The sequence below is a fragment of the Netta rufina genome, assembly GCF_964035555.1.
Source record: "Netta rufina genome assembly, chromosome: 1".
NCBI classification, from domain to species: domain Eukaryota; kingdom Metazoa; phylum Chordata; class Aves; order Anseriformes; family Anatidae; genus Netta; species Netta rufina.
Window position 1 is genome coordinate 118,888,530 of NC_140123.1, and position 72,089 is coordinate 118,960,618.

Genomic DNA, 72,089 nt, shown 5'->3' on the forward strand with positions numbered 1-72,089 from the left:
CCTGGAACTGGGCAAGCCATGTTAGCTGAAGGATTAATTAGTCTGGACACAGTGACTGTATTGCTTTGAAAATGTGTGATAGCATCTCTGGATGGGGCCTTTTAGGAGCACCGACCTGCACAAAGCTCACAGCATGATCTCTCGCCTTGTTCTGCGCTGTGGCATGGGAACATACTTAAGCAGCCTGCTTGGCTCACATGAAAAGTGGCTGACAAAGCAGGGCAACCAGACTGGAGCCTCTCAAGTCCCTGGCCAGCACTTCAGCTGCTGGGCGCTCTTTCCATGGAGACTGTTCACAAGGGGACTGTTCACAGTGGTCTGTGAGAGGGTTTTTCAAGGGACTAAACACATCTCGGTACTGCTCTGAATGCTTATTCCCCAGGACTCCCTGTCTGTATGGAGGTTTCTTTCCTACATTCATTCCTTCCCTCTTTCTTTTTTCTGTGAAACAGTTGCTGGCATAACTGAAATCTTTTGGTCTTGCACAAGCTTTCAAGACACAAACTGAAAGTCGAATGACTTGGTGGAGCACAGTCCTTTAAACAGAATAATGGATTTGTTCCCAAAATTGAAGGTCTTGGCATGGATCAGTGAAAGGCCTTTGCCCAAGCAAAGACTGGAAGATAATGTAGGTGTTTCTGGGCTGGACTTTCAACCTGAAACCCCCCTAAGAAACTGGTAGTTCTGACTATTTTTTTTTCTGGAATTACCCTCAATTTTATCATCATACAAGCACTCTTTGGTTTTTAAGATTGCAGACAGTTGACTGCTGTACTAGCAAAGCCTCATAACGAGTATTGCTTCTTAACTTGTTTTTAATTGAAATGTTCACACTTCGTCATGTAATGTGTAATATTTAAATGTGTAATATGTAAATAAAACACTAGCACAACGTTAGTTGTGCACTGAGCAGAGTACCACCTAGCAACACCAAAGCAAATGCGAAGCGTAATAGCTGGGATACAGAAATGTGTCTAATTATGACAGGATGGGTCACAGTGCACCAGTTTACCTTCCTCCTCTGGAAGAGCATCACCTACTCTTTGTATCAGGAAAAAGTAGATCTCAGCAGAAAGGAAGCCCCAGTAGCAGAAATATTTTTTCTGTTTTCTGACAGATACCTCTGAAGCACCAGCCATTTTGGATAGTTTTTAATTAACTCAGCAGGAGAAGCACACTAAGATACTTAATGCCAAGCTCTGGAAAACTGGAATGATACTGCTCTGACAGGAAGGCTGATTTCAAAATGCTCTGGTGTGTCAGCACCACACGACGATCTGCTCTTTGTTGTGGCTGAGACCCTTGGGGACAAAGGGAGGCAAAGGAGACAAAGGAAAGTCAGAACCAGGATGGGAACTGAGGTGTGTCTTCCCTGGCACATCCTTCTTGCTCAGGGTGTTTGGCTCTAAAAGCAGTTAAATCATGATTTTCTTTAGTTCTGCTCATCCCACACCACATCATTACGCTCTCTGTTTATTTGGCATGGTCCTCAAGCAACAGACTGACTCAATTTTTTAATAGAGCAGGCAGGAGAATAATATATATTACTCACTTGCTCTTTTTGCCTGATCAAAAGAGTTAATTCATTGCTGCTGTAAACTTCAGCTCACAAAGATGTAACAACAGCTCATTATCTTTGCAGGTATTCATAGAGCACATTATGGAAATACGTTATTAGCTTTATTGAATATGTACATGGAATTTGGGTGTTGTGGTACAAGTGAGTGTATCTGGCTTTGCAGAACAGGGCTGGTTAAATCTAACCCAGGTAATGAGATCAACAGGCACAACAAATGGAGAACAAGTGCACTCACATACTGCATCCCTGAACTGATTGAGCTAAGTCTGTCTTAGGAATCTTTGCCAACTGCTGGGTGTACAGCTAATACAAGGAATGAGAGATAGAGCAGTCAGCCCAAATGTTGATGCAAAGGAGAAATCTTATTATCAGAGAAAGGTTTGTTCAAAAGCACCAGAATAATGGTTCCTTATGTGTAAAGGTTCTGTTTTGTGGAAATGGGCCCATGGAGGTCCCACTGGATTGTGTTGAAATACAGAATCACAGAATTGTCTAGGTTGGAAGAAACCGCAAGATCATCGAGTCCAACCTCTGACCTAACACTAACAAGTCCTACCTGAAATTCCCTCTGGTGTCAATGATTTGTTGATGTTAATGATTTTTTGTTGCTTACTCATTACAATTGCTAGTATGGTGCAAGAGGAAAAAGGGTGAAATGGGCATCTCAGGGGGCTTGGAAGGAGCCAGGTAAAGGCAGGTACCTCGTGGAGCAGCCCGTGGCATGCAGCACAACCCAGGCAGAGCACAGAGACTGGACGGGGACCTTGGGTGTGAGATTCCTTGGCCCGAAGCAACCAGTGAGGCTGCGTGCTCAGCTCACACTGAGCCGGAGGCATCCCACTACTACAGCCCATCTGTATGAGGCAAGGGACCAGGAGACAAACTCAGCTTAACGGAGGAAAGGATTGACTAAAGCCATGATGTACCTTTCTTGCTGGTAATCCTGCAAATGTGCTGAGTCTGTATGAAGTGGCTGCAGAGTGGTTGCTCTCTAAAGTCACCATTTCAAATTAATGCCATGGTGATCTGTGTATTTACTGTAGCTGCTGAACAGCACTCCATTACTCAAAGTCCTTTTTCTTTTGCCTGTTTCGGTAAATAATGCAGAGAGTAGCAGCAAACAATAGCTCAGGTTATTGCCCTGATGTTTTGGTGCCCGTGATGCAACGTTTGCTGTGCTGCAGCGTTACATGCAGAGTTTGTGAGGTGTGCCATAGTTCCCACCTGCAGTGACGGCAGATATCAGATGGAAGTGTCAGGAAGGTGAGCAATGTTGAACCAGCAGAAGAGCAAAATGTAGGTTGTGCTGCTAGGAAGGTTGAGATTTGGCATTTCTGAGTGGATGTTTGCATCAGTCTTGTCTCATCTAGCTCTCTCCCTGGACTGCAGCTAGAGAAGTTGCGATAGGTGACATTTTCCAACCTAGTGCAGTACCCTCAGCAAATAAAACCATTGGAAAAATCTCTTCTTGACGCTGCAGTCCAGTCAGTGAGCTGCAACAATTGCAAGCCTGTTGCAATGTAATAACCATCTGATTGCTGATCTTGAATTAAGTTTGTGGTCAGGAGTCAGCTCCTGGCAGAGGAGCCCCAGTGACTAGCATTAGTTAAGCTTGCCTCAGCAACAGAGCTGTTGGTGAGTGAGCCACAGACACTCGGCTGGTCTCCTAGACACCGAAGAGATCTGTCCAGGGGAGGTCAGAAAGACGTGGCACAGAAGTGCTGTGCCTGTTATATTGCTAAGAGTTTCTCCATGGACACCTTTGTTTTCCACCAGTGCCAAATTCACTCTGATTAGGTAAAATCAGGATAAACAAAGTAAGGAAGGAACTTTCCCTGTAAGATCATGATCAGAGTTAGTTTACGTAGCACAGCAGTACTGTGCTGTTGCCTTTTATCATTTATATGGTGCTGTATTATGCCGTTAATTTGCATGTGACTTGACAGGTCATGCACAAAGAGAAGCCTGCTGCCCCAGAATCTTCCAGCAGCTGTAAGAATAATATGGATGCAGGGAAAAGAGAGTGAAAGCACAAGAACAGGCAGCAAAAATCACACGAAACGAAGTAAAGGAGAAGCTTGGCCACAAAGTTGGCAGAGGAGATGTTATTTTCTTGCCTTGCAGGTTATAGGGCTAAGGGCGACCAAGGTGAGACCCATAGAAGGCCATCTTAGCTGTTTTACAAGGCTGTCTGCCAGATGAAAACAGGAGAAGGGAATGAGGAGGAAAAATATTGTGAGCTTGCCTGGATGGAAGTCAGTGGATGGGAATCACATTTGCGCCAGGACATAGCCATGGCATCTGTTAGATTTCAGTGGAAGACAGAAGCACTTAATTTTGGATTACTTTTGTTGTTATGGCAGTGATTCTGCTGATGAATATATCAATTTCTGAGTCAAAGCTTGTTCACTCTAAGATGGGTCTGAAGCCAAACCAGAGTCTTAAGCAGCTTCAAACTTTGAAGGAGGTTGGGCAATATGTTTATATTAGCTGAAGCAAAACCTTTTATGCAGCCTCATACAACCACAGAAAGCTAAAAGTTCAGTTCTGGGGCCACATGTTCTGCCAAAGGCCTGGTGTATTTTTTTTTTAGTTTGTCGAGGATTTATTTGGTTCTGCTTTTTTTTTTTTTTTTTTTTTTTTTCCTCTTTATTCATCTGTGATTTCATCTCCTCCTTCTGCTCACACTTCACTGTTAGCTTATTGCTTCTGGTCTCATCTCTCTGTTTTCTTTGGTCAAGAGCTGAAAGCTCCCAACATAGATTAAAAGAATTATATCAACATTATCAGTTGGTTGTGATTCACTTGGCAAATCCTCTACTTTTCAAGGATAGTATTTGATATACTGTGATGGCTCTTTACTTTGCAAAGTTATTTTGGGAGCTTTCTCCAAATTCCTGAATTTTTGCTGGTATTAATTATACAACTCATTGCATCTCCCAAGATACAGGAGCATTCATTTCTTTTAAGGAATTGCATAATTCTTCACGTGGCGTCATGTCTCTCTTCCATTGTTATCTCTTCATTTCTTGTCTCCTCCATTTTCTCTCCGAAAGCACCATTCCTGCTCTGCACCTGTCTTCTGCATTCTTCACCATTTGGGTTGATGATTTTAGGACCAGGTTCTGTAGTGTGGTGACTTGTCTGGTTCAAACAAGGCCTGGAAAATTCGTCTGGCTTAAATAAGGCCTGCATGTCAATGAAAGCTCACATTACACAGAAATGTTGTGTCTGTCTCTTTAACGAAATGGGATTTACCCTGTTGACATGGACTTTATGCAAAGCTCAGACTTAGAAACTTGGTGTGTAGCAGAGCACTTGGACAAAGCCGTCATTGGAGTCAGTGGAATAATGGCTATTGTGAAGCTGATACACAGGTAGGAAATCTAGGATTTATTCCTATGGCAAAGCTCCTCTTTATTCTTTTTAAATAATGTAAAGTTAACGTAAGGCAGAATGTGTCCTGGTCTCCACAAGATGAAATCAGTTACAATTTTATGTCTGAAGTAAGAACAGATTATACAATACCTTGCCCATCCTCTTGTTTCCCAGAAGACTCTTTGATTGATTCCCTCTAACTCCGGGTGCCTTTTTTCCAGTCTCACTTGTAAATATGCACCAGCTAAGGTAAGATCCTGAAAAGTATTCAGATGCCTGACTCTTGCTTAAGACTGAACTCCATTGATTCTGGCCGAAGTTCAGAAGTGGGCCAGCCCATTGATTTCAGGGGATAAGACCGAAATCAATGCTGTTCAGGTATGCAGCTCAGAGAGGCTGAGCCAAGCCTGCTGGCTCTGACCCACAGGCACTTGTGCATGTCTTTAACTTCAAGCATGTGGGCAGCCGTTCTGCCTTTTCTAAACCTCTCAGTGCTTAGATCATGCTCATTGTGCATCAGCTGCACACGTACCCGTACACTGAAATAGTGAGGAATAAAGCAGCCGTCCCCAGTGTGACTGCTGTGTCTTGAAAAGTAAGCCTCGGCACAAGCAGTGTTTTATTGTTGGTAATGTGTTATCAACAGAAGTCCTCCTGCCTACGGTTCACGCCAACAACTCTGGCACCGAGTGCCACTGCCAGTGCTGTTCATACTCTGCCTGCAACAGTACTGCAGCCTTGAAGATGCAGGCCAGTACAGTAACGTGCTGCTGCTGCGATAAACATGGACTTGAAATAAAGTTTAAAAACAGCAAATGATTCAGTGGCTCTCAGTCAAGGGTCAAGGCTAAGTAAGTTCTCCTGAGAGCCAGCTGATCTTCTGCCAGGTCTTCTCCTTCATCCGCAGACTGGTTTCCCTTCAGCTGTGTTGGCATCTCTCTGCTTAGGTGCTGCCATGACTTTATGCCAGGTTTATCTTGTATTACAAAACCCTGAACACTGGACTGGAAGCGGTTGAAAGCTCTCTCTTGATTTTACAGGAAATGTGCTGCATTTCTACAACGTATTTCAATGGCGAGGGTTTGACATTTCTTTTTTTAACTGGTGCTGTGTTGCTAAGTCTGATATATTTATCATTAGTCTCATAGTATTTGATGTCCTGCAAAACTAGGGATTAAATAAGAACCTCAGCCATCACTTAAAAAACACGTTTCTAGGCTCAGACTTGTTGAGAAGTAGTTGAAAAATAGTCTGTTTGAAGCATTTGACAAATGCTGAAAGTAAAAAATGTTGAAAATTGTTGGAAGTGCTTATGTACCCTGAAAACTGGGAAATTGGAATATATGAAAAAAATTGAGCTCTTTTTTTCCCTACAAAAGTCCCATGGCTTTCAAGTTAATCTTGTGATTTGGGAGGAAAAGCAGTCAGGGCCTCCTCTATGATGGTCTGGGGCTGGTAGAGCTGCCTGTTTGCCCCAGCGACTTCTGCTGTTCTCTTGCTTGAGCCTCTCTGTGGGAGGAGTGGATCAGATGGCAGATGCAGGTTTGGCTTACATCAACCTTCGCTGAGTTCCAGGTGTAAGGAGACCCAACAAGGCAGTAAATAAAAATAAAATAAAATAAAATAAAATAAAATAAAATAAAATAAAATAAAATAAAATAAAATAAAATAAAATAAAATAAAATAAAATAAAATAAAATAAAATAAAATAAAATAAAATAAATAAATAAAAAAAGAAGAGCACAGTAGCTGTGCTCTTCTCAGAGTGGTGTGACTGTTAGCTCCTGTGCTAGGAGTGGGGTGGGTGCCCCCGTGCTGTGCAATATGTGAGGGTACGGGTGGGCCGTGGGCTCCCCATGCTGTGCACCTGCACAGCCTCCTGGCTGGGTTTGGTCTGAGCGCTCACAGCGCTGCTCATTTCCCTGCAGCAGCCTCTGGTTTGTGTCAGCAGGAGTGGAAGATGGTTCGGGTTGAGGAAGGGTGGCCTATAAGGAGGTTGAAAGGCTCTCTTTCCCAGAATGGTGTTAGGAAAGCCAAAGGAGGCTTGATCAGATTTGGAGTCATGTCTTCCCCCCCACAACAAAGGTTACCAAAGCATTAGAGGTGGATGGTGGCACTTCGATAATAACTACGTTCAGTTCCTAGCTTTGCTAACCAGCTGTCCTAAGACTTTATGGGACGGGAACTGCTCTTTCTCTGTTCTGCCTTTTTTTTTTTTTTTTTGTCCACATCCCGTTTCTGCCTTCACCCAGGATACATTCTGTTTCCCACCCACACCTTTCCGCATCTGAGAATTACTTTAACTTTCTGAAGAGGAGTCCTGTGAAGCGCATCCCACGCAGATGCGCTGCTGGGGTGGAGCTGGGAATAGAGCATGGGTGGAAGGAAGTGACTGGGACAGGGCCGAGGGGGCCGGTGGCATGTGGGACATTAGGACACTGCAGCTCCAGTGGACAGGAGACCAGAGCTGCTTTTTTCCATAGTACTGGGAAACTAAATCAGCTGAAGTTGATCCTTGCGCTGTCCTCTCAGAGGCCTCCACGAGCCCACGGTGTGCACGCAGCAGCCTGAGTGATCGCAGTAAAGATTGTGGCAGGGGAAGGATGTGCTGCATAATATTTTGGTGTCCATCTCTAGGGCAGGTGTTCCCGCAGATGATCCTTCTGTGCCTAATTATAGTGCCTGTCCTTTTCCTTCAACTCCCTGGCACGAGTGCCTCCTCCTCTGGTGCTCACCTGTTTGGAGCTCTCATGGCTTCCTTTGCCTGTCCACCGGGGTCAGCTAACAAGCTTCTCCAGCTTCCCTAGGCCTCTTAATTTCTCTTGCCCACTGTTACTTGCTTGTCTCAGCAGCTGGCTCTCACAGAAACTCCCTAATTGCCATCACGGTCGCCGGGAATGACAGAGGGTTTCTTTGTGTGCAAATTAATAAGTCGGTGTATCATCGAAAAAAAGGACAAGGCTACAGCAATGCCAAACCTATTATTCATTTATTGGGCAAGTGTAGTCTTAATGCTCACACTTGAGGGTATGCTAGTAAATATGTTAAAAATGCTTGGAGCCTGAAAACTGACTGTCTGACAACACTCTTTCCTGTGAAGCTTGGTCTTAAGTTGGTAGCTGGCCCTTGAGCCAGCACCACTGAAGCCACTGCTAAGTTTGTCGTTGACCTCATGAACCAAGAAAAAGAGCTCTAAATTCTGGTTTGTTCAAGAGCAAAAATCCCACCTCAGATCTTCCTGGAGGAGATCAGCACTCTTTCTTGTTGGATTACAGCTGCTCAGGTGCTGTGCAACCTTCTGAAAACAAGGTCACCCCATTTACAGGGAATGAGATGCACAAGTTGGAGGAACTGAGATCATCTAAGCCATTAGCTTCATTTGTCTATTCCAAGCCAAGAATATATTACCAAGGGCAGATGGGTGCTGTGTAGGCACCCACAGTGGAAACCCAGTCCACATGAAAAGCAGACTCCTGACAAGTGCAGGATGTCTATGTACTGAGAGGGAGAGTGGCCTGAGCTGCTCCTGGGTTTGCCCAGAGTAGAGCTCCCAGCTAGCCATGTCACTGAAAACTTTTAGGGCAATGTAAAAGAGGCTCTCAGTAAAACTGTGTTAGGCTTCTGTTTTTACTGGTGGGTCTTCTGCTCTCATTTTAATCAGGTACAGACATCTTCCAGTATTGCAAATAGCTGGAATTCCCCTGAGTACGCAGACAGCTGCAGCAACAGAGTTCTGCTGAGAGCTTTAACAGGTAACCCCAAATGCAGCATGCCAGAGACCTACCGGTCCTGTTTCCAGCACACTCCTAGCTAAACACTGAGAAGCTGGTGGACATCGCTGGGCTGGTTCCAAGTTGGAAGTAGAAGACAGGAAAGACTACTGCATGCTGGAAAGCTTATAGTGTGTTTCCACCTCATTTGGAGTGCCTGTGCTGGGAAGCAATTTATATAAAGTTGCTATGTGAAAGTTGTATGTGTTCAGAATGACTATATATATATATATATGTAGAAAAGAAAAAAATATGGTAATTGTGCATATGTCATAGACGTTTGTATCATTAACAAGTGTGTGTCCTAAGCAATTTTACTTGGGGGATACAACTGCCAGTGCAGCTCAAAGGAATCCTCCAAAACTGCTGTTGCAAGCATGTGGGCTGGCAATTTATTTAATAGCTCCAGAGGGAAGAATTGTATCTTCAGCAGACAGCTGATGAGTCTTGGTACGTTTTTTGTGAGTCTAATTGCCCTTCACCCATATAATCACTGACCCTCATCACACCTTGTCCATTCCCAAGCTTTCCAATTTGGGTATACTCAATCTTTTTAAACATTTTGGAATGGGCAGTCATACTCTGTCATCCTGCAGACAATGAACTTCCACTGACGATCCCTGCACGGGAAGAGAAACAAGAGAAAGGTGTTAGTGAGATGGAGAGGGCAACTGCAGTGGGTAAGACTGTACAAGTAGGAAAATCTTACACAGGGTACTGTGGCAACAAAAACATCTGTCTGGCATTAGCCAACTTTTCTCTGAGTGCCTCATGTTTTTGTGGGATGGAAGGAGATGAAATATGCCTGGTAGTTACAATTCCTTCCCACTCCCCTACAGGATAAGAAAATCAGCAATCTGAATAAGCAGGTCTCGGAACATCCTTCAGAAGACAATGACTATTGATGTTGATCAATCCTAAATAGACATCAAATCAGTGGTCAAGAGGAAAAGGATGGTTCTGTCTGCAGTTACTGTTGTATGATACAATATTCCAAAATATGTATGAAGTAAAATATGTGGGTGAGTTTCAAGCCATTTCTAAGAGACAAGTTATCCACATAGCAAAATTCACTTTTTTTCCTGTTGGTAGGTCTGCTAGTTAGTAACCTTTATGAAAGATATGAAGGAATCAATATTGAGAGAAATTAAATTCGCTTCTCATCCTTTATCTCCACAAGTCACGTGTGAGGCAAAAAAAATATTTATGGGTATAGGGAGAGTTCATGCTCTTCCTGGTCTGTGGGTAATTGGATGTCTGTACTCTTCTCAGGAGAGTGATACAACACGTATTAGCAGTTGTTTGTAGGAAGCATGGCTGGAGCAGCAGGATTCAACAGTGGAAGCCAGTGATTTAGCGTTCAATAGCTAACAAGCTGCAAATTTCCACCTTAGCTTATTGTGCACTACATTTCCCTTGACAAAATGGCATGAGTTCAGAGGATCAAATGCTGTCCTGCTGCGGAGCATACACAGTGAAAATGTTCCGCTTAGGCTGTTTGCTACAGGCTGAGGAGTTTTAATCCAAAGTGCAGTCCTTGAAGATGGCAGCAGTCGTTTGAACTGGCAATGGGTAGTGCTCCCAAATGCTTCTGAGTGGTTGGATTCTGCTGATAGTGGTCTCCTCAACCTGAGACGTGGGATGGGCAGTGCTGCCATTGAACAGGGGCTCAGCAGCAGCTTTCCTTACAAGACCCTGCATGGTCCTGGTTTTCTGGTGGCCAGCTCCAAGGGATGTGCTGAGACATGAGGCCACATCTTACTAATGGCTGCTCCTCCGTGGCTCCATTGCCTGGCTGACTGTCCTGCAGGAAGATTGATTTGACTCTTAAGCTCTGTGTAAAGCCTCTCGTTCCAGCTTTCATTTGCTGAAGTTCTTTAATTGAAAACTTATGCTAATTCACAGGTTAATGCTGAATCTCATTCGGAATAGGGTCTGTCTCATACTTGTCAGTAAGTCTGTCCTTAATTACATAGTGCTTTATATTTTTATTTCTTCAGACCTTTCCTAGATAGGTTTTTACTGTAATTTCTAAATAAAACTGTTACCAAAGGTTAATGAAATGCAAAAACAGGAATTAGGAATTTTTAGAATTATTTTAGGAAGTCCTCATTTGGACTGTGTGTATCCTTTTCAAAAACACTGTTCCTTTGGTCACTGAGATACTCAGAGAGACAGAAAAAAAAAGGCTATTCATGGATTAACAGGATTTTATGGGTCAAAATTATGGCCTGCTAAACTAGCAAGTATTGTTAGAGAGACTTTTAGCTTTCAAAAGCAGAGGTATAGTCATTTTTCTTAGAAAAAAAAAAGTCTAAAAATAACAAACTGTTTGAAGTGATTAGGAAAGCTTAAACCAAAATATCTTCAAAGGCTTTTTTGTGCCTCTTGTTAGCTTGAGAACATTGCCTGTCATGAGTTAAATAGCCTGAACACAAGTTTTACATGCTTGAAGATGAAAAGCAGTCTCAAAATCTACAGTGTGTTTGCACAGACAAGCTGCATGTGTGTGTCATCCCGACAGGCTGGGTCTGGGAGTCGCTTCTTTTGCTCCTATTCTGCCTCAGCCAGCTGCAAAAAAAAAACACTGTTTAGGATGACAAACATTGCCTGCTTCTGTGAGAGTCATTTGAGAGAGCTGCTGCGTGAATCTGAATTGCAAACTGCTATAGCAAGACAGTTTTTCACTTCATGTGCTAACCAGAACAAGTTGGTTTCAGGCATTCTGGGAGCTGGAGGCCAGAAAATTCATCAGCTCAGAAAAACTTCCTAGATCGCCTCTGCAAAATGTGTTCTTTGTAGTTTTCACCCACTCCTATTGCAGGTTTGTCTCTGCCATCACAGCAGTGGTAGGACAGAGGTGGTGGTGGTTTTTCCCTTTTTCAGGTACTGTGGGACCACAACCTCCCGACATCCCCGTGATGCTGCTGGCCCTCACAGGAGGCTGTGGTAAGCTTCAGCACTCACAGGCAGAAATCTGCTCAGAGGCATCGGTTACCTCAGCTGCTCTGTTTTCCAGATATGTCATTGTGACTCCTGACATTACCCTGGTCCACATCCGATGATGGCTGGAATCCAGCTAGAGGGGAGTGCACTGCCTGTATTATCTCTCCAGCTCTCTGCAGGGGCCATGGGGAACCAGGATTTAGAATAGCATTGGGGAATATTTAAGAGAGAGAAGGAAAAAAAACAAAACAACAAACGAACAAACAAACAGAATAGGGGTGTTCCTTGCAGTCCTAAAATTTACTTATCTAACTGGCTAAAAGGATACTTTCATGTTAACTATGAAAGTTACTCTTCCACTTGTAGGAATAAATTGCAGACACAGCTCCAACCTTCTAATAAATAGGCTAATGAATAGGCCAGAAAATTATGGTTATGAATCTGCAGCAACTTGACAGTGTGCTATCGGTTCTGGAAAGGTCTTATTTTAGGAAATCTTTGTGCTCAGGGGATCCCTAGTGAACTCCAGCGAGCTGAAAGCATCCCAGAGACAAAAGCATCTCGTCTCTTTTGGGTGTTATTAGAGACAGCTTGAAATGTCTGTGTATTTGAACTCCCATTTCTCTCTCCTTTCTCTCCCCTTCTCCTTTAGCCAGATTTGGCAGTGGTAGGCCAGTGCGGGGCACCTTGCCTTGTTGTCTGTGCTGTGTTGGGTAACAAATGCTTTAATATACTACTGGACTGAGGTGTCTGATAAAAAACGTCAGCAAAGAAGTAGCTCACAGAGTTGATGAATTAGAGGTCAGATCAAGATGAAAGACCTCTCTTCCACTGTCAGGTTTCAGTGGCTGCTCACACTCTCCTTAAACCTTTTCTATTAGGGTCTCTACGGTTCCATGCAGACAGCACTGCTGAGTTTATATTTGTTCTAAATTTTAACACTTTATGTGCATAGTAGGGAGGAGGAAAGGCGTCTTTTTAACTGAGCAGGGTGATTACATATCCATTTGCATGACTGCAGCATCACGAGCCTCACTCAAGAAGAACAATTACAAGTAATGACCAGGACCAATCAAGAAAAATTCATTTGAAATTCATTTCAAATTCAGTGAATTCATTTTCTGGAAAGGGATCCATGCACTTCCCATTGACAGTAGTTCCTGATGTGGGCTCATATCAGTTAGAATTGTGTTGCAATGGATCAGGCAGGTTGCAGCATTCAGATTGCATTTTATGTCTTGTGGTCTTCTCTTTGCATACTGGCAAACTCCTCATTTCACTTCAGAGAAAGTTAGGCCAAAATGAGTCCCTCATCCCCTTAAAGGATAGGTTGTTCCAGGATGAATTTTTACCAGCATAGATAAAAGATGCCCTAGCTAGACAAAGGTGAGAAACAATCCTGAAGATGTTTCACTTTACAGAGCTCAGATTTTAGCCAAGCCTATTGTTACTATATATTTCTCTACTGAAATGGACAAGGCAGATGATTCCCTTGTGCATTAAAGTCCCCTTTTTGTAGAATCACAAAATCACAGATGGGTTTGGGTTGGAAAGGACCTTAAAGTCCACCCAATTCCAAGCCCCTGCCATGGGCAGAGACACCTCCCACCAGACTGGGTTGCCCAAAGCCCCATCCAGCCTGGCCTTGAACACTTCCAGGGATGGGGCATCCACAGCTTCTCTGGGCAGCCCGTGCCAGTGCCTCACCACCCTCACGACAAGAATTTCTTCCTAACGTCTAATCTAAAACTCTTCTCTTTTAGTTTAAAACCATTGCGTATTGTCTCATCACTACACTCCCTGACAAAAGAGTCCCTCCCCAGCTTTTCTGTAGGTCCCCTTCAAGCACTGGAAGGCCACTATAAGGTTTCCCCAGAGCCTTCTCTTTTCCAGGCTGAATATCCCCAACTGCCTCAGCCTGTCTTCACAGGAGAGATGCTCCAGCTCTCTGATCATCTTCTTGGGACCTACTCCAACAGGAGCATGTCTGTCTTTCATTGGGGGTCCCGGAGAGTCCTGATACGCAGCCCTGGACAATTCACCACATGCACTGTGAACTTTGGTCCTCAGAAGTACAAGCCCAACACTGAGTAGTGCTACAAGTGATGCAGCACTGTGTACTGCTTGGGGGAAATAGGAAAGGAAGATCTCTCTCTCTCTTAATTTCTAGTAAAATAAATGAAAAGCAAACCTGTCCACAGCAGAGAAAGTTGTTGTTGCCCCACGGATGTAGTAGTCGTAAGTATACATCATCATGTCCATATCTTCTCCATAGTGCCCTGGGTGTTCTGTTGTTAACCTTTAGATGAAGGAAAAAGAAGATAAAATAATGTACCATCTTACCTAAAAGTCCAGTAAATTAGATGCTGATCAGGTTATTTTCCTGTTTCTTTGTAAGTTCATGTTTCTTTATTGCACCATAAGATGAGATTTTACCTCTAAGGCTGCATTTCTCTTCTACGTTATTAATTAATGTAGCTATTCAAATAAATTTCGGTAAGTTTAGAATTGTTCAGAGCAGGTTGGAATATTGCATGCATATACATCTGCAGCTGTAGGATAAAAGCAGCCTGAACAACAATTTAAAGCTTGTCTCCTTACATCTTTATTGCAGGGACTTGCTTGGGCCTTGTTTCAGTCTGTTTGGTTCACTGCTATAAAGTGCTGTAAATGTTGCCAAGTCAAATAACTACAAGCATTTATCCATTTATGAATTATATTAAATGAATGTAGCAATTAATCCGTTCCTCTTTGTTCTTTCCACTTTCTGCCTAGCTTGTGATGTAAAAATATTGGTCTGGACAATATTTGTTCAGTGGATTTTATCTAAGAAGCTCAAAGTGCTTCTGCACTTATTTAAACAAACTATGGTTGCCGCTTCCCTGGGAAATACAAAATAATTCTGCACTTGGTTTTAAGGACATTTCACAGATTAATGAACAGATGCAGGGAGGGGCTGGGACCTTGACCAGTACTTGATGTCAACATTATGTTAGAGGTCGGGAATGGGGACCTGGCGCTCAGTCTTTCCCTGCATTACACCATTTGATGTGGGAGTTGCTAGTGGGGTTGAATCAGCTTCGCTCCAGGAGAGCACAGGAAGAATCGGGTCCCCTGCAAGGAAAACGCTGTCCCTGTTGAAATGCTTGGCTGAACTTCTGTGCAGACTAAAAGGGCTAAAATGCCTGGACAGAAATCCTGGCACCCAGGTTTCTGACTTCATTCAGCCCAGCAGCAGTACTTGAATGATACATGAAGGTGGGCCTAGCACATCCCAGCCAAACACTCGTGTGTTCACAGAGTGTTAAATCAGTGGGATTTGAGGATATACTTAAATATTTTACTCGCTTGGAATATAATTATTGGGATGGTTTTAAGTTTGTAAAATTAGGTGCTTTAGTGGTATTTGTGGCCCAACCACTCACTGTTGGAATACTCAGAAACTGAAAGTTTACCTGAAACCTGAGGCACACTGGATTATATTAGACTGCTTTGCCCTAGATGTACTTGCTATAACAGAAAAATCCTCTGAAATTGCCACCGCTGTCTGTATATTTTAAATGTATTTTTGATCACTTTGTTTACCCCTTTCTTATGCTGTTTAAATCTTTGCAAAGCAGATCTGACTAAATTCTGGGTCATTTTCAGCTTTTCAAAGTAAAAGAAAATCATCACGCAGAACCTCATTCCAAACCAGTCATTATTCCTTACCAAATGAAAAATGGGACGAAATCTGAAACTCAGGCATGGCTTTACAAGATCCCCAAGTCTCAACAGTTAACTTCTTTGAACCTCTCTCGTTCTCCTGCCTCCTGCCCTTTGGCCATGACACTCATCAACCAACTTATGAGCCATGGTACAAGAACACCCATGCCCAAGTGTGTTTGGGAAGCCAAAGATCAGGGCTGGTCACAGTGTTCCTTGTCAGGGCTCTGGCCAGGGGCTGGGGGATTTGCTGAGCCTTCACAGCGCTGTGTTGTTGATAAGAAATGAGCAGCAATATTTCACAGGTCATGCAGGCAGCTGCTGCGGACTAGGAGAAATGGAAGAACCTGCATATGCCAGCAGTTTTGAGGATGGATGAGTAGGTAGAGTCATCAGTAGGCTCTGCAAGTGGAAAAATTGGAGCTGCAGTATTCAGCTCCCATGAAAGTCTGAAACGAGACCACTGTGGATTTTAAGGGAACTGGGTCAGACCCCCAGAAAGAATAATTACAAATATTACAAAACTGTTTCTCATGGCTTCTCACCATTTAGCTGGTAATTTTTCCTAGACTAAAGACTGTCACCTTAATGTGTTTCTGTCAAGCCGTGGCAAACCTAATTTAGGCACTATTTCAATTGAAGGCTGATGGTATCATTTTTGCTTTCAGGACATCACCTCTTGTGTTCTCAAATATATATTTGTCAGTGTCAGACAGCTTACAGTACAGGTTTGAATACTTTATTTTATTTATTTACTTTTTAACCTAGGCAGCCTGTGACTTGGATATCTAATATGCCTTTATGATCCCATAAAAGGACCTTAACCTGAGGATAAGCTGGTCCCTCCGTATAGCCAACTTGCTGAAAGCCCCCCAGTTAGCAAAGAGCTGCTCTGGGGACTCTGCACTCCATGTCTAGAGCTCTGATGGGAGCTAGGGTATATATACTTCACAAAGCCTGACCTTTGTTACCCATTCTGTGTTTTACCCAGTTCATTTCAGTGGAATTCAGTGCCTTGAGGAGGATTTCTTTGCATGCATGAGTGAAGCCAACGATCTGAATTTGGAAACTTGAGAGTGTTTCTGGATCCCTAGCCAGAGATCCTGAGAAAATGGGGCTATGTCTGTGCTAGTAAATTAAACAACGCTGGAGATTGTTTCTGAGTACCATAATTTGATTGCTTAGGCTTGCAAACTGTAGGAACAAACCCTAGGTGTCCTGGTTTCGGCTGGGATAGAGTTGATTTTCTCCCTAGCAGCTGGTATGATGCTGTGTTTTGGATTTGGGATGAGAGTAATGCTGATAACACGCTGATGTTTTAGTTGTCGCAGAGCAGTGCTTACACTAAGCCAAGGCCTTTCCAGCTCCTCACACCCTGCCCGCGAGGAGGCTGGGAGTGCACGAAAAGCTGGGAGGGGACAGAACCAGGACAGCTGACCCGAACTGACCAAAGGGATGTCCCATACCTCGTGAAATTGGGCTGAACAGTGAAACTGAGGGAATTGGCTGGGGGCTGCCATTGCTCAGGGACCAGCCGGACATCTGTTGGCTGGTGGTGAGCAATGGCACTGTGCGCCACTTGTTTTGTTTATTCTTTTTGTGGTTGCTATTTTATTTTTATTTTTTATTTTTAATAATTTTCTTTCTTTTCTTTTGTTCTTTCTCATAAATCCGTCTTTATCTCAGACCGTGAGTTATTACACTTTTCAGTTTTCTCCCCCATCCCACTGGGATGGGGCAGGGAGTGAGCGAACAGCTGTGTGGTGTTTCGCTGTCTGCCGGGTTAAACCACAACCCTGGGACACTTTTGGCCCAGACCAACTGGCACAGTCCCCGCAGAAAACTCAGAGATGCAGTTTGGGAGTTAGCACGTGTGGTACCATTCCCAACAGGCAGGATGTGGACACCCTGCTTTGAAGAGTAAGAGTTTAATAGCGTGGCTGCTTCCCTATTCTAGAGATTCACCTTATATAATTTTAATATGTAGCCTGAGCATCTGATAGTCCATCCTTGAAGATTCCTGGGTCACAGTAGGTTTTTAAATCGTGGCATAAGGACCAGATATGGATCAGGATTTCATTTCACTTTCCCCCATCGGCTCCAGGTTTTGGGGCTTTGTTTGTGCTATTATTTTGAGAAGACACTAAGACGTGTGTTTATATATGTTCCACCAAATGTGTTTCATAACATCTGTTTGGCATTCAGCGAGGAAAATGTTCTGTAATCTTGACCAGCACTATGTTCTGGGCAGGCCAGACTCTGCAAAACACAAGGTTAAAAAGCTGCTTTCAGCCCTACTCAGAGGCAGAAATGAATAACTGAGAGTCAGTTCTCTGAACTTGTTTCATGAGCCTTTTGCTTGAAGAGTAAATCTGATGAATTTTGAAGTAAAGCTCATGAATTACTGTGAAGGGTCCTGCAGACCTTTTGCAGAAGCAGGCGGTGTTATTCTGAAGTGAAGGGATGCAATAGGGAGAGCCTTCGTTTAGCTTCCCACTCTTTTCTTTCTGCCTGCTATCGTTTCCCCCTCCCTCTCAACTAACATCTCCACATTGCTTTTCTATCTCTCATGGCAACTCTGCTAAGATATGTTCAAAAAGCAAGCATATACAATTATGAAAAAAAAAAAGAAAAACAAAAACAAACAGGGTCGTGATCTGCTCTGAAGGTTTTCTTGTTGTATGGACAGACGCCTATTTACTCCATTCGTTCTGGAGAGAAAAATTATAAATAGTGCTCTGAAAGCAGTGTTCAAGTTCACTTGGGTCCGTGTGATCTGTCTGTCTACTTCTGTTCGCTTTGATGTTTGCTGCACTCATTTATGGAACCGTTCCCTTAAGCCCGTGCATCTCAAGGTCATCTGGATAGAGCGGTATCCTTTGGAAGGAAATGCAATTCGTTATCCGCAGAGCAGGGCTCTGCGGTGTTAGCCAGCCCTTCTCTGTTATCCCTGTTTTTGGGAAACCTGGGGATAAGTCTCACAAAATGTATCTCCCAGAGAGATAACACTGTAGAGTTTAGAGCATAGGGATATTCAGTACTTGGTTTTCTTGTCACGGAAGGGAGAATGGTCATTTAACTCAGCATTGAAGGTCTTCTCATAGTCTGCCCAGCGCAGGACGGTGCTTCCCTCAGCATTTGTTGTAGCTCAGTGTGTAACTTTATTATCAGTCTTTTGACTAAAAATACTGTGTTTTACTCTGTGATGTGATTCTCCATATCATCTTTAACTACCTACTAGGGTCACACAGACAGATAATTTCTTTACAGACATGGTAACATTTGTGAGCCACATGTTTATACCCAAGAAGACTCATGGAACAAGTATGAGACACCTTTTACCCATTGGTGAGGCTTTGCCTACCCAAAGGAGTTTGGAAGAACAAGGACAAGGCTCATTTGTGAAGACCCACAGCAACATGCATGGATGCACTTCTGGCATTGACCTCTTAGTCAAAAAAAAAAGGGATTAGGGGAGCATGGAGAAACCTGGGAACTGCTGGGTGCTGAGACAAAGCTGCTGCTGCCATTTGGAGTGACCTAAGGCCTCCAGGGTGGTGCTTTTGGTGCCCAAGAGGGTACACGAAGGAAAACGCTAGAGTAGAGGCTTGCAGAGCAGCAGTGAGGAGAGCTGCGTTGTATTGATCTTGGCATCTAGGCACTGAGTAGTTTGATGTCAAACAAACCCCGAGGAGCAAGAGGATCAGTCAGAAGCTTGCAAGCTGAATTCAGTGAAATTGTTTCCTAAAACCACGTATGCACAAAGATGTTAAGTTTGAGGAAGGAATTGTAGGGGAGGAAATAATAATGTGAGACTTTTAGCAAGTGACTCTCTTTTCAGTCCGTGTCATCCATTTGCAAGAATTAGTACAGAAGACAAAGGAATTTTGCTCCTGCTTTGCTAATCTATTTCAGGTTAGTATGAATTGTATGATGTTTGAACACAAGAAGCTTGGAGCAGTAGGGGCGTTGCTGAGAACAAAAAGCAGGAAATTCTACATGAAAGGCTGGGGAAGAAAAGCCTGTGAGAAAGAATGTGAGTGGTTCAACGTGTATGAGGGAAAGCAGGAAAACCTGGCAGAAAAGGTATTTTCCATAACAGGGTATTTAGCTGGTGTAGAGTTGGTGTGGGATGGCATCTCTTCTGACTGGTTTCTACTCCCCCCTATCCCCACGTTTTTCTGATATACTTTACTATAATCCTATAAATCTTGCTCAGAGCAGGAAAGGGAATGAAAAAGTCGGGATCTGTAACAGGATTACTGTTGTTATTATTGTAGTCTGAAAGTAGTAATGTTGTTTATTTTCCATGGAGAAGAATGACTACGTTAGGGATTAATAGAAAACACAGGGTTATTCATTTAGCACCAAGAAGAATGCTTTGTACTAATCTACAGCGATCCTTTTAATGATCGACTTCAAAGGTAGGTATCATGAATCTATTTTTCACTGATAAGAAGATCTGGTCACACCGAGGCCTTATTACCCCTTACTGAAGTAAATGGCAATTGTGGTATACCTCGCCTTCAGATAGGAGGCAGACAAAAGAAATGAGTCTTTTGAAATATCAAAGACAGCCGGTGGCAGAGCTCATGGTTTCCTGCTCCAACTGTTCAATAGATTTATTCCCTGCTAGTAAGTGTGTTGTTTTGGAGTGTGTTACCCTTTTCTCTTCTTGTGCAACTAGCAAGACGGATGGCTGGTCTCTGACCTTCATTCTCCTCCTCCTTGCCGAACTCTTCCTCCAACAAAGCCACAGCCAAAAGAAGGAGCTGTTTCATTTCAGGAGGGAAATACAAGCTTTAACGTTAACTTCCTGACCTTTGAGGACAAGGAGTGTCCTACGAATGGCCTTACTCTCTCAGATGCTATTTTATAAGTGCTTCAAGAATATGGATTTCCTCAAAGAATTTTGTTTCAAGAACTGGGAGCCCGCATGCCACATTCAATGAAAATGGGAATCATGTGCCTCTTTAATCAATTTCAATTCATCCTCCAGCTGGAGGACAGCAGGCATTCCCTTTTAAAAAGCATGCTGTCCTGAAAAGCCAAAGAAGGTCTTACTAAACTGACTACAGAAATTCCTGCCAATGAGTCCAGTATAGATCCCAGGTTGTTGGCCTGCCAGGGTAGGAGAAATGTCCTGGAGCTGCCCTAGATAATGTGCTTCTCCTAAGGTGTTTCTGGAAGGCACTCCTGGGGATTGGACTGCAAGGTTTTACTGCGGTAACTATACAATCAGTAAAAAAGGAGCAGAGGGGAACTGAGTTCTCCAGAAGTTTATTTTTCCTCCACATCTATTCTGACCTCACCTCCTGGTTTTGTCTCTCTGCCGTTGGTAATCTCTGAGAAGCCTGCTTAGGATCTCATCAGTTTCAATATGGCTTTGGAGGCAGGTTGAGTCAAGAAAACAAATAAGTTCTTTAATCCCCACAGCTCTTGGAAAAAGTAATTGTTTGCCTGGACAATGTCACTGTGACAGAGAGCAGCCACAGCTCCAGACAGACCTTCTGGCACATGGACTGCTGGTTGTTTGGAGAGGGGAAGCAGTCGTAAACAGTCTGTGCAGGCTTGGGGCTGCTCTGTGACATGTGTTTGCTTTTGAGAGTATGGAGTCGAGCTTTCAATTTCCTGGCAAAGAGAAAAATCGGAGGTCTAATGGGACCATTTAATAATGCCGTCTCTGCATCTGCAGTGGATTTGTTTCCTTTATGGTTTGAATAAGCATACAGTTTATTTTACTGTGGTAGCATTCCCCAGCCAGGTGAAATAATTGGAGCTTTTCTGCCTCCTGTGGGGAATGTTAATTATTTTCAGAATGGTAAAAATGTGCAGAATCCATGACAAGGCTTGGCACGATAATGAAGGAAACAAAGTACTTGTAAAAAAATAAAATAGCAAATGCAAAACTATGAGACTGGAAGAGATTAGTGTATTTATTTGCAGTATGGGCTTACTGTGCAGGTAAACTGGGAATTAATGGTGAGAAGATAAAGTGTGAAACAAAAGTGCTGGGACCTCAGAGTAAGAGTATAGATGCTACCAAGCAAAGTCCTTAAGCATGTGTTTGGCTTTAATGGTGTGTTTAAATTAAGCAAAGTGTTTAAGTGTGGATTTCAGTCTGCATGATGGTGTCATAAATTAGTATTCCAATAAATGTCAGCAGGACTCAAACAACAGAGAAGAAGATTCTGGCTGTAGAAACTGGGTCAAATTCTAAAAAAACATTTGTGTGGCTCGTATTCATGGGGGGAAAACTGTCTTTTTCAGTGTAGGGAAGAAAAGCTCATTTAAGGCAAATATATTCCTGAAGAAGAAGAGCCAAGAGAAACCATACATAAAGATCACCTGTCTTGTTGTTTATATATATTTGCCAGAGAGACATGTAAGGAGACAACTGGAAGAAGAAGGGATCAAATACCCAAGGTGAGAATCAATTTAAAGCAAGGCCCTAAGTATTTTCAGTTTTCCTCACATATGCCTTTCTGTCTATAGCTGGTTTCATAATGAGAGATTCATTGCAAGTTAAAATTCAAGGCTCTGAAGGAATTCTGCAATGTGGATTGTCTTTTAATCCAATATGTGGATTTTCCTGTGCCTTACACACAACCCATGAGGCACCACAGTCATCACATATTTTCCTGGTGTTATTTTCCCACATAGCTGTATACTGATAGATGCCTTTGCATGAGATTAGGCTGCTTCAACCAAGAAATATGAGTCAGCAGCAGGTTAATAGCCATTTCTCCGCAGACAGTTTGTTGACAACTAGTTTCTGGAACAGAATAAATATCATTATAGGTTTGGGTAGAAAATGTAATAATATACTATACACACACATTTTTATTGTGTTTTATATGTGTATGCATTTTGAGATATTACCCATGGTAGCCTGGAAATGTTTGGCAGACTGTTTGGAGAACACAGTCTCAGTGGCAAATGCGTCTTAAACTGAGTGCATGATACAGACCAGAAGTGTGATATATGAACGAGGCTTTTTGACGATGTCTTTAAAATGCCATTGGAAGTGGAGTTTTGAGTAAGAGCCTCTGGGTTTAATGAATGGGAAGTCTCGTTGCTGTATACTGAAGTTTATCAGTTCAGACTAGACATATCTGTAGTACTAGAAGTGGTTCCAGGGCATGGGTTTTCATTCTACCACATTGTGGTTCATGTTGTTCATATTCTAGCATAAAAACTAGCACTCCCCCAGACAATGTCTGGATGGAGTAGAGGGAATAAAAGAGAAAAGAAGCTGTTCCCAGCAGACTATGAGCAAGAGACCACTGTTTTGGAGAAGAGGGAGAGTTTAGCTGCATGAGAGTTTAGCTGCCAGCCCACTCTTCCTTCTGTTTGGGATCACAGGATAACTCTGGCTGAAGGAGACCTCAGGAAATCTCTGGTACAGCACCCTGCCCAAAGCAGGGTCAGCCACAAGGTCAGACCAGGCTGCTCATGGCTTTTTTCACACAGGTCTTGAAAGACCAATAGCTTGAAGAGAACAAACGGAGCTCCAGATGGAGGGACTGAGGCTGGTAAAACCCAGTGCCAAATGGTTGCTAAATGTACCCATGATCACATACTACATGCCAGAAGCTTTTTGCAAGCCAGGTGAAGATCTTTCCAGAGGTTTTGTACTGTAGGGACCAGTTCTCCACGCCCAGAAGGATGTGAGCATATGGGACTTAAACCATGCTTAGGGGCAGAAACACTTCACCTGCCTTCATCTGCATGGGAAGACACTAGCTGTTGAACTGCATAAGGCATTCTTTTCCAAGCATGAGACATGGAGTCTTGTCACTGTTTTGAACAGAAGGGCAGCATAGGAGTCTGCGTGCAGCTGGGATGGAAACGCATCCCAGACATCAGTAACCCCAAACATTTACATTTGGGCTTTGCACTGCTCTGAATGCCAATATGCAAGGCAGAGACAAAGCTGTTCCAAGTTGTCAAGACAACATCTGAGGGAAGCAGAACTGTCAACAACAATAAAAGAAGTCAAAGAGGATTTATGCTCTTTCACTGGAAATACAGGCAGCATTAGAGGAGTAAGAGAGTTTGGAAGAAATGCTTAAAAGCTAGTTTTAGTTTTCCTCAGAGGGAAGAGCCTGGGTAGGTGTGTAAATAAACCCTGAGGTAGAAAGCATCCATAGGCAAGGTAGGCTGGAGAGGGGGCAAGAAAATGTTCAAAGGCTTTTATAGAGTTCCTGTCATTTAAAATCCTTAAAAATAATAACAAATAAATAAGTAAAACATATCTATTTTCCTCCTTGCTGCAAAGAGACTGAAGTCTGCAAAGCAAGGCAGCACTGTTGTGTTTGGCCAGTAGCCAGCCAGACAAAGAAAGACCAGGGGGCATGTAAACAGTTTGTATGCATCTCGATGGGAAGTTGACTTCAAAGTTGGGTTCTGGAAGCAAAGATTCAAACACAGATTTCTCCCCCTTTTTTCTAATTATTCTTATTTATTTACTATTTATTTTTAAGTTCAGGGGTTACTCTTTGTATTAGTGAGAATAGCTAGATTAATAGCCCTGGAGCCTAACGTCAGGAGTTCTGTTACACAGACTGGACAGGAGCAATATGATCTTTCCCTACACAGTCTGCTTCTGTGCTTCCATCTCAGTTTAGAGGAACCACACCCTGGACCACAGGGAAGCTCAGGATGTGTAGCTCATTTTTTCTGTAGCCTCTGTGAGGTTGCCAGCACCAGTCGTGATACTGCGTTGAAGTGAGGCCACCTTTTTGTTAGGTTTCAGCTATGATCAGGAGCTCATTTTGACTTTGGGCTTTGAACAGCCATGAGAGGAGGAGCAATATTTATGTACTAAAAATACAAAAATCCCAGATTGTCAGACAGAGGATGATTTTTTTTTTCTTTTTTTTTTTTTTTTTTCTGAGGTATCTGGAAGGAAGTTCAGTATTGTAAGTCATCTTGGTAGAATAGCGTAGCACAGAGATGCTTGTGCTCCTGTAAATGTGTTGGATCAGGGAACAGGAGCTATGTTTGAAATGTAATTTCATTTTGGGAATTCCTGTCATAGTTTCCAGCATAGATAGGCTGTTGTTGATACCCAGATTTGTTCATTTAGGACTAGCTAATGTGTTGTATTGTTCAAGGCTCTCATTCTCTTCCCTTAAGTCATGGAGCCTCAAGAAGCCTGTGGTCAGATTGGAAATAACTTATTTAGTCCCATAAAACACAGTTAACTTTTTCTTAAACAATTGTGTTAATGGGACAAGGGGCTAAAGACACTTAAAGGAACTGCTGGGGAAAAGAGACTAATAGGTTTGGTTTCAGCCTGAACTTACCAGCACGAATATGGGCATCGCCGGCTGTAGCGGCAGCAGTAAAATTGCCATTCACGGTCAAGCACAGATGGAAAATACTGACTCTGGAAACCAGCCACCAGCCCATTGTTTGAGCAGGTCTGGTACCTAAAAGAGAAGTGAAAGAAGAGAACATGTAAAGAAGACGTTGTCTTAGATTCCGTACTAGTTTCAAGCACTTCTGAAAACAGCATTTTTTATTCAGGGCAGAAGCTAGGGATTTTGCTTTGTATTGTGAAGCATTGGCTGAATGTGCTGTATATTTAGTTACCAGTTTATATAAGAAAGCAGCAGTAATTGACAAATAATGTCTTTGTGTTTACATTGCACTTAAAACAGTTTTTACTGTTTTTAAGTATTTAAACATTCCAATATGTCAGTGAAACAAGAAAATTGTTGTGGTGTTGCCATTCTCAATTGTTTACAAATCATGAGACTGACTTCAAAGTAGTCCATTAATACCTTTACGTTGGAGTTTGAGCATTTGGAGTTCACTGGAGTAATTTTTTTGACTGCTTCTCTACAAAAAAGATAGCTTAGAAACTCCTTTATATGAGAAGTTTATCACTTCCTTTCATTTTATTTCTTTCTCAAATATTTTTTTTCAAGGAGAAGGCAGTTACTGCAAAACATTATAGGCTTGTGATGAAATGATGATTTGATAACAATCATATCAGGAAAATTGAGACCCGGGCCTTAGAAAATTATAAGACTAACATAAATTTTGTGAAAAATCTGTTTCTTCATGCTTTCTGTGTACTCAGGAATTCTGTCATATGGGTAAGACAGTGCCTTCAAGGAGAATATGCATGGTCTCCAAGCATGCAAATACAATCCTCTCTTTCTGCTCCCCCTACAAGAATCTGGACACTGATACCCAAAGTAATTGAAGCAATAATCAGAGTTTGAAGAGCTCACTTCTTTGAGAGTACAGACAAGGAGAAAAAGAAAACAGACAGCTCATTAACTCAGATGATGAGCACTCATTCTCTCAAGCACCATCCTAGCCTCATTGTTTCCCTGTTGGGGAAAATTACAGGAATTCAGTTTCTTCCATTTTCTTTCACCCTTTATCAAGGAAAAGTGTAGCCACCTGTAGCAAGCCTTCTTTGTGATATCTTAAAGTCAAATACATTGATATATCCAAGAAGTAAGTTTACGATTAAGAAATACAAAAAAATAAAAATAAAAAATAATAATCATAGTTTCAGTCAGTAACCTCAGTTTATTTTCATTTTTTTTGTCCTATGAGAAAAGACTAAGTGAGCTGGGCCTGTTTAGCCTACAGAAGAGGAGATTGAGAGGGGATCTTATCAACCTCTAAAAATACCTGAGGGGACAATGTAAAGTAGATAGGGCCAAACTCTTCTTAGTGGTGTGCAGTGAAAGGACATGGGGTAATGGGTGAAGGGTAATGAACCACGGGAGGTTTCGTCACTAGATGAAGAAGAACTTCTTGTAACGAAGTGGGTGACAGAGCACTGGAATGGGCTGCCCAGGGAGGTTGTGGAGTCTCCAAGGTTGTGGAGATGTTCAAAACCCACTTGGACTAGGTGATCTCTGGAGGTCCCTTCCAGCCTCAGCCATTCTGTGATTCTGATTCATGAGCCTTTCCAGAAAGAGACATACATCGTCTAACACTCTGGTGTTTTGAAAGTCATTCACTTGTGCATACAGGTGTTAGTGCTTGCAAAGTATGAGGCTTGAATTTTTTGCATTCAAAGGCTTGAATGCAAAAACTGAAAAAGTGATCAGTTTTGACCAGCACATAGATGAATTCCTCTGCCTGACTTTCAGCTTCCACCTTTGAGCCAGAGGTCTCTTCTGTATGTCTTTTCCATGGCGTTGTGTTGTTCAGACAAGATTATTTACATTTGTTTGTATCCCCGGATCTCCCACATTACTGGGGTCACTCATATGTGCTGTGCTTTGTCAGACTCCTTCAAGGACCTCCAGAATTAAGCAGTGATGGGGACTCAGAGTTGCTATGGTATCGCACCAAGTAAGGCAGTTTGGCTCACACTCAGAGGATTTCAGCAGGACTTTGATAGGAAGTTGCTCTGTTTTTTGGCACATGGGCCATGGGAACATATGGCTAAGACTCTGTGTAAACATGTTGGATAGTTTCAGATGATTGGTGTTACCCTGATGGAAGGAAGGTTGATGCACAGAAATATTGGGAATGAATGTACCTGTTGCAAAATGAGCGCTTTCCTGCGTTAATCGGTGTAAAGTAGAACCAAACTTGTGTCTCCTCATTTTCTTCTTCCTCCCCCTCTTCCAGTTGCAGGCATTTCCTCTGCTCCCTTATGCCCTGGGAGATTTTTTAGCTCTTGTGCCTAGGTGCAATGCTGTGACTATTTTGTTCCCTCATTTCTTCTGCATTTCCTCTCAGAGGCTTGGCTTTGCCATGCAATTTTTCATTTCAATTGATCAGCACTCGATATTCCTACCCATGTTTGTCTTTGTGAGAGGTTCTTCCTTCCCCTTTTCTCTCCCCACTTGATTACATTCAGTCTGGAAAGCCCTGCTCTCCTTTCCCTACAACTGTTTTTATTTTCTTAACACTTCTACTAATGCACTCAAATATTGACAGAAAGATTCATTTTCAGAGAGTTGTCACAGGTGGACCCTTCTCTCTGTTGGGGTTTGAAAAAAAATGTGGCTAATGCAACACTCCCATGCTTACATATGTAGATATTTGAACACCAGACTTCAGGAATATTTGATTATTTTTGATCACTGGTCTATGTTATCATTAAAAGAGTGTTTAAAATATATATGTATACATACACATATATTTGGAGTCTCCTTAAAAATTAGTTTCTTAGATGCAGAGTATAAGTGGAAATAAATCATGCCTTGTAATTGCATTGCTATTTTATTTTTAAAACATTCAAAGGAAAATGTGAAATTATCTTTTAAGCTCATGTTCATTTCTCCCTCTCTAATTCTGTCTCATGTTCATAAAGTACTGCAGTCCATTTTTCAAGCTCAATATTGGGTTCAGTGAGAGAAAGATAATGGTGAAATTGAAGTACTTTTCTTTAGCCTTGAGATAATACAAGATTATTTTTCTTCCAGTCTTTGTAATTTTCAAGTCAAATCCTAATATTCCTCTGGAAATGAAGAAATGCTCTCAGAAGTTGGAATGCTTATTTGTGAGTTCGTGTAAAATCTTTTCTCCTATTTTTCTTCTCCCAGTTGGCCTCTTCACTGCAATCAGAAAATAAGTCTTCAAAGGAAACAAACAACCCCCTCCCCACACACCTTTTTAGTCAGATGCTGTATGCGCTGATCTGAAAACAAGACTTAATTTGTGATGATTTCTTCCTTCTGTGTTAAATTCACTATTCCTGTCACAGTAAATCCTGCAAACACGTAGGGTGAATAAAAACCAGTGATTCAAGCCCTTTGATTTATGGCCAAATTAAAAAATGTCCTTTTTCACCAGACCCACTCTGTAGCATTTTTTGTTATAGAGATAATTCAGAAATAATGTTGCTGGGCTCTCTTCATTCTTGAAGTCCTAACACTGCTAAGATACCTTTTAGAAGGTGAATGCAGAAGAGCGTGAGAAACCAGCTGGAAGTGCGTGGGATTAAATTTGGCAACGGATGGGTTGTTTTGTTTTTCTTGTTGGCTCAAATTGCGTTGCACGACGAGTTGCCTTTCGGAGCTGGTACTGGGAGAAGAGGAGGTGAGCTGGCTGGTAGGTGGAGGAGTGGGCAGATGGGTGGCGGTGAGGGTCAGGTGCTGCTGGATGGGAAGTTGCCCTGCCCTTCCCTCGTTTACATCTGCTGGAAATGTCAGCTGTGTTCTGTGGAGAGTAAGTTGAGAGCCTTGTGCCGGGAGGAGTTCTGTGTAGCAACAGGTAGGGTATGGGGGCTGAGACTTCCCACTGCCTGCTGCAACTGCTATGAAAATCTACTCCGTTGCCAAATCTTCTTCTGACCAGGTTAGTAATTAGTGCTGTACAGCTCAACCAAGGCGAGCAACCAAAGAGTATATCTCCATTATGAGTTAGCTCAGGTCAAGACTGCGTTTCTGAAGTAAGTCTCCTGGTCATCCTTGCTTTATGCTCTTTGGTTCCCATTGCAAAATGTTGGAGCATGTAAATTGAATTCAATTCCATTGAATTTCCACTTAACTGGAAAATTTATTCAAAAGCTTTCCTTGTTCTCCGATTCACATTTAGCCATAGGACCAGACGAGAAGCGGTCTGAAGCAAACCTACTCAAAATGTGTGTGTGGATTTTGGGTGCTGTGCACGAACTGTTTCACCCTACAGAACCACTTAAATCATCCCACAATATTTGCAAATGTTGATACAGTCTCAGAAACCAAGCGTATAGCTCCTTGACTCAACAGTTGCCTGCCAAAATGAAGACAAATATCGCTTGCAATAGTATTCTTGCTTTGAACAAAAGCACCATTTGTGGGAATACTTCATCCTTATGCCTGTGTCCTATTTTTGTTCTTTGCTAGACAGTGCCCCAGAGTGCTGTGTCCCATCTAAAGCTGTGTTGTAAGCCCATCCCTGAGGCCCTCCGTCCCTCAGATATGTTAGAAATTAGCCTGCATAGCATGCGTATCCTGAGGATGATGACCCGAAGAAAAACAGATCTGCTGAGCTGCAGTAAAGGATACTTTTAGAGCCCGTATTGAGCCCCTGCCATGCTGGTGAGGTAGCACTCCCTAAAGCTCTCTGGAAACATGCAGCCTGACACACAGTAGGCATGTGGTCATGGCGCATTAAGGGCAGTTTGTTCCTTACAACAGGGTTACCTGAGAGTGTCGTTCTGTGTACCTCCAAAAATCCCACTTTATTTTTTTGCTCCAGAGCAGATGGCTTCTGTAAAATATGTATCATTAATTACTTTAAAGCTGCCTCTCTGGAGCCTGTCAGAGCAGAACGGCTCCGTGTACTATGGCGAGATGTCAGACACGACAGACTGACCCAGCAGAAATAAAGCTGCGTGCTTCCATCTGCAGTCCTGCCCGGAGCGCGTGGAGAGAGGTGGCCTAACCTCATGCAGCTGGTAGGACCGTGGCCAGAGTGTGGGAGGCATTTGATAATGAGATGTTAGTTATGCTGTTTTCCTGTAGTGTCGTTTCACCAAAATCTCTTTCTTTCAGTATCCAAAACTTTTGGTACAGTTTTTTTTGGGGGCGCTGTCCCGTAGTCCTGTTTTTTTTTTGTGGCCTGTCCTCCCTCTGTGTAATTTGGTTAGTTGCATGATGAAAGCTAATTCGATGATCCATCTGTTGTTACAGATGAGTGAGGAGAGAGAAGTGGCTGAGGGTAGGCTCAGGACACTTGGAGCACTCGCAGTCAGACGATGGGAACTGCTTCTGCGTGTTTGATTAGGCCGTGCCAGTCTCCAGCAGCCACTTCTACGAGGAGTCTTCACTATCTGTTGTGGGGAGGGGAGACGTGTTGTCATCCACTTCCACATGCCAAAGGCTACTTCTCTATGAACGTCTGCTAGGTTTTTATTTCCCTCACAAGAGCCAGATAATCACACAGGGGTAAGTGCTGACTGTCCTTTCTCCTCACTGCGCAAAGGGAAGGCAAGGTCATAATCCCTCTCTTGATTTCGTTCTGCCAGGTGTTGGCGATGCCTCCCTACCCACAGAAAGACCCCCCTCCTCTGCAAGTGCTCCCACTGGGCTCAGCTCACTGCAGCTGTGCTAAAAGCCTGGAGCGCTATCCCTTTAACATAAACCTAGGATTGTGGAGAAATTAACTTGTTTGTGTAGACAGCACAAATGGGAATATTTCAAAAGGCAGCTTGATTATCAGGCTTGGGTAATACAGCCTCAAATTTGAGTCTTGGGATTGGTCAGAGATGGAGAACAAAAACAGTTCCTCACAGATGTACTGGGGTGAGCTGCCAGCGTCTGAACAGGAGGCTATTACAGACACTTCCTTCCTTTGCTCACGGTCTGTCCTTGCACCCAGTTTGTGGGAAATAGGGCTGCATGCCTGCTTAAAGGATCTGCATGTGTCTTTGTGTGCATAAAGAGAAGGGAAAGAGCAAGAATGGGAATGGGGTGGGAGAATCTAGATATCTGTTTTTTCCAAGTCCCATCCAAAGGCTTTCTCAGAAGCCTAAACAAAGAAAAGAGCCAATAAACATGCATGAAATAGCACTTTGCTAGAAACGTTTCTACTTTGTGCTGTATGGATAACCGGGAGTATATTGGGGATATGGCACAGTTCCATCTCATATGTGGTGTAAAACAAACATTTTCTCCTGGAAGGAAAAGTTGCCTTTCACTTACATGCTTTAGTTTATTTAGTTTATTTGCTTGTTTCATCCCTGCCCTTTGATGCAATCACTTTTAGGCCAGAAAAAATGTTTTTCTTAAGTACCTTGTTCAAAGACTGGTCTGTGGAGACAGCTTTGTAGTATCCAGGGAAGCACTGAAGTAGTCTCGCCAGCTTAGACCTTAGATCTTACATTTTCTTAGGTGGTGAAATATCCAAGGTCAAACTTCCTCCAGGACAAATCAAGCTAAAAACATATGCTTTATTCTGTCTGAAAAAGCACAAATCCTTGAGATGTCACAGTAAATAAATAACTATAAGGCCAAGGACTCTGTAGGATGAGGGGATGTCCTGAGGACTTCCCTAATCCAGACATGAGTATTTCCAAATTATTGAGGAACAGGTTCTGCTCCCAGTGTTGTTAGCATCTGGCTTAGCATATAGCCTCTGCAGAGACAGTAGGGCCAGGAGTAAGTTGTTGGGACAGATTTAGCAAAGCCTTTATAAGTATACTTCACTTTAAACATATTCACGGATTTATGGAGCGGGGAAGGCTGAGAAGAAATTAGTCATCTAATCAAATCTTTTGCCAAAATTTTCCTTGCGAGTCTTCTAACACGTTCAGAGGTTTCTCAGCAAAACACAAAAGAACAGAGGTTCAGCAAAACACAGAGGAACATGCTTTCTTCAGAAGTGCAAATGCACATAGATGATTTGTTGATGCCTAATGTGGATTTGTGTCATTGCCCTCTTTTTGCTGAATCCTTTTTTTTTTTTCATATCTGTAAGATGCAAAGTCTTACAGGTTTAATCCTAGAAGTCCATATAATGCCTAGTGTTAGTGTAGGAAGCAAACTTACCTACAACAGCTCTGCCAGTGATCCCCTTCTGCCCTCCAATACCTCCAGCTCTCCCAGCCCTATGCCCCCTATATTCTACCATTTTTCCCTATAATGCTAATGGCTTTGTATTCCTTGCAGTTCCTCTTTCTAAAGCTTTTCTTGCTTTGTTGTCTTTTCTAAAGAAACCTCGCTTGGATTTGGCTCTGTTGTGCAGCTGCACAGCAGTCAGAATTGGTGATTTGTGAAATGCCACAAACATCATTTGTCAGAGGTAATTTTTTTTTGGTTTCTGCCAGAAACACGTTTCTGGTGTTTCTGAGAGATGGCTGAGAACTGGAGGGAATTCAAAGGAGAGCTGTATGTTGGAAACCTAAAACTTGGAGAGGAAAACTAGAAGAACAGAGATGTGTTCAGTCTGAAAGCAAAAGCATGGGTGAAGGTGAGGCATAGATGCTACCTCCTAAGAGATTTTGCAAAGATTGCAGTGTGCTCGTTCTCGTTACTCCATGAAGGTAGGGCAGGGAATAAAAAGCCTCAATTACAGCAGAGGACACGTAGTTAAATTATGGGAAAAATGAGGCAATTTTGTGGTTACTGTGAAACAAGACATTGAGTATCCCTGGCTGTGATGTGCAAGGTGAGACAAAATGCCCTGTGACTGCAGCTGAAGAAGAAATATTATAGTTCATCCTCCCAGCATGGGAAGTGGACTAGGTAGCCCAGCAGAGTGCTGTGTCAGCTGATGTGAGGATGATACATTGCTCACAAACACATTTGTTATCGAGGAAATCAGTGCAGAAACAGAGGTGGCCAAACAGGAATTGATACAGGTTATGACTCATGTTTGTAATCCAAACTGATTACTGAGTGAATCTTTTTAGAGCTTGGGGTGGCTCCAAATAGCACTGAAATGAGTATGGAAGGCAGAAAAAAGAGGCAGCTATGAGAAGCAATGTGAAGACTGCCAAGAGAGTAGGTGTGGGATTATCAAAGGCCCCACAAATTACATCTGTGCTGTCACAAAAATGTGAGTTTTGGGTGTGGTCTCGGACACCCCATTCTGTTTTTTTTTTTTTTTTTTTTTTTTTTTTTTTTGTTTTGTTTTGTTTTGTTTTGTTTTGTTTTTTGCTGGCTAATGCTGACTCCAGCCTGGGATGAGCCCACTGGGTTCTTGGGCAGCAGCATTTGGGCACAGTGAGGGCTGTGCTGGCATGCTGCAAACCATCCTCCGTGAAGCACTATAAATGCAACCAGCCCAGCCCTGTGGTACAGAAAACTGCAGAACGTGACCAGGCACAGCTAAGATGTACAGCAATAGCCTAAGGAATTAGGAGCACAGGTTCATCTTTGCAAAGAGATGTGTGTTCCCAAATCACTTTGGTGCCTTTGACAGCCCCCCATGCTCTACCTCTAAAATAGGTAGAAGAAAGAAAGAGATCTATGCAGAGTAGACAAATAGATGTAAGGATGTTAGACTGGAAAGGTCAGCTAGGGAAGAAATAACTAGAATAACTCCAAGAGCTGGGAGGGAGAGTTAGAGTTAAAAACATTAAAGAGGGGTTGGACAAGAAACATGTTTGGAAGAAAGATAGGGTTGGTTGAATGGCAATAGGAAACATGTAAGCGAAAAAAGAGGACAAAGTGAAAAGAGTTTTTTAAGAGATGGAGAAAATAAGATTCAGATGGTATGCTGTGGATGTAGTCATAATAAGCACACGGAGTGTGATGATGAATACAGCCTCATGGTTCAGCTAGCAGAAGAAAACGTTCTGTATAGATTGTACACTACCCTGTTTGTAAGAAGTAAACTTGAGCAGTTGCTGTCAGGGATTTTTGGAAAGAGAATAACCATTTTATTTTGAACAACAGAAAGGTCTAATTCAAAATTACTATGCAGCAAGTAGAAATTGCACCAATGTATGAAAAATGAAGTCACCCAGTATTATCACAATGTCTTCTTTCTGTCTGTTTTGCAGCCCTCTCCCTTTCTTTTCAGTTCTGAAAAGTGAAGTATGGGGTCAGTCTTTCTTTCCTTAGGAATTGCATCAGCCATAGGAATGTATCCCATGGTAAATGAAATACTATGAATAATTCAGGGCAAAACTTTGAATCATTTAAAAAGCAGAAGCTTAATGTTTCATTGTTAACCTGTTCCCATATGATGTAAAATTTGCAAAAGTCACATTGCAATTTATGGAGCAGAACCATTTAAAATATTTGAAAATATTCTTGCATTCATTTCATTTTGTCCAAAGAACATTTCATATTCAGAGTTGTCTGAAAATATTTCACGTTTCATGAAGAAATCAGTAGAAAATTAAATATTGGGTATATACTGCCTAAACATGATTTGCCATACATATTTCCAAAAATTATTGTGGCCACAAAATATGATCACTTTTGCCTGTAAGCATAACAGAAAATGTAATGTTTAGTGTACCCAAAGTGGCTGTACGAAGGATTTAACATGACCTTCTGCTATCATTATCATGGATATATACGCTGTCATTATCAGGGATATATATGCCACCATCATCACTCGTTAGTGCAGATTTTTGGTTCCTGTAATACCAGCATGACTAGAAAACAGCCTTTGGCTGGGCCTAAGCCAAAAAGCTTAGCAATGAAAACACAAAGAGAGAAGCCAGCGCAATACAGGGATTTTTTTTTTTCTAGTGATAAGAACAGGAGGTCGGTGTCATGAGCTAGACAGTTTGTTCCCCAATTTAGTCACCAATTCAGCGTGTGGCCTTTCAGAAGCAGCTCTGTCCTGTACTCTCTGAAGGTTTGTGCCTCATTTTCCTCACCTGCAAAGCGACATTTGCGAGACCAACCCCCTTGGCAGCTGAGGCTGCAAGTGACCGAACAGCACAGCGCACTGAGGCCCTCCAGCAAGGAAGCGCTACAGAGGAGGCAGAGGGGATGCTGCTGACCGCCCTCACGCATGCATCGCGATTAAGGGGTCTCAGGCAGTTACTGCTCATTGCCATCGCTACGGCTGCGGTACGAGCACCCTCCTTCCAGAGGGGGTATGAGGGCTGCGCCCTGCCAGGACGGTTCGGGGTGTCCTACCATTCGGTGCCCGCCCTGTTGATCTCTTCCCACCAGCACTCTGTCGGCTCACCGAGGCTCTGGGCTGCCGGCATGCAGGCGTAGTTCCACAGTCTGTCGGAGCCTTCCTTCTTGCTGAAGACACTCCTGACGGCCACGATCACCTGCCCGTGCGGGCACTGGAAGTTGAAACCCTGCCGGTACACATTGACCCATTCATCGTTATCTCCATAGTTATAGGGGCCGTAGTAGTAGTCACCATACTGGCCCCATGCCACTGTCACCAGAGGCAGGAACACCCAGAGAAGGACGAGGTCCATCCTGAGGATGTTTCTGGCTTAGAAATGCCCCACTGGTGTGTTGGGCTGGCTCTTTTATATTGCCTCTAACATTTGGCTTCCAGATGTTATGTTTCCAGATCCAAGTGCAATGTGTCATTGCTTAGCAAAACTTCTCTGAGTTACAGGCACGTCCAATTGCTTTTAAGGTGGAATTCTGCAAGTACAGTAACTGCAGGCCCTAGGAGCAGGGGCTTCCCACCACCACAAACCATCTACGATCCCTTATGGCAGAGCTACTGTATACAGCAAGAGGCACGTTGTAGTACAGCTGTCACAGACAACCCACTTCTATCTGCAAGACAGCGGTTAAGTCTGAAAACTACTTTATTTGAAATTAGAGCTCTATTTGAAGTAGCCGTTTTCCATCATTAGTAACATCCTACAAAATGTGATCGTGTCTACCCCCCTTCCTCTTTCCCTTAACTATGTGTGAAGGGATCCTGCCAGTTCCTAGAAAGAGGGGAATAGGGCAGGGTGGAGGAACTCATTGCTCCTGTTGTAAAAAATCCTTTAGATGTTTTGGTTTGGGTTGGTTGGAGGGGAGGTGGAGCCCGAATGACTGGGAATCTGGCTGGGCATGGGAACAGCCCACGCTGCAAAGCAGGGCATAGGCTTCCATGCAGAGCTGATTTTGCTGTGACTGCGTGTGAGCATTGTAAAACTTGGCAGGTATTTTCATGTGAAGATAAAGCACGTGAGGAAGTTACATTGAGATAAACTTCCTGTGGCACTACAACCTATTGAGATCTTCAAGCAAGACCTTTTAAGCTACCTCGCATTTATCATGGGCTAGAAACACGGAGCTACACCTGAGGAACTGCTGTACTGCAAATTCAAGCCTTGCCTTGCCACTTGGAAATGTGTTTGTATGCCATATTCTCAGACAATTTCTTTATCAGGAAACCACGCTACTCAGGAGGGCATGGAATGGTGCGCTTTATTTAGCGGAGTGCTTGACTGATAGAAAACTACGAGACTTGAGGACGTTTTAGAAAGTAAGACAGTCCAAAGTCAGCCTAACGTACTCTGCATATGCTGCCAATACTGTGTTACTATTGAAAAGTGTGACTGTTGGAGTGGCTCCAGATTCAGATCCTGTCTCTTCCAGTGAAATAATCCTGAAGGATCCAGAGACTGTTTCTTGCTGCAAATTCCTCTTCCATCCTTTTCACTACCTCTTTTCCCCATTTGGGCCATGAACAAAACAATTCTACGTGAGCTTTCATTCTGTTACTGATCCTCTCAGAAGGAAGATCTGTAATGTGTAACTGAGTTGATTTGTTCCAAGTAGTATCTCTCCTCTAGGCATTTCCAAACCTATGATGCTTGGTCATTGCTTCGCAGGAGCATAGGCATCCCAGGAGATGGACGCCTTTACTAACCAGCTCCAGATCTCAAAAGCTGCCTTCAACCCTTCAACCTCTGTAGCCAGGTGCTTGTGTGCCTTTAGCTAATGGCTTTTTTTTTTTTTTTTTTTTTTTTTTTTTTTTTTTTTTTTTTAGCAAAGCCTTGTTTGACCTAACTGTAAGTGGGGCTTGAGCTCTTTGCCCAGAGCACAGTACAGCAATAGCTAAGTTGTCCATGCTGACAGCCAGGGTGGGTCCACATAAACTGGGCAACCCAGCACTGGTGATCTAGCTCAGTACCTCAGCTCCAGCTGAAGCAGTAGCCGAGGCCTGGGGAAGGAGGAAATACAGACAGCACAGAACAGCCCTTTCCTTGGAGCTGCCCTGCTCAAGATCTTAGGTTATAGTAGGGGACAAAGGTAGCCAAAGTCTAAAGAAAGAGGAAATTGAAGATTGAAGGAACATACTGTTCCCATGAGCATCAGAGTGCAGACTTGAACTGCCCAGTCTCACATTCGTTTTCCAGCTAACTCCATTGTGTACATTTTTTCCCCTCGTATATCCTTAGACACGTAGTCAACATCTGGGAGCACTGCACACTGCTCGCTGTGCCCAAGAGGCATTCTGGAAGTCGTTTGAGCAGGAAGTGCCACATTATCATATATATGATCATCACCTCACATAACCCTCTCTGAGCACCATTCTTTGGAAGGAAGTCCTCAGATAACCCAACAAAATCAGGGGCAAGAGGGGAAGTGCCTGGAGGCCTCTATAGAGAGTAGGGGACAGTCTTCCTTTGCCTACAGTTGACATGCGAAGTTTCGAGGTGTCTACTGACACTGTTCCTACATAAGGTCTACTCTGCCCAAGCCATGTTAGGGGTGGGGTGGCACCTCCGTGCTGCACCAAGATCAAGTAGTTTGGATGGAGAAAAGAGGTGTGAAGGGAAGACAGTGAGAAATGTGGAGCTGTAACTCTCCTGTAGCAGATGTGGCAGTGCAGACATGTCCTGACCGGGGACTACCTGAAAATCCCCAGTTCTGTGTTTTTGACTCCAGTGCTTTCTGGGAACTTTGAATAATTTCATGCTTCATTCTGATGCTGAATAAAAACAAGAGAGAGCAGAATTTCTTACAAGAGGGACATGATGGTTTTTAGTCACCTTAGAAAAGGGTGGTGTTTGGGCAGTGGGAGGAGCTGTGATTTGAAAACTCCTGTTAGGGGTTAAAAAAAAAAAAAAGACTAGTGTACGTACACAAGTTTTCATTCTGAGTAATGTTCATTCAGCTGCTTGGTTCATGGAGCAAAGCTGAGACTACATGAGGCTTGTTTTGTTAAATGTTCACACCGTTGCTCCAACCCAGATAATTCCACTGCTGTTGCCAGTGCTCAGAGTTGTAATCTTAGACGTGTTTCCATTGACTCACTGGCACGCTAACCACGATGCCTTGTTCTGTTCTGACCACTGAATTGAGCATAGCAGATGAAGGGCCAGTGGCTAGTGGTTTGAAACAGACTTTGGAAGAGCTGCAGGCTAGTCTGCAGCATTGACTTTGGGTGCAGCTTCAGCTGCAGTTTGCACTGGGAGAATAACTCCAGGATGTTTAGACATCTGCCTCTCTCTGAAATGACCTAACCTTTAATTTGACTCAAAAAAAAAAAAAAAAAAAAAAAGGCAGCTGCCTAGCCTGCACATTTGATTTTTAGAAAAACAGAATGTCAGTGAAGTATCAATATGAGGTGCTAGGGCTGACCTTTTGTTATCAATTTCTTGCTATGAGATCTATACTGCCTGGTGATTTTGTTCTTTAGCAGTTCCTAGAAATGCTGCATTTTATCTGTGTAAACAAGTGTTTACTTTCTGTCTTGCCCAGGAGTGGCAGATGAAAGCGATTATTGTTTATCCTCCCTCCCTGGCCCAGCTTTGAAGTTAGCTCTGCTGCGAGCACAGTTTGGGCCAGAAACCTTAAGAGAGATGGCCCTTCCAACCTGAGTTACTCTGTTTCTCTCCTCCTGCAGATACTGTGTGCAGCACTGCCTGGCACTGCAGGCATTAGCAGCGCTTTGGAGCCATTAGGAGGAATGCTGCAGCATCCTCTCACCGTGCCATGTTACAGCCATGGAATGCAGAAAGACTGCAGTACTTGGAACTAAAATCATGAATGCAGTAGTGTTATTCAAGTGAGTAACAGTAACCAGCTTAAGGGGGGGTTATTTTAGCATCCATGCTCTGTACTAAAATACAGGAAAGAATAGAAAAGCTTTATTTATTATTTGGCGAATCATAATTTGATGTTCCTCCATCTGCAAAGGAGTAACTGATGGACACCCATTTTTTTGCCCCTCTCTGAGAGCAGAAGGGGCATATAAGGGTGTTGCCTCACAATGCTTCATCCTTATGATGCGCAAGTGTGGTTCCGTCCCATATAACTCAGGGCTGTAGCCAGAAGTGAAGCTTGCATTTCGTACTGGGGAAAGGGGCTGGATGTGCGTGCCCTGAACCGTGAAGTCCTCTGGACATGAAGTGGTAGGGCTGAAGTAGTGGCAGTAGCAGCAGCAATATATGGTCTGATTCCAAGCTAATGCAGCCACATCATTATATTTTACAGTGAGAAGTGTTTCTCATGTCATTGCATCAGTGAGGTCACACATTTCAAACACTTTTTCCATATTTTATTATACATTGTCTCAGGGTGATACTGGCAGTTCCGATAAAGCAGAGTGGCTTGGATGAGTCAGGGAGGCTGCACGATCTGAAAGCTGTAAATTGAACTCAATTGCTGATTACTTTTCCAAATCATCTTTGCAGTGTGACATTTCCTCTTATAAGCTTTGTGCCTTGTCAATTTTCATAAAGGCGTGAGGATTTGGGGTGCCTTGTTACATTTTTGAAGCGAGGTTACAGAAGGCTTGGTGGTATTGAGAAGGATTAAGCTGCCAGAGGGCTGTGCTTCACAAAGGACAAAGATATATCCTTGTCAACTTTTTAGCTCAACATTATTGCCTTCTTTCAGAGTAATGTATAAGGTGAAGGCTAGAGCTCATTCATTTGCCAAGACTTCCTACTGTTAATGGTATTTTTTCCTAGTGTCTTTCAATTGATGTTCACAAAGTACTTTGATTGACTTCATTCATGTTCTTGAAAAGCAGGAAATGTTTCAAAAAACCTCCTTATGTTACACAGTAGGTCCGGTGGTCTGCCCAATGTCAGACAGCACCTCAGGGCTAGAAGTTGATTTTAAATTCCCTAATTTAAACCATTAGCATTAGCCTCCAGTCGTGGGAAAGCACACCTTTTCCCACCCCCTTCTTCCTGTCACTTCCCTATGGAGACATGGCTTCAGCTTCTGCTCTGTGTTGCTCTTTCTTTGTAAAAGGGAAGGTACTGCTTAAAATCCTGGGATACCAGAGGACACTGCAGAGCCATCTCCTCTTTGAAAGTAGCTGTAGGAAGTTCTGATATGATACCGCCTGAAATGTTGCTGTGGAGAAAGAAAGCTCTGACTGCAGTGCTGTTTATGCAAGGTTATCATTAGCCTTTTGGATTATTTTGTAATAGGTTTCTCCCTGAATGTGTGGTAGTAAATCATGGGTTTTATAGGAAATAGGAAATGCAAACCTCAGGTCATAGAGTCTCTGAGAAAAGGATAAGGAAACTGCACTCATAAACATTATTAAAGAACTAATGGAAGCAAGCTTTCCTGGTCTAGGAAACCATCTGGATGCTATGGTAAATCTTTTACATCTGCAACACTGAAATTAATATTTCGGAAACAGTTTTCAAGTAATCAGTGAACAACAGTCTCACAGATTGATCAAATTACCCCCAAAACTAGACACAAGCTTTGAGCAGGATAGGGAAAAGGGTGAAACTGTGCAAGGGGAGGCATACTTATCATCTTGCAGGGTTTGTGCTGCCATCATAGGATGTCCACACACAATATACCTATGTTCAGTTAGGTAATCCAGGAGCCTATCACTGTCATTACTGACTTCCACAGACCTCACTCCTGAAATAATTTTAAATAGATTTACTAGGGGGCACTTGGCCCAGTTCTGTAACAGCCATTCCTCAGATCTGGGCATGAGGAACCATGTAACTTGCCAATTACATACATGTAGTAAGAAGTCATGAACAGTTTATGAACAGAAAATGAAGCATTATTTCTTCAGCTCCGCTAGTAGCAAAGAAGTACAGGCTTCTGTCAGCACGGTGGTGTAACTGCTCCTCTCCACACATCAGGCTGTAAAGGTTGCCCTATAGTCAAAGTAAAAGTTCCTGCAACTCCTACCATTTGTGCTAATAAATTCACTCCTTAAAGTTGTTGCAAATTACAGAGCTGTTGCAATTACAGTGATTCTTCAGGATCATTACAATGAGGAAAAGCCAATTTGATGAGTGTTTGCAATTACAATTTCAAATGTCAGGACAGGACACAGTATTTTTCTAATTACATGTCACTGCTAAAAGATAGGTGTTTTTTCCTAGTATTCTTTGCTAAAAATGGTCTTTTCTTATTGCTGTTGCTGCTGCTGTTGTTATCACTATTTATTTATTTAGGCATGTATGCCTAAAATCCATAACAGATCTCCAGCTACAGTCCTGTATTAAGCTGAGTCAGGCAGGGTTCAGTGACTGAAGGTGAAGCTGTCAAAAGAAGAGAAAAAATCCTTAAGGCTTCAGGAAACGGTGGCATTGATTCAGGAGAGAGCCAGATGCTTCGGTCTGAGTCAGTGCCGAACCTCTTCACAGAATTAGCAGGCAATGTTTTTCTAGGACCTTCTTATACATGAGCTGAGTAACTGAATCCCCTTTTTCATCAAAGATCTCATCTATTTTTCATACAGCCATTTATGTCTGCTCTGTGGGCTAAATTCCAGCTTGGCTACTTCTTTGCTATCTAAAATTTGGCGATTCTTTAAATATCTGGAGAGAGCTTTCTTGGAAGAGCAGTCATCACCAGCTCATTGAAGGCAGAAATGTTCTGAAACTTTTTAAGACTATCCCTCAGAAAGGTGCTTCTTCTGCAGTGGGCTTGTTGGACATCTGAATAAAACTGGTACTGAATGTGGATACATGTGGAGTTTTGAATAGATCTATGAAAAATGACCCTCTCCCTCTCCAAATTTGTTTTAAGTTTGCCCTCAAAATGTGTAACTTCAGCTGATTCTTGAAATCTGTTGTGATAAAATAGGTAGGAAAAATGCTAAATTATCATAGAATCATTCAAAGTTATCACAGAATAGTTCAAGTTGGAAGAGACCATCTACTCCAACCTTTAATGCAGAACAAGTTAGAAAAAGCAATCAAAGTATTCTTGAGCAATTTTTCATAACATGAGAAGAGATCAAAAAGAAGCGCAAGTCCTGTTTCCTTTATTTTGTAAATCTCACTGTTTCCATTGGTGGCTCAGTTACCTCTTCTTGCAGTATAATCCACGAGAAACGTTTTAAAGAAGGCCTCAGCAGCCAGCTACAGCACTTTCAATGTCTGTGGCCTGACTGGGCCCCCGTTGTCCAGCGGTGTGACGGCAGCTGTCTGACTGAATGGCATTGCGAGGTCACTCAGCTGGGATCCGTGTCATGGGACAGAGATGTTGTGGATGGTGAGCAGGTTTCTCCTTCACATAATTTTGATATCATTAGAAAGCTTTCACATAGCTTTCTCTAGCACATGCCATGACCTGCAGATCATAGCGTTGCTGTGAAATGCTGCGGGGGAAATTCTGAACTAATCACTCATAATAGCTCTGGACAGGCCCACGGGGTAAGTCTAAGGTCAGGGCTGGATTGATCTTTGATGTGAGAAAGGCAGTAGCTGTAATTCGCTTACTGGTCATGGGAATGGGACTGAGCCAAAACCGTTTTTCTCCGTGCTAGATAAGGGGGGGAAGGGGTGAGAATGTGACTTAGGTGAGGCTCAGTTTCACAATGATGCAAAGGACCCTATCTCTGGGCAGTCATTTATGCCAGTGCAGTGCGAATCTGAGTGGGAACACGCAGAGCTCGTGTTGTATACCCGTTTTGTGCCCTCTCTTTGCAGGCTTCTTTTTGTCAAAATAAAATCTTAGAGTTCAGAATGCTACCGCTTTAACTGCCACTAAAGCAGGGTGTTGTCTCCCGGTCCATGTTATGTGGGAAATGAAAAGAGATGCTTAGATAGTCTTTTTTGGCCATATGGTTTGGGAATCTTGATAGCTGGAGTGACAGCATGTCCACTGAAACCCACCTCCCGTCCCCAGTCTTCATGCCCTCCTTCTGTTTGCATTCTAGTTACTAGAATAATGTTTCTTTTTTTTTTTTTTTTTTTTGTAACGTTTTCTGCTTTTGTGGTACTGCAGATGGGGGCAGGGGGGGAGAAGAAGCAGGGAGAGAGGGAGAGAAAATGTGGGGCAGGGGTTTCTGAATCCTGTCGCTGCAATTCGTTGTGACCTTCTGGGTTTTCAGCCCAGCTCAGCCATCCACCACGTGTCATGTGACTGTCACCTCTCATTATTGTAATTAGCAACTGCCAGCCCCAGAGATTTGATGGTGGAAGTGAAAACGTCGGAGAAGCTCTTTGCCAACTTAAAATTAACCCTCTTGCTGCAGGCAGATCCTTCTTCAGCTCCGGACCTAAGCAGCTATTTGCTGATAAACAGCCGCCTGCTTCGTCCTGCCCCAGAAGCAGCTCCTCAGCAAATGTGCTGAGACAGCCCCATGCTCCTAGTGTTGCAATCCAGCGCCCTTGTCTCACCCTGCTTTCTTCTCCTGGTGTCCTCTCAGTGCTGTTCCCCCCTCCTTCCTCTTCGCTGGCTCTGAGAAGTGAGGCTGCTAATGAAAGCATCAAGCCGACAGTCCCAGAGTCTGTGTGGGTGGACGATAAACGTGGCTCTCCGTGGCTGTGCCAAATGAGCTCCATCTGCCCAGCCCCAGAAGAGGCCCTGCTGCTCAGTCTGCCTGCGTCTCTCTCTTCCATCCCCTCTGCCCCGGGCAGCTCCTCGTGCGAGCACCTCAGAGGTGTCCAGGTCCCCTTATGTACGTTTCTTACTTTCAGAGCATCTGTCTGTCTTTCTGGGCCTGAAGGCTGGCATCCATCATGGTGATGCCACTCGGTATTTTAGGTCAAACAGTAAGAAGTTTTGTGGCATTTGGGAATGTGGATATTTGTACCATTCTACCTGATGCTCTGTCAAAGGTGGGGAGAAGGATGAAAACTGCTCCCTGCTGTAGGACGGAGCTTTGCCTCACCCACCTTCAGTAGCCCTGTGCTTTTTTACCTCTGCCAGGCAATTTGGCCCAAATCATTCCTGAGGAGAAATGGCACTCACTGAGTGTAGTTATGAAGCAGAAGCTTTCCCCCAAACTCTGCCATGACCCAGCAGCAGTGTCAGGGAAAGCACTTGCATGAGGGACACATGCTGCCCCCTCGTCCTGCAATCCCAGGAAGAAGTCAGAATCAAATCTCCATCTCAGGCTGCTTTTAGTCTGGAAGATGGCCCAAATTCTGGCCTGTGTTTGGAGTTTCAGTGTTCAGCCATCCCTGAAAGTCTGGCTGTGGATGCTGTTCGCCTTTTATACGGGACAACCCCTCTTGCTGCAGATAAACTGAAAGCCTCCTGAAGCTGGCAGGGGGTCTCCACCGAGTTGGACTGCCCCCTTCACTGGGAAGCTGGAGGGACGTGTAGTGAATGAAGAAGGCAGGAATGAATCGGCTGTGTTGGGTTTGGGTGCAAAGTGCTTTTGGTGCTCCATGGGAAGAAGGTGTAAGAAAGCTAGGAGTATTGCAGAACTACAGTTTCTGCAGAGGTTAACATGTTTGAGCCAGCCCTCGTGGGTTTATCTTCCAGTCTGGATAACTTTTAACTTTGTCAAAGGATGGTAAGACAGGCCCAGAAATTATACTGGCATATGGATTTCCAGCCTGAGATCCACAAACAAGATGCTGCTTTGGTCTCCTAGCAGAGGTTGCACTGTGTGTGAAAGGGGAAAGGTGATCTGAGGATTTTCACCTCCCAGTACTCTTTTTCATTTGTGCTTCCTCTCCAAGTAGAACTGAGGCAATATCTCAGCTGGAATTGGGAACACAGTGACAGCACATGAAGAGCTACGTGAAGAGCTACCTGAGGTACCTTGAGCTATAGCAGCACATAAGCAGTAGCGTGGACTTCAGTTTGGACTATACAAAACCACTTGGGTCTCTGCCCATTTATGTGGCAGCTCTCTCTTTGTGGCAGTTCTGTCTTTGCTGCTGGGGATACCTCAACCAGGTGGATTAAAGCTAGGTCAGATACGCCTACTCATGATACAAGTTCCTCACTTTTGTGAAGGATTACAGACTTTCTCCAAACACAGCTGCAACTGCTGTTGTCAAGGCCCTCGTTACATGGCACTGACAAATCTTGCTGCGTTATCTTGTGAGCAGGGGCTGGCTGGAGGTCATTCTTGCTGCTGCTCTGGTTAATTATGAGCAGCTCCTGCTCACCTGCTGTGCAGAGGTGACAACACAATGACAGCTCAAAGGAAGGTTGCCTTCCCCCAGGAAATAGCTGGGATTTCAAATGGAAAATCAGACCATGGAGAGTGCGATGATATCTGAAACCCAGTCTCTGGTCATTGTATCTGTTCACATGAATGGAGAACAGTCAGGTAGCAAGGATATCCTGCTCATCCCGCAATTCAACTGGGTGATAAGCTATTTCAGGGCATGTGATAGGTGGAGTTGATGCTGTCCTGGCTCAGATCCCATTCTGATAGAGTTAACATAAAACCAAAAGTGTATTTGCTTGACCTGTTCTGCACTCTTCTATATAGGCATTGGTTTTTGACTCCCAGGGTCAGAAAAAGAGATACCCCTTTTTGCAGTAGTTCCACATTGCCATAGTTCTGATCCGTGATGTCCTTTCCTCCTCCCATGTTGTTACAGGCAGTTACAGTGACAGCTATTGGTAGAAATTGCCAATTTCTTAGTTTGCTTTCCCTTGTTTGTGGCGCTGGGGCTGAACAGTTCCTCCTCATCACCACAGGAAGGGTGACTGAGAGCCCCTGAAATATGATTACAGTAGTTGGTCTTTGCATGCTTGAGCCATGTAGATCTTGAGCCTGTTCTCAACTTTTGAACATGCAGAATTTACCATCACACCACACAGCTTACCATGCCTTATGCCCATCCACATGGCAGGCTGTTTTTGTAAGAGCTGTCTTGCATTTTGTTGCCAAGCCTGACACTGTGCTAGATCCAAGCAATAACTACATTCACCAAGGAGGAAAATGCCTACATGGCTATTACTGTCTTTAGCTTTTCTAATCACAGCAAATTCTGATGGCTTGTCAACTACATCCACAGAATAATGCATCTTTTCTTTTTCATTGCTGTATGCTCTAGGTTATTTTATCATATTGAGAGCTCCAACAGCTTTATTAAGGCAGCAGACTCCCCATTTTTCTTCTCATCTTAGTGCATTTACAGCCCCTGCTCATCATCAGAGATCACTGGGGGTCTCTCTGTGGAAGAATAGCCTTAAGAGTGAATAAACATGGCATTATTATTTCCTTTATATGGATAAATGAAGAGAAAATACTTAACAGCAAATGTAAAGAGAGACATGGAAAGAGTGAAAAAGAACCAGCAGAACCCTAAAAAAAATAATCAGAAAACAAAGTTATGTGCTTGGGTTGTCCGTAAGGTGGGGCATTAGGAGAGCAGGTGTGAGGAGCAGTAGCAGAATTGTTTGTGCTTGGATTATGTGACTGCCTTCAAGAGAATATGACATGATTAAGAGAAATTTCTGCTCATGACATGAATGCCTGGCTAAATCGTATGTCCAGGCAGCTCAGTGCAAAGTGTCAGCGCTCATTAGATCCGGAGCTCATGATTTAAGCTGAGTAAGGATGTGGGTGGATATTTCTTTCACTACTAGGTTAAGCTGCCTCTGTAGCCATACCCCAGTGACGCTTCCTGGTGGAGCATAGGAAATGGAGGGGTTTGTCTTCAGGAGCCAAAAACTGTTCAGCACTGGCTGAAGGGAGCCATGGCCAGAAGCTGCCATTCTGCTCACCGCAGGCAGCAGCGCCTCAGCCTCATGCTGTGATGAGCACAGGATAGCTGGCATTGGAAGGCACTTCTGGAGGTCTCTGCTTCAACCTCTTGTTCAAATCAGGGTCAGCAGAGGTCAGACCAGGCTGCTCACAGCGTTATCCAGTCTTGAAAACCTCCAAGGATGGAGAACGCACAACCTCTGTTTTTTCCACCTGCAAACAGAACGTGTAAGTTACAGCGTTTAGCCATGTCATATCTTTGTGACCTGATGAACTTGGTAACAGAATCCAAGCTCCTGCTACTTCTGCATTCCTCTGCTCTGTAGCTGTCTTGATCACTATCCCGTTGTAAGTGGTATATTGAAAGCTGTACATTTTGCTCATAAAACACTAGGCAGCCCAGATACAGATGCATGATACACATGCAGTGAGAGTCAAAGATTTTCTCAGCTGCTATTAGGCTAATTTGCCAGCTCTCACCTGGTTAAGTATGAAGCATGCAAAAGCCAGCAGTTTAAAAGAGTGCACAATTTTATTTTTTTTATGTCAGTAGTGTGTTAGATCAACTGCCTGGGGAACTGTCATTGTCCCTAGCTCAGTAGTGCTGCAACTCTCCAAATGCCCCGGCAACCTTGCACCCAATAAAAGAACTGTGCTAATTGCTTGAAACTCTCCTTATGTATTCCTTCCAGCAGTATTTTCATATATTTAACCCTAAACTTCAGCATACCAGCGGGGCAAGGGAACGTGCTGGTTTACTAAATCCTGGAGTCCTGGACTGATAAATCCTGACACACAGGGCTTGGTCACGGCTCAAGCTGGCTCTGCTGCTAGACTGTTTTTTATCCTTGAGAAAGTTACTTTGGCTCTTCCTTTTTGGCTTTCTGCTCGTTTTTGGCCTTTCTAGCCTGATGCTGTAAGCTTAGTTGTTAAGTTACTGTCTCTTACTATGGCTTGGACAACCAGTGTCTTGCAACCCCAAGCAAATGGCCATATTCACTAGCGATTAACTATTTGTCTGTTGCAACCTGCTGTCTTCTCACAGGAAAATTCTCAAGAGTCTCTATCTTGTCCATTGTGAAGCAAGATGGGGGGGGGGGAAAGATTACAACTATTCAGCAGAAAATGAAAAAAATGTTTCTTACCCAGCAGTTATAACTATTATGAGCCTGTCTCTCTAGACATATGATTTCCCAACATTAAATGAATTTGACATTTACAGCTGCTTTTATTTCTTCCAAGAGCCTTGTCTCTGTTCCCATTTAAAGTGCTGTTGTACTCAGAAAATTGTTAATATTGGCACCATGGGGGACTCCATATTTCTTATGTCAAATTTACTCAGAGTACAAACATGTGGATCAACAGCAGGAAACTCCCTGGCTTTTGTGGCTTTTGGGTCATGGAGGAAAAAGGCCTTTGCTAACACATAACCCTGCCAACCTGGATCTTGGGATCTGCCTGAACTGTGCAGAAGTGATGGAGGGTGATGGAGGAGAGCGTGACATACAGTGACAAGAATAGGCTGTGCAAGAAAGGCAGAGAAAGCAGGCTTCTCTCCCGCAGCCTTGCAGCTACAGAGGATTTATGATGTTGTAACAGGCTTCACCGTGAGTTGAATATGAATAGCACTACTCCCAGACCATAGTACAATCAGCATTTTTGCTGCATTGGCTTCATTGCTTTCCTTAAATACTGGCAGGACTGACTGGCAGAGTCCAAAGCTGCATGCTATGATCCCTGCAGCGCTGCAGACAAAATAATGACTGAGCTGCAGGAATAAGGAAATGATGTACCCTGTAAGTGCCCTTCATTTAAGCAGAGATTCACTGGGGAACAGAAAAAAAAATAATCTGGAGAGTGTTGCCAAAAATTCCTTCTTCCCTGTCATCCACTGCAGAGAAAATAATGTGCATATAGTTACTGCTGTGCGAACTGCCTGATGCAGTCTCTGCCCTCTGTGGCAGAGAATTGCTGGCTGCCTTCATACAGAACAGACAGATCCAGATTCCCAAAAGTATGATGCTGGGATCACTTATCATTTCACCAAGATGAAACCTAATTGGAAAAAAAAAAATCATTGCAGTATGTATGTCTCTTAGCGGCATACTCTGTCTGTTGTTGTCTCGTGCTTACAGCCTAAATAAGCAACTCTGGAGTAAGATCATTAGGTGTTTGCAGTGCTTAACACAATGGGATCCTGATCTGCCTTCATCTGTCACGATCACTGTCGCTATCACATCAGCATTTATTTGTTTATATTGAATGTCCTTTCAATAGGAAGCTGTGCTGAGAAGGGGAATGATAATAAGGATAGAGCACTGCTTTCCTCAGCCACGTCTCTTTGCAAGAATGACTTAGCTTTTTATGGCACCCTGAATGATATTTTTCCACAGACACCAGTGATTATTTTCTGAGCTGGCTTTTCTCCTTTATGCCTGCCTGATGTTTTTTAACACTGTAGTTAGTATTTTATAGCTTGCCATTGCTTTCCATTTAAGGAACTTGAGGCATTTATACCTGTGATGTAGAGAAATGTTATTATATCTATTTTACGGTTGCAGGAAACTGAGGAAAAGCATAATAAAATTAACTTGTCATCAAGGTCATGCACAGAGTGTATAGTAACATTGGCAATAACAAAAGCAGGTCACCATCTCTTCCCCTATTTTTAGCCGTTCCTTTCTTTTGTATTCTATTTCTTTTCCTTCTACCATTTTGCCCCTGTTTTATCTTCTCTTTCAGCAAGTCTTATGCCTGAAAGTGTTTTTGTTTTTCAGATTCGTGAATCTGGATCTGATCCCCAACCACTCCTTTCATTTGCACATATGGCAATCCATTTACACACTGCCAATCCTGTTTCTCTTTTACATGCTAACAGCTAGGAATTTCACATAGCAAACTCCCAGCTCTTTCAAAGACCTTGGACTGGCAGTAATTCTCATCTTCCCTGCTTTTTTTTCTGGTGGCCCATTATAGTGGTGGCATTTAACTTTGTGTTACAGGCGTAAGTATTTTGCTTTATAAACAGGCCATTCTGAGAAGCTCTGTAGCTTGGAATGTGTGTAGGTTTGGAGCGTGTACTCCCATGTCTGTTGTATGACTACCTGCAGTACTATGTGAGGACGAGGGTGATCTTTTCCCAGCCTGTATTTACACAAAGATTACCTGTACGCATTTGCAATCTGTTGTTACCACACAGAAACAATCCAAATGCATCCCGCAGGAAATCTTTGGTGTTTGCCGTGCAGTGTGCCCCAACAAAGACAGTCAATAAAATATGATATAGCTTAATAAAGGGATGTGTTTAGAGTTTGGGTCTTGTTGTGGTTTGTTTTTTAACCCTTCCCCCCAAAAATAATAAATAAATAAATAAGAACTTCTGCACCTGGTTATTTCAAAAAGCTCTGGGCAATGTGCTCTGTGAAGTAAGAGGAGTCAACTCAAAATTCTGGAATTCCATTGACATGGGCACTCTTGGTATTTTAGGCACTGTGTGAATGCCTTCTCTGGACACATTTGTTATCCTGATATTAATATATTGAAACAAGAGGCAGCTGCTAAGGAGGAGGGCAGGCTTTTTGCCAATGTAAGGACACCAGAGAAGCTGTCTGCCAGCTTCAGTGTGAGAAGAACAATTTTTTTTTCCTTTCCACTCCTCTGGTCTTTTCCAGTTCTTCTACTCCTTCACATTCACTAGATAGAGGTGGGAGTTCAGTCTTCAAGCTGAATCAGCTCTTGCTGCCTTCACTACTGCTGTCAGCAGAGCAGAGTTTTATGTCATGACTGGTTTTGTGATGTGGATAGTGCTCCTGTGTGTGCTGGGTTGATATGAGCAGCCGTACAGCCCCTTGTCCTTTAGCCTGCTCAATGCAGCATGCATGCTGCAGGCTGCTGAGGCTGAAATTACTTGGCTGTATGTATCTTCTCTGAAATGACTTCTGCCCCTATTTCTACCTTAAGGATATTAGAAGATCTCTGAAACCACGTCTTTCATCTCGGTGTTATCAGAAGGAAAACTCTTTCAAGACCTATTTTTCGTCTTGCTTGTTGTACCTCACCAGTTACCTAGATGAACACGGCAAGGCAAAACAGCCATAAAAAGTAATAGCCCCACTCTGTTAAGCTGCCTACCAGCTGGTCCGACTTTACAGCACGTGCCAGTTACCTCTACCCAAGAAAAACATCAGTGACTGGAGTAAGAACATGGATGGGAAATTTGCAAGGGATGCAGCCAATACTGTGAGTGTTACACTGCAAGTACCATTTTGTCAGCGGCATTATCTTAGTTACTCTGGTGCTGGTGGAAACCGTAGTTTTAGATGGGACAAAAAATGAGCTCCTTGCTATGCTATTTTCCCCAATAGTAGAGGCTGACACAGCCTTCTTCTAAACATACAATTACTTATCCATGCATTTCTGTGGCACTTGTTACTGGAGGCTGGTTATGTTCTGCCATACTCAGAATTTCTCCATCACTCTTCATTTGTAAAACCATTCCTTCCCACTTCGAGCCCTGGTTTGCGGCTAAATAAATAGATGTGTTTCTGTGCTGGGAGAAATTTGCCCTGGATACAGAGCAGAGAATATATTAGAAATGGCAATGTCAGCTGTGCTAATTTGTAGAACAAATTGCTTAGATAGGGCCATTCAGGTGTGCTAAACTATAGCACAAAGGTAGAGCATTAATCCAGAGAGAGGAACTTCTCCTCAGGTTGGGAATCCATGTACAGTTGGCGAAACAGCATCTAAAGATGGCCTCTTGTTCCCCCTTAAAGTTTTTAAGTGCACTTCAGCTTTTGAAGCTAAACCACTCTGCTGGAGGACTGCCCGGTCTTGCTTTGGCTTGGCTTTCTCTGGACACCCGCCACATACGAGATGTTAGCTACTTTGGATGTGTTTTAGAAACATGGAAAATATGGGTCACGTAACCTTATGTTAATGGATTGCTAGACTATTCAGGCTGGTTTTGTCTTTCGCATTCTGCATTTCATGCTCAAGAAGTTTGTTTTTCCCCTTGTCTAAACCTCACCCCTATTGACTGTTTGCAAAGAGAACTCTTGCAGAAGTGGCAAGATTTGCTGAGAGTAGGAAGGGGAACAGCCTTGCTGTGTAGATGTAACGTTTTTCTCTCCCTGACTGGAGCTTTGCAGCTCTTTTCCTTGCTCCCTGATGTCCTCTTTTGCTGTACTTTTGCTGGATTCCTGTTAATGCTTAATCACTGGTCAGCAATGCTTGAGCTGTCTCCTAGTTTGCTGAGGTCCACTGATGGTGATCATGCAACCCACAGCAGCACTGTTTTTGTAACACCAGAGTGAGAGGAAGGTTGTCTAACAGAAGCACTTCTCACTGGAGCTTTCAAAGAGACAGCAACCTCTACTTTCATCTCATTGTAGGTAAAGATATGCTCATGAGGTAACAGGATTGCAAGCAGTTACTTATTTAATACAATGCCATATATATTTACCTTGAAAATTAGGGACTATCAGTGATCATATACAGTTCAGATGCTAAAATGGACCACTATGCTGTGAGGCACTTGGGCATATGGCAAGTTTCTCTCCGTGTAAGGCACAGGCTCCCCATGTCCCTGCAGGCTTGCCTATGTGAAGATGGTTATTATTGTAAGGTGAAGCGTGGTTTCACTGTTTCAGTTTCCCCCTCCTTTCTCGGAGTGTGATTTCCTGCCAAAGGTATGGCAATATCATCTTGGCATCAGAATGGCTTCAGGGAAAGAGAATTGGCTTACCAACTAGAGAGCTGGCTTGTGAGACAGTTCATGCTACTTTTGGCCTTCTCATACCTCAAATGCTTCAGCCATTTCTTGTTTGTAGGACAGTGGCAAACTTCTCATGAAGATGGTGAGATACAAACACGTGGAAAAGTGTGCAGCTACTATATCATGCTGTTGCCCAAATTGTTCTGAAGAATTACACATTTTTCCAAGTCCCATTTGTAATTCTTCTCTTGATTCAGCCTATTTTCTACCACAGGGAAGGGAAGGTGAACTGCTTAATGTGCATAGCTCTTGGAGCCAAACATTTTCAGAAAAATTAAGGCCTAGATATGGTGGTTTTGTATGCACACAGATGTCTTGTCAGTTCATGGTCATCCCACAGAGACAGCATTTTCCTGAATGAGACAGTAAGACCTATGTGCACAGAGTATATGCAGTGCTTTTGGTTTCCAATGGGGTGAAATGCCCTTGAAATTAGCCCTGGCCTCACAGAAATAAAGGTCCAAGCTCCCAGTTGACATACTTTGGGTGAAAGGATCACAAAACCTTACCTGCTAGAAATGGTGAGTAGCTGAAGTCTGAATGGGCCAGATTTTTCTGAGCTGCTAATATGCTTCTATACAGAAGGATCTGTTCTTGTAGTGAAGTACATCTCATTTTAGAAATGGTGTACCTGTGGTGACCAAGTCAAGAGTGGATCACAGCCACACAGTTGATAAGAGACTCTCGAGCTGTATGGGACGAGGCAACAGTGTTCTTCATTGGGCAGCATGGAAAAGTCCTGAAGCGCCTCTCAGAAAAGATTAGGGAAAAACCCAACTGCTGGTTTTTCAGGATTCAGATTCCAGGGCTGAACTGGGATCCACGTGGAGGCAAATGGTCATTCTCTCCTCACAGAAAGCCTGAAACTGCAAGTCGGCATTTCCTTGATTTCTGAGTTTTTCCCAGTACTGTGCTGCGTGGCATCAGCCTGTCTCACCAGCAGCATTAGGTTGAACGAGATCCTGAGCCCTCCTTGTCACTGGCAAAGGAGTTTTGCATTCTCGTCTGACACATCATTCTTACTCACAGCTGACCTCTGAGGTGAAGATGGCCTGGGAGGATTGCTCGGAAACACAGGGTGGGCTGCAGCATGCAGCCTTGCACTGAGTCAGCCTCTGTGCATCTGTGCCTGCCCCGTGGCTGTGGGCAACTCGCATCTCGGGGTGAGGAGGGAGTAGGAAAGACAGGCCACAAGTGCAGGTGTTGATAATACGTGTGTGTGTATGTGTGAGTGGATCAGTGAGTTAGGAGCTGAAAGCAGAACTAAGCTGGGCTTGGCAGGCAACAGAAGTCATCGGACTGTGTGTGAGGGTTGGGGTAAAGAGAAAGGGCAGCTAAAGAGTGCCATAAGTGCCATCACGGGGACTGGACTGGATTGACACCGTGCTGTTCCATTGACTTCTGTGCCATGCAGCCACAGTGACCGCAGTCACATTTAACCTAAGGTTTCCCTCTTCTTCCAGGGGAGGAGAGGGTTCAGAAAAGAACCATCCCATTAGCTGGCTTTGGGGCTGTTTCTTCTCAGGTGGGGGCCCCTGCACCCCGTTTCTCACTGGAGGATGACTGGCGGTGTTCAGTACCCACTGCACAGGGCTGCCCTGATTCTCCTGTGTGAGAGAGGGGAAGAGGTTCACTCTGTGCCAGGCAGGGTAGCACCTGCAGAAATTGGAGGAAAGCTTGTGCATAAGAAGGAGGTGGAACTAAAGCTGGCAGCCAGAAACTAAAAAACAAAAAATAAAAAAGATTTCTTAGGAATTACATTAATGGCTGACAACAATAGGATCAAGATGAGTCATATGGACAAAGGGCAGTAATGGGCCAGTTTCTAATACAGATTGCTCTGTAGCTGTTGCACAGATCAAAAGAGACTTTCAGCATTCATTCCTAGGAACAATAACACAGAGGCCTACCTCTCCTTTTGATTTTAGCAGGGTAAATCAGGAGTGAATCTGTTGAAGTCAGAGCAATTGGTGTGACACAGTGTATTGAAGGATAAAGATGCATAAGCCCATCACCCAGGAAAGGGACAGCCCTCAAGACTGAAGGATACATTAAAATGATTGGCAGCAGAGACAGTAGGAGTGCAGTTTCTTCCCACAGCTCTATCCAGCCAACCTTGACCTTTAGGGAGAATTACCAAGTGCAAAGGACCGCTCTGCCCCCGTAGTCCACTTAAGCCTCTGGGATGCCGGCCATCAGCCAGCAGGAGGGCTGCTGTGAAGCGTCCCAGGAAGGCGCCCTGCTGTGTCCCAGTACCCTGAAGGAGCAGCCAGCAGCAGAGGCTGGTGAAGCCCTCTTCTTGGTGATGCTAAGGACAGGCGTGGACTCGCAGGGATTTGTGCTGTTTGGTCTCATCATTTGCTCCTGCTCGCCTCAGTGCTGGATAACCATCTGCTGAAGTTGAGGTTATTTCTAGTGCCTTGGGCAAATTTTTACTTCTGCTTTCTAGCTCATTAGTTGGGTGCCTTTTTCCCCACTGTTGTGCATGGTAAGCCTGGACCCAAAAATGCAGCCTGCTGCACATCTGCAGAGCAGCTGGTTCTGCTTCCACATGCAGTACGTTATGGAAGAGGGCTTGGGATGCTTGTGGGATGTTTTCGCTACAAATGGAAAAGGTGGTATCTTCTCCTCGCCCAAACAGACACTGTCTCAGGTTATAGCTTTGCCTAACTTCTTGGGAGCCCAGATCTTGGTGGGAACATGTTGGCACTGCAGTGTTGTGCTCCTCCACAGCACTAATTAGCCTTCATTGGCCTAGTTCTCCACTGACACCGGCCTCCTGTCAACAGCCTTGGGGATATTTAGATACAAAGGTGTCACTTCTATTCCACTGCTTATATGGAAGGGTTGGTGATGGAGCTTGGAAGAAGGAGGTTTGAAATTCCCGCTTGCTCTCCATTGCCGGTTTCTGCTTTCTCCTCCCAGCAGATTAGGAGGTATCTGTATTTCAGGTTCATTTTTTTTCTAGTTTTAATGGAGAATGCCTGCTGGTATTTTCCAGTTGACTGCATTTATTTTAGAGAGCGATCTTATAATTTTGTCATTCAATGTGGCCTTCTGTTCCCTCTAGTGGTGACTGGGCTCTCTGTAAGGCACAGCTTCATAGGGAGTTCAGTTTAGGTCTGTGCCTACTTCCAAGATCTAATTTACCTCCATCTATATCGCTCACACACAGATATTCAGTAAGAGGGCATGGAACCCAAGCTTTGGAGTTCGAGTATCATCCTAGTGTGCTTTACACAGCCTGGTGGGTCAAGCCCCAGCAGGTGTCCCAGAAGCACTTTGGTTTCCACCACTGCAGGCACAGGATCTCTCCCACCTGGACCTGGATCTTCTGAAGAGCAGATCCACAAGCAGGTGGAGGTCAAACCAAAAGCACAGTGTACAAAAGGAAGGTGCGTGGATCATAGGGCTGGGTGTGCTTGGGCCAAGATCTTCACCTCGCCACGTAGACGTGCTCCTTTTAGGGGCCGAGGAGCCTGCTGTTGCCTTGGTGACTGTCGCTGGCTCTATTAGTGCAACCAGGAGAGTTTAATCCAGTATGGTCCAGAGGATTAAGGACAAGTCCCTGCAGTGCCATGCAAGAAGGGGTGATTTCAAGGGTGATGTGAAACAGATACCATTTTTTGTGTTATGTTTAGCCCACATGGGAGTACTGGATTGAGTAAGTCATCTGCTTATCATTCAGCACGCTGCAGAGAGTGCATTATCCTTCCTATATTGCAGAAGCCCTTAATTTTTGAAAGGGACAAGAACTTCCCTGGGGACTGCCAGTTCTCTGTCAGTGGTACCATCAACCAGCAGTAGTTTCTCAGGCTTTTGCAATGGAAACGAAACCTCTGTCTAAAGGAAAATAAGTAATAATGTTGTATTAGTCCCTGACAAGTGCACAGGAGTATGTGCTAGCACCATCTAGCCAGCATCTCCATCATTGCATCACCAACTGCCTCTTTCTCCCTATTTTTTCATCTTGCAACTCAACGCAAGTAGTTGCCCTGTATTTTAAGCTCCAGCTCCCAATTACTGCCTTATATCCTTTGTCCTCTGGCATAATTACACATCCTCCTCCATTCCCCACTGTCTGTCATGGAAAGGATGCAATCTTGCAGGCGAAGCCATCGACCATGTTCCAGTGCTTGGGGTGAGGAGGAAGGGAGATGTGCTGGTGACTTCCCAAACCTCAGACCCCTCTGAGAAGGGTGAAGCCAGAGTAATTCTGATCTGTGCTTACCGTAAGTGTCTGAAACATGGAGAAAATGGCTACACTGAAGCTTCCCCTAGGGAAGCCCTAAAACCAGGGAGCTGTGAAGTCAACTTGCTGCCTGCCTTCTCCAGACGGGGTAGCCCCAGGCACGAGTCCCCTGGACCCAGCTGCCTCATTTCTAGACCGTGTGTCCAGTGCAGCAGGGGAGTGGCCAGACGAGCAGCAAGTAGTCACCTGAGGCAAGTAATCAGGTGATGCTGTGGGGACAGCCATCCTTGCACGCTGTGTAAGCACCACCCCGCTCTGTGCTGGAGCTTGCACAGCTCCTCAGCTCAGCTCCTGGCCTCCTTTTTCAGGCTGTGCTCTACCTGGGCGGTGACACGGAGGTGGTACAGCTGTGTGTGAGTGAGAGCAGGATATCCCTGCAAGCCCCCGTTCCTTGTCCCCAGCAGCGTGTGAAGGTCGCCGGCTCCTGGGTAAATTTCCATCGGATGCGGCACTCTCCCCTTGCGACTCAGCATTTCTGACACCCGACTGCAGCTTCTCCTTCGCATCTGATCATTTTCTTGGTGAGAGGAGCTAACAGCCGTTACTAGAGTGATTTGGCCACTGGCCAACAATGTGTATATTACTCACACATTTCCCTCCTAGCAAAAGGCTTTTCTTTTTTCTCAGTCTGGTTGCAGCCTCTTCCTATCTTCATCATTAGATTGCTCAGAAGGTCAGTGCTAAAAGAGAAATCTCTGAGGCTTTTTTTACAAGCCAGACTAAGGGCCAGTGGGAGGGAGAGCCCAACCGAATTGATTCTTCACTAGGATTTTCTCTGATGCAGCTGAAAACACAGTCCTGGAAAATGGGATATTTATAGAAACCGTACTGCCCCAGTTGGGTAAATCTCAAGGTCGCCTGATGATCACTGCAGAAGGAATGGCCAGATATCCGTTGCCCCAGCATCATGAGACGTTAGACCTCAGCACTGAAATCTGCATACAAAATGGGATCCTACTCCTCTCCCTAACAACCAGAAACACACAGCCCAGTACTGAGGCTGCTCAAAATGCCTGCATAGCTTTTTTTTTTTTCTCCCTGCTGCGAGAACATTAAGCTATTAACTCTAATACCCTCTGAGGTAGAACCAAACTTGTCTGTAGCTCATTTCACATATAGGGCATCTTAGGAGTTTGCTTTTACAACAGATGAAGGACCGAGTGCTGGCCAGGAGCCAGTTCTTTGATTTCTGAGCCCTGCCCATCCCTTGAGGGAATTCTGCCTGGAGGTGCTGGATGCCTGAGTCCCCACAGAGGAAAGAGGAGCAGAGCACTCCTGCTTTCACTACATCTCCTACATTTCTGCACAAAGACAAGCCCTATCCACATTGTCAGGTGAGCACAGTCCTTTCACTGCCCTCATGCCCCCAAAAGTGCCCAGCTGCCAAAGAAATCTTGGGTAACAGGCAAAGGTGAGAGCACGGTCGGGACCACAGCTATTTCATGCTGGCCCACACAGGGATCTCCACCAGAGAGAGCAGAGTCAAGGAGTCACTGTCCTGAGGTGGCTACCCACTTCTGAAGGTTTAAAACGCTCTCCCCTTCAAAAACATTAAAGGCAAACTAAATGCAACCTCTAGACAACCTTCCTGAATTGCTTTTCCTGACTACAGAGGAAAATCTTCCCTAATGTTTTGTTTCTGCTCTATCTTTTCTCCAGCGGGGGTGCTTGCAAGAACCTTAAAGTTTTGTGTACAGGGTTGATAGGGTAAATTAGGGTAATTATTCATATTGTCAAACATTTATTCTGCTGTGAACCGAAATACTTGATTGCAGTGACAGTGTTGTAGCCAACACAATACAATGCAAAGCAGTAATAAAAGCCAAATGTATCCACACACAAAAAAAAAGTCAGTCTGTGTCACAGTGATCTGTGACGAGTGTGAGAATAACCACGTGGCAGCTGTAACCAGGAGCAAGCAAAGCATGCAGCAAGGCTGAGCTCTCACGGGTATCCTGCATGAAGGGTATGTTTTTGCTGTCGCATGACCTTGGTCAGATTGAGCTAGACCAGCAAATACAAGAGTGCCAAGCTGTACTGGAGCGTGTCCTCTGCAAAGGAGCGCCCACTCAAGTGAGGCCGTAGGGATTGTGCAATCATTTGCCAGGTCCTCAGCCCTGCAGCACCCCGCAGATACATTTTTTGTTTGTTTGTTTGTTTGTTTTGTGTAGCTGGAAGCTGGTCTGGGTGTCTCCATGGAAATACTAGAAAAAATGCCTGCCCATCGGGCTGCATTCCAGGTGGATTTAAAGCTGGTATACAGCGTGGTAGTGAGGGGTCATTTCTGAGGTCGGAGGAGTGAGTAGGTAGCAGACGAAGAATATGTGGCCCAGGGGAAGGAATGGAAAAGCACTGGGAGACCAGCGGGTTTGAATACAGCGGCTAACAACCTGAGCCGGAGCCAGATTGAATGGCTCATTGCACTCAGGTGGTAGGTTCTTGTGGGTCAAGGGGAACTGGATAAGGAAAAAGCCAGTGCAAAAGCTCAAATGCTGCAAGTGAAGGTGAACGCTGAGTGTGAACATGCAGTGCTGCACAGAAGGGTGTACAAATACAAAATGAGACACAGGGCAAGGCAGCCCAAGGTGTTTAACCAGTGAAAGCCAGAGCAAACCTCCCTGGTCTGGGAAGGCAAACTGATGGATTATATAGGTTTAAAGGTGGATCCTATGGGAAAAGCAGGGGTTCCTTGTCTCTGAAAAACAGAGGCTGTAGGAGGATATGAATTCCTAGCCAAGGACGGTCCATCTTGCTAGGACTTGCATGAAATTGAATCCACTGTAGAGGATTCAGACCAGAAGGGCTGCAGCTAATACACATGACATTCTGAAGGATTAAAAGGATGATTTTTCATGGGACAGATTACATTAGGGAGGTTGACACTGTCACATCAAGGTGAGTCCTATTATCCACCCAGGAGTACGCATGACAAATACGAGAGGTCCATGAGTATGAAATGTAGAGGCAGCCTAGTTACATGGGAGGAGCTGGTGAACGCACTGGTGGGAGAGAAGCCTGTGACTATATGCTGTTTATCTTGTTAAACTTTCAAAACTGGGGCAGAGCTTGACTCTGTTGTGGGCTCAGTGTTGTTAGCCATATTTTGGAGCTTGTAGGGTTGGCTTTTAGTTAGTGAGTTCCAGCTCAGCGGAGGCAAATGGTGCACAAAGCACCCAAAATACAGCCCGTCAAAGGAATTCAATACTATTTCTTGATAGATGATTTAGCCTTTCATTTGAATGCTCTCAGAAGGGAAATATGTTGCCCTAATCTGCCAGATACCTGGATGATTAATACACAGCTGAGGTACTGAGTGTCTTCAGGTGGCCTCAAAAAGGTGTCTGGTAAACAACAAAGACAAAGCTGTAGCTCAGACATTGTGGAAGCCTTTGTCTGCTCTTTTTTCTATTATTTATCAGCACTTGTGCACTGAAGAAGAACTATAGCGTAATCAATTATTATGCTTATGCCCCAGTCCATGTGATCAGGGCTCGAGCAGAATTCTCTGTGTAGGTCTCACCCTAACAACAACTCAATATTCACTCTCTCCCGGAGGACGTGGGAGCAGGAATTAATCTGTACATTTCAATGTACACAACCAGCCCCAACGACACAGCGTGCTAAAGGGGCCCTGCAGGTACTGTACAAGTTAGGGCCACGCCAGGTAAGAGGGACATCATCTGTTCGTTCGCTGCCTCTAACACCATTTTGTGCTTCTCAAATTCTACAAAGTCAGGAGAGGCTCCTCCTGCTGTGCACATTTTTGAGAGACCTCCAAATAGAACGACCTCCTTTTCTGCTCCCTCGGTGAGAGGACACCCTTCTGCCTACAGTGAAACGAAGCAAATAATAGCATCTGCAAGTCCAGGGGGCATCTTTCAGCCCAGGAAGCTTGCAGGTTTTGCCTGGTATTTTCCCTCTTCCTAAAGCGCATGTTAATGGCTTTGACCTTTCCAGTAATTTGACTCCAAAAACGGTGTTGTGGCAGCTGAGCTCGGAGCTTTCATTTTGAAGAGAAGATCATTGTCTCTCTGAAATCAAAGCAAAGGGCTGCTTGTTCAACTCTCTGTGGAGATCCCCTTGTGGATGGAGATCTTCCTCTCTTTCTCTCTGTGCTCTCAGCTGTGGGCCCGCTGTTAGGCCTTTCCCAACTGCTTGGCCAACGTGAGGATAAATTTGCTGCCAGCTCTTTGCATCACTGCAGGATGGAAAAGCTCTCGGAGGGCCAAGCTGGTTGAATATTTTGGGGCAATACCAAAGGAATCTGGTACACATGCACCTAGGATAGAGGTATGTGTGAGTGTGCGAAAACATCTGATCTCAGTGTGCAGTGGTCAGAAGAATATTTAGGCTGCTTGCACAGAGGCTGCCTTTGCCTGAAGCAGAAGCTGGCTCACACGAAGGGTCTCCTTCCAGATCTGGGTTTCCTTGTCTCCTCCCACGGTGTGAATAATCCGTAACATTTCTGTGACTCAGTGGATTTGCGATGAAAATTCATGGCAATATTTTCAAAGTCCCAGTCTAATACCTGAGCCCCGACAGGATTCGTTCCCCCACATCTCTGGCATTTTGCAGAGTTATGTAATGTGTCTTACTCACAGCACCGAAATCGGGAGGATGGCCGTGCGCTGAGGAACAAGTGAAATTCAGAGCACAATCCAAACCTCCACCTTCGTTCAGTTTTGAAAACCTCCTCATTCCTGTTTGGTTTTCCACTTTTTTTTTTTTTTTATAATGTCATTTTTGGTGGCTTACATTTGCAGATAGTTTGCTCTGCTGGCAGGAATAATTAAGGTCACAGCTTTATTTTTAACTTCTGCATTTGCCTTGCAAAAGTCAAAGTACCGTACGGAAAGAAAGTCCAGTTAGCTGCTTCACAAGCCTGACAGCTACAAGCCTGGCTGTTTCATCCCTTCTTCTACTATTTCCCTTCCTCCTGTTCCCTAAATGCTCATTAAGAACAGCAATTGTGAGCAGAGGTGTACAGAAAGAGAAGTAATCTCACCCATACAACCCCCTAAGCTCATGGTTATGTTCCTTATATCAACCGAATAGAAAGCTGCTGTCCTCAGCAAACTGGCAGTAAAGATCATTTGGGAGCTCACTGCTCAGTGCAGAGCAATATCTGTTCCCAATACAATTTCTGGTTGCTGCCTTATGGAAAGCGTCCTTTTTGCTGTGCATGACCAAGGTTGTTCTCCAAGGTTTGACAGAGCCTTCGCAGTCACATGCAGATACCACAGAGCCTTGTCATGGGGCAAGTACGCTGGGGAATCCTCATAAGAGGACTGTTCAGAGATTTTTGTGTCATATTGTGAGAGGGGAATTTACCTGGCTAACGGAAAGGTAGGGGTAAGCCACTTTGCAGTGAGAGCACATACATGAATGCAAATAGGATTGGAAGGCGCTCGGCGTAACCCTCGCGTGTCTGCACCATCTGCCTTCTCCGGGCCGTAATCTCCGTGTTGGAGAGGTTGTATCAGCCACTGCTGCTGTCTCTAATAGTCACAGCAGCACTGACTGCTCACATATTCACACAGCCATGATCTCCCACAGCAAAAGACCCACCTGCAGACTGCTGTGCAGGAGCTGAGCAGGCGGGGAAGCCAGGGCCAGAAGAGCAGGCACACGTTGCAGAGCCACCATCAGGCTCTGCTTCACAGGTGAACGAACTGAGACAGATGGAGGGAAAGTGAACTGCTCAAATTGCTATGAGTAATGTCAGCAGCAATGCCCAGTCTTCAAAATAAGCCTGGCTTAGGGCAGGTTCTGTGCGACGTGCAATAAACGGGACTGCCACATCCCTGGGCTCCACGCTGCTGCCCCAGGGAGATTGCTGCAGGCAGCTGGCACAGCCGGAGCTGCGGCTGCACCAGTGTTGGCTCTGATCTGACAGTACTCCTGGGGGACCTTCCCCTTTCTTTCTCCTGAGGGCATCCGTGTTGACACTAAAAAACAATGACAAAAAAAAAAAAAAGCACACCACCACAGTAGCTTATTCTTCACACAATAGGTGCTCTGTCTTAAATTAAAGTAATCCCCTTTGGGTTTTGATCCGGTTTAGCTCAGTCTTCACTTTCTGGGCATGTGATACAGCTGAGTGACTGAATGATTTATAGGTACCACCTGGCAGGAGCAGAGACATTGACATTTGAAGAGTCAGTAATGATGAAACGAAGGCTTTGTTGTCTGCTGATGCTCTGAGGATAGGCACACCTCATGTTTCCCCTCTTCTCATCCCTTTGTTACCATCTCCCAATCAACTCCAGTCCACATTTTCCACTCCTTCCTTCACTCCCTAGATTTTGCTGCCTGGGTTTCCTTGTTGGAAGGTGATGCTTAGGTGCTCCTGGTTGTGCAGAGATTTCAGTAGACCACAGGCAAAAGCTGAAACAGTCACCTGTTCTGCAGTCAGATGTTTTGCAGCAATGCATCAGGACTCTCGACAGCCTCCTCTAACTGGGAGCTCAGAGTGGACTAGCCTGCCCCATTTCTTGACCTCTGAGTAACCCTTTTCTGCCTGATTTCTTCTTGCCATTCCTCCAGGTTTAAGCATCTGCTAGACCCCTGTCTGTGACTTGAGAGCATTCTCACCCATGAGCCGCCCTGCTTTGGACCTTCCTCCCAGTCCAACAGCTTGGCCAGGCCTCAGGTTTGAGGAGACTGGTCATGGGCAGTCCGCTCTGCAGGGAGAGAGTGCTGCGAAGGAGAGAGGTGATGGAAATCATCCCAAATGATACTTGCCATTTTTGGCAGCTGTCCTTCCAGAGGAGTGGTTTAGTTATCCGTGATGCGATGTGTACCCACCCTAGGCCACCTCTAATCCACCAGTTCTCGTCTTGCAGGAAAAATAATGGGATGGAAAAGAACCAAACAGATGAGCTTGTGTTGGGGCTAGGACTTAGATGGCTCATATGGCTCTTTCATGGCTCATATGGCTATGTCAGACAAACCCATGATTCATTGACTTGCCTTGTTATTCAGACTGCCTAGCTGTCCATCATCCTAGGAACCAGCTGGTTTCCTGAAAGCTAATTCTCCCTGCTGACTCTGCCATTTCAACCTAGTATCTCTGGAAACCCTAGGATGCTTCTCAACGCTGTTTGGTTGGCTTGGACCTGGCCTAGATGTGCTAGGAGGCCTTGTCACTGCTCGTTGAACAGCATGGCCCTCTGAGCAAGGATTAGCTATTCGGCTGAAGTATATGAATGCTCTTGGTGATGTGCCTCACTTTTAAAAAAAGAAAGAGAAGAGCAGAAATACACACAGAAAGCTGTCAAATAATGAAAAACAGAGAAGTTTCTAAGGCTCACTCTCTTTTCAAATTGATTACTTGACATCCAGTGTTAATGGTGTATTGCTCACGTCTCCAGAAAAGGTAATTAGGAGGAAGGAGTTGCAGGCTTCAGGAGCTAGATGAGTTGGGAAGGATAAATAGCTCCATCCCATAGTAACACTAGTCAGGCAGGCATGTGCTGTGTGTCACTCGGTGGAGGAGTGCTCGCTCCACTGCGCAGCATCTGTGCCAGTGCTGACAGTCGTAGCTTCAGAGCTTCAGCCCTGTATTCCTGCCTTGTCTTCCCTTAGTATCAGCCCTTAGTATCAGGCTGCTTCTTACAGAGTCCTTTGCAGGATCCCATCGCCAGCCCCGTTTGGGGATACCAGCAAACAGCTGGCTCTGCAGGAATACTCAAAATCTTTTCCAGATGCTTGAAACGTGTGCCTGAAAGCCGTGGGCTGAGCAAGAGGGAAGGATCTGATAAATCAGACAGCTGTTTTATTTGCCCTTTCTAAGCTGGATGATAGTATCATTATTTGATGCTGTGCTTTCAGAGCATGAGCAGGCCTTGTGTGAGCCTCAACACAGGAGTGAGCATAGCTCAGCTACCTGGAAGGACATACATGCTTTGATTTATTGTAGGGAGTGTAACAGAAGAGAATAAAACTACATTTCTCCCATTTATGGAGGGTTTGCTGTGTGTCTACTGTACATTTTCCTCCCTTGGACAGAGCTGCTGAATGGCTGTCAGTACGCTGAAGGCTTTTAAATATAATAGAAAGCCAACCTAAACTTCCCTCATCTGGTCTGGATAATCTGACTGATCTCACCATTCCTGCCGAACAATGGAAAATTGCCTGAATATTTAAACATGTATTGTTCTTAGGGAAACAAAATGTTCAGCTAGTTTGGTTGCCTTAGCAACATCCACTTCTAAAAATACAAAAGAGACAATCTACAAAATAAGTGAACATGTAGAACAGGCAAGGAGAGAAAATGCTTCTTTCTCCCTGACCCAGAGCAACTGGGTCGTGGGCACGAAGTGCCTTCATTTAAATCTCTGTGAAGGATTTAGGGCATATCTTCACACACTGCTTGCACAAGTTTAATTTTAAGTAGTCTAAAACGTGACTACTGTTAAGCCCACGCGAGCCCCTGTGACATCTCTTTTATACTGGTTCCAGACTGATTTTTGTCGACGGTAAGTGGAGAGTGAGTTGAGCACAGAAAGTATAGATCCACCAGAAGAAAGCAGCTGGTCACTGGGGTGATTGCTGCGGGGTGGGGGACAAGGGGGCTAAAACTGTAAGGAATAATTAAGAATGAACAAAGGCCAACCTGAGACAGACCTTGAGAAGGAAAAAAAAAAAGAAACAGCAACCGACTCCTTTGTGACGTGATATGGAGGAGACCTACGCGTGTTTGGGGAAAGTGATGAGAAGATCACAGGTGTGACCCAAGGACAGCAGGAATAAAACGGAGTAATAGTTCAGTTTTCAGTAACTGTGACAATGGAGAACGCAGGACAAACACTGTATGCATAGAAGAGGAAATGCCTGCATTCGAGATGAAACTCGAACGTAAGCATCTCGATCAGCTCCAGTCCCGGGGACCAGAATATCTCAGAATATTGAGATAGCTGGCATATGAAACGGCAAGTCTTCTAGGGCGGATTTTTAATTAATCTATCAAGTTGGTGGTGGCACTGTCTGACTGCAGAATAACAGATGCAGTACTTCTGTTATCTCTAAGAAAAGGAAGAGTGTAATCTAGGGAACTGCAGGCCCACTCTTCTGACCTCCACAGTGCATACAGCCTTGCAGCCAATCTGTAGGAAAGAATAATAAAAAGTATGGAAGCAAATGAGCAACAACGTGATACAGTGCAATATTAGTTTGTCGAAGGCAGAGCATGCCAGAATAACTTGGTATCTTTCTCTGATAAGGCAACTATTTTGGACAGGGAAAATGATAGAGATCTTTTCTGCCCCAGACTACAGTAAGGTATTTGACACGGTACCCAATGCAAAATTAATGTCTAAAATAGAAGTTATGAAAAAATTAGAAGGCAGATAAAAAACTGGCTGATGCAGAGACAGAGGTAGGTTGTACAGAGAAGGAAAGCGTCAGGTTGGAAGAATGGAAATCAGAGACTGGCTTTGCTAGTGTATTAGCTTTAATATGCAGAAATATATCAGCATCCATAACAACAACACTGTGATGGCTCGGCAGCTGGAAATGCCAGAGAAGCACAAAAGCTTGCACAAGTAATATGTTATATTGTCATCACAGGATGACTGTGAGCCCCAACATGTTACAAATGTGAAAAGACAAATAGTACCCTACAACGTATCCAGAGAGAGAGGGAAGAATGAATAGTGTTATACAGGGCTCAGGAGACAGCTGAACTGAAAAAAAAATGATGTGCACTTCTTGTCACCTACTTACTAGAAATATGTATTCCCGTGGGAACAGGTGAAGAAAAGGGCTAGCAGATGATACCGGGAACACGGCGACTCCTAGCCTACGTGGAGAGATGAGGAGAGAGTGGCTTTTTCAGCCAGCAAAATGAAGGATGAGAAAGGCTGCGTTTCCTCTCTGTAAGTGTATCAGGGTGTAAAGATCAGAAGAGAGGAAATCATTAAAGGTGAAGGAATAGTTTATCCCAAGAACAAACGGGTATAAACTGACCATAAAGGGATTTAGCTTGGAAATTAGAAGAAAGCTGCTAGCCATCTGAGCAATTAGGTTTGGGAACAGTCATTAATGGTAGAAGTGAGGAAAGGAGCCCAACGTGCTTTGAGAAGAATTCACTTAAGTGAAAGGCAGTTTGTACTGTGGCTGCCTGTAATGGCACGCAGTGACCCAGAATTTTCTACAGCTATATTTGCTGAACCATGAATCAGTTTGGTGGCATCCATAACCAAAAGGTCCTCACTTTACCTAGACTTAAGTCTATGCTTTCAGCCTCACCAGTACTGCTCAGCTGCAAACTGGTGGTTCACTGGGAGACTTGGTGGGGAGAGAGTGACGGCAGGGAAAGGCAAATACTGTTACAGCAGAAGGCCCTTATCCATCCCTAGCACTGAGGAGCACAGGATGACACCACACCTGCAAACTGGGGATACAGCCCTGCGATACTGGTGCCAACAGATGAGCCGAAAGATCGTCTAAGAGACCAGTCTTGGAGGCAAACAGCCCTGACTCTCCCGGTCTGTTCCTGATTGCTTTCCCCCATGAGCTGGGACTTAGTTGAGGCCGTTCAGATGAAAGCTGCCTTTTTTTCTGGGTGTTGTTCGTCCTCTTTTATCGCTTACAAGGTGTTTGCCATTCTGTATTTATGCTCCTCGTTTCATTTTGTGACAGTTCCTCTCACCGAAACTTTTTACAGAAGAACTGATGTTAAAGCTGACAAAGTGCCTTGCCTAAAGCTGCTCAGAAAGTCTGTGGTAGAACAGATTATCTACCCAATTCCTACTCCCTGCCTAACCCAAAGCTGTTGTCTCTGCTACCCTTTCCTCCTCGTTTATCTTTCCACTTCCCTTTTAGCCTGCCTCTCTCAAGCTCACTCCTAGCCCTCACTTCTCTCTTCTTGCCAGCTGAAGCCCACAGCTCAGGTGCCGCCCTGCAAGCCACTGCCCTTCAGTATCTCTTAGTTCTCTGCTTGTGCCATCCATTGCTCTCATGGTTGTAGATCACCACAGCAGCAGCACAGCAGTGGTAAGGAGGAATGTAAAAACCATCAGTATTGTGGCCATGGCCAGGGCAATACACAGCTACCAGTGGGATGCAGGGCTCTGGGAGACCCCAGACAGATTTCTTGGTTTATACAGCGGATAGATGCTAACACAGCAGACTTGCCAGATCTTGCTCATCAAGGGAAGAAAAACCCGGGCAGTCAGCTCCCAGCTTGTGCCCTCTCAGCAGGCAGCTTTTGCCCTGTGCTTTCTCTGCAACAGTGCAGCCTCTCTCTCCTCTGTGACCCCCCATACCAGGCACAGCTGGTGAGCATCAGCAGTGATCCCCTGGGGAGCATCTCAGGGGAACAGGTGCCCCAGAGCAGGACAGAAACCTGTCATGCTGTCATGTGAGCCAGTCAACCACATGTACTCCCATCAATATAATGCACGGAAGAGAAATAGAGCTGGCAGAGAACAAAGCAAAGGCAGCAGATACTGCAGTTGCTATGCAAGGCTGCTGAAATGATCTGGAGTGACTATTCTGGGGGGATCTATAATGCAAAGAAACTCACATGTGCCTGTGTTTCAACAGGCAGCGTGATCTGCAGCCCATCTCTACATGTGCTTTAGTCTGGAGTCTTCTACACTCTACTGTAATTATTATGTCTCCAGAAACAAAATTTATGTGCTGTTGTGCAAGGGTCTGTTTATGCTACTGCAGCCATTCAGGTGAGCAGGCCTGAGAGGCTAGTGTTTTGAGCAGGGAGATTTTCTCTGAAGTATTTTGACTCTTACGTGTTTAAGTTGTAGTAAGATTGGAGATCTTTCTCATCATCCATGCGTCTTTGCAATCAGGCAGTCTCACAAGCAACTGTGATATGGTGAGCGTAATATCTGAATATGCAGCCAGTTGCAGAGAATCCTGCCTTTCACAATCTTCCTGTTACCACCCCATTTGTATGGATGTGAATTTTGATGCAATTGCAGCAGTTGCGAGGAAAATGACTTGGTTATGTATAAATGTGGTCAGTGCCACAAGTGTCTGAGAAATTATTAATCATAATGGGCCCGATTTTCAGATGAATCAAGTTAATATTTGTCTCAGAGAAAAGCGTGCAGGGCAAGGTGACTTCAGCTAACGTTCTACCCAGCTAACCTTTATCCTGCAGAGAGATTAAAATGGATCCAAAGAAAATGTTATTAAAAGGAGTTCAGGGTTTGCTCTAACTATGCCAGAGGTTTATATTCCTTTAGAGACTGCTATAATGGCCAGAGATTTGTATGTGCTCTCCTCTGTCTGTTCCTAAATAGCAAGAGAAGCAGCAGACATAAAGCCGGGTGTTTCACGTCAGTGCTTATGAACTTTTGTCCAAAGACCAGAGGTGATTGGTAAGACACTAAAGGTTATCTAGAAAATGCTGTAAAAATGCACACTGAAATAAAACTCAGATGCACATTCCTGCTTGCAAACAACAACAGAAGAAAGCAAATGATATTTTATTTATATAAACAGGGAAAAATGCACAAAAAAAAATATCCTAATTCTTAATTATAAAGGAAAAGCAGTGAGCTGTGGCTTTTCTTTCATAACAACTGGATTGCTAAGAAACATAGCTACGCTCTGTCTCAGTGCAACTCTTGATCGGTTTGCTGCCTGTTTTGTACCACAGACTCTCTGACAAGGATCCGTCCCACTCTCTCCCTTTTCTCTCCATTTTCTCAACCAACTAAAGAGCTCACACACTACAATGAAAACTTGGGGGCTCAGATCTCACTGTCTCCACCACCACACCTCAGAGAGTTTTCAATTTTCTTGTCAAGACAGTTGAAGGGAAGCCCACTTTGTACATGAGCTTCTGCTTTGCAAAGCTTCATGCAAAGCTTTCTGCTTTCTTTCAGGAGGATTCTTCCCCCCTTTTCTTAGCTCTAGCTCACGATAACCTGAATGAATGATGTGGGCTCATCCCCTTTCTTCTGAGGCATCACATCCTGCTAATAGCAAGAGACTCTAACCTCATGGCCCAGTGGTCAAAGTCACTGAACCCATGATGTGATCCTCTCCCCCCTGCATACGTAGTCCTGCTTGGCCTCTGTGATCAGGCTCCTTAGCTGTCACAGCCCCTTTTCCAGTGGTGATTTCCAGCTGTCAGCTTCCTGCCACCCCTTCTCTGAACTGTGGTTAAAATAACTGTGGGAGTTCCTTGGCTCTGGGACTGTCATCACAGGCTTTCATGAGTACGTGGTGATGCGGCAGTGCATCACCTTACAGTGTGGGGACACAGCATAAGAAAGAGGAAGGGAACAAGCAGGGAACTAAACTCCACAAGAGGTTGTGTCTGCTCTAGGGTACGTTGGCAGGCAGCCACATCACAGCATTGCAAAATCACAGACTGTTTGAGGTTGGAAGAGACCTCTGCAGGTCATCTAGTCCAACCCCCTGCTCAAGAAGGCTCACTGAAAGCACATTGCACAGGATCATGTACAGGTGGGTTTTGAAAATCTCCAGAGGAGGAGACTCTACAGTCTCTCTGGGCAGCCTGTTCCAGTGCTCTGTCACCCTCACTTCAGTAGTTCCAGGTCTCTCTTATACTGGGCAGCCCAGAAGGGGACAAAATATGCCAGATGTGACCTTGCCAGGGCTGAGTTGAGGGGCAGGATCACCTCCTAACACTCTTCCAAACGCACCCAAGGATACCATTGGCTTTCTTGGCCACAAGGGCAGTTTGCTGGCTCATGGTCAACTTGTCCACTAGGACACCCAGGTCCTTCTCTGCAGAGCTGCTTTACAGCAGGGCAGCAACCAGCCTGTACTGGTACTTGGGGTTATTCCTCCTTAGGCGAAGGACTTTACATTTGCCACATTTGCCTTTGTTGGCATTCATAAGGTTCCTCTCGGCCCATGTCTCCAGCCTGTCCAGGTCTCTCTGCATGGCAGCACAGCTTTCTGGTGTATCGGCCAGTCTCTCAGTTTTGTGTCTTCAGCAAACATGCCAAGGCTGCACTCCATCCCTTCATCCAGGTCACAGAATAAGTTGAAGAAGACTGGATCCAGTACTGACCCCGTCTGTATTTGTCTGTAGTTACACTTGGCTCATCTGTCATGCTCTCCTACACTGCTTTCCACCAGGTGGGAGAGTCTGCCAGGATATAAAAGCTAATCTAGGTGGGGAGACCCCAGGATTTTCTCTCTTGCCAATTACAAAACCTACCCAGCTCATCTGTCACCACCTTTTAACGTACAGCTTTGATGGCAATTTCTGATTTGTTCCTGAAACTGGGGGCAGATACAAGTAAGACAGTAAACATGCCTTTACTCCTCTTCCCTTTGTAGGAAGAAAAAATGCTCCTGAACTTGGAGATCCATGTGACAAGGCCAGGAGGTGAGTGGGGCTCTCTGCTGAAGACATACAGTTGTGCCCCATTGCTGCTGTTGCTCCCTCACTAGCAGAAAATGTCCCGAGCTCAGGAGCATCCCTGCAAACACACTGGTTCTTGCTCTTGCTTCTTCTGCACAGCCTCTGCCTGGGACCTGGTAGGACTGTGAAGCCAAATTTCTATTATAGTAGAAGTGTGGATCATGAAATTTGGTCTGGGACAGGCTGGCGACTGTTCTCAGACAGCAAAAAGCTTTGTTGCAAGGTATTTCAAAAACATTTCACAGGGCCATGGGGAGGAGCAGGGGAAACCTTGCTTGTTCAGCTTTTCTGTCTGAAGCCAAAACCTTCCCTCGAGTTTCATAGGTTTTGGATATGGGATGCATAATGTAACTGGAAGTTTGTACTAACTATCAAAGGAATTCCTAGGAAAAAAAACAAACAAACAACAAAAAAAAAACATTCTAGGTAGTATTGAAGCACATGGCAGAATGTCATGAACATGCTGCAATATTTAGGTTTAAGGTGAAATAAAAACCAAAGAGTGGATGAACACTCATAAAATGTCTCCATTGCCACATTTTTTAAGATAGCATGTATCATTTTGTACTTAACATAGAAATTGCCTCCTGCAGAATACCTTACTGAATTTTAGCCAGCAGTGAAACAGCAGATGGGTAGCAAAATGCTAACTTGAGCTCATCACTCACTGAGGTAATGGACCTTGCTCTTAGGCATTAGTTTAGATAAAACACCACATCCACCATGCTCAGACTGTGAGCAGAGCCAGTTCTTACAGGCTTACAAGCACAGCAGATCTCCAAAGCTAAACCCAGACTCCCTTGAAATGAGCTGAAGTTCTGCTCTGTCTTCGATTTCAGGAGAGCCAGGATTTTTTCCCCACATCTGCTTTCATCAGAATAACTTTTTTTTTCCCTCCATACTGCTCTTTACCCAGCATACATCCCAAACCACCTATCTTACCAGTGCCCTCTTCTTGTTTCAATCCTTGGCTGTCTTCCATGAAGAATCACTTAACATGAATGACTACGTTACCATTATGAGGTTATTGTAGATGTCTGTAAGGTCTTCCATAATCTGGCTATGCCGTGCCAGTTTAAACCGAGTCACTGTGCTTGTTGCAGTTCCTC

The 72,089-nt window shown here is 44.2% G+C and overlaps 1 protein-coding gene across 1 annotated transcript; it reads right to left on the reverse strand.

Moving 5' to 3' along the window:
• Positions 1–7,977: 7,977 nt before the first annotated feature.
• Positions 7,978–35,194, reverse strand: DPT (dermatopontin; the record flags this gene model as incomplete). Its single annotated transcript, XM_084305857.1, has 4 exons — positions 7,978–9,347; positions 13,865–13,972; positions 24,690–24,815; positions 34,896–35,194. The coding sequence occupies 4 exons, from the start codon at positions 35,192–35,194 to the stop codon at positions 9,281–9,283; spliced, it is 600 nt and encodes a 199-aa protein (XP_084161983.1). The 3' UTR covers positions 7,978–9,280.
• Between the last annotated feature and the right edge of the window lie 36,895 nt (positions 35,195–72,089).